The 70,821-nt window shown below is 48.1% G+C and overlaps 2 protein-coding genes across 7 annotated transcripts in view; both read left to right on the top strand.

The window, feature by feature from the left end:
- The first annotated feature begins 30,315 nt into the window (after positions 1-30,315).
- On the top strand, positions 30,316-64,594 carry thrap3a (thyroid hormone receptor associated protein 3a). Of its 6 annotated transcripts, none has more exons than XM_064349900.1 (11): positions 30,316-30,489; positions 44,810-44,973; positions 51,476-52,417; positions 53,590-54,408; positions 55,161-55,333; positions 56,136-56,247; positions 56,708-56,798; positions 58,489-58,670; positions 59,701-59,896; positions 60,505-60,654; positions 61,379-64,594. In XM_064349900.1, the coding sequence occupies exons 2-11, from the start codon at positions 44,846-44,848 to the stop codon at positions 61,604-61,606; spliced, it is 3,021 nt and encodes a 1,006-aa protein (XP_064205970.1). In that variant the 5' UTR covers positions 30,316-30,489; positions 44,810-44,845; the 3' UTR covers positions 61,607-64,594. The 6 variants fall into 6 exon arrangements, with proteins under 6 accessions (XP_064205970.1, XP_064205648.1, XP_064205723.1 ...); XM_064349578.1 differs by having other exon boundaries at positions 30,322-30,489; positions 60,502-60,654; XM_064349653.1 differs by lacking the exon at positions 30,316-30,489 and adding an exon at positions 30,501-30,794 and having other exon boundaries at positions 60,502-60,654.
- A 2,560-nt stretch (positions 64,595-67,154) lies between these two features.
- The window catches only part of sh3d21 (SH3 domain containing 21), a 25,537-nt gene continuing 21,870 nt past the window's right edge, over positions 67,155-70,821 (top strand). Inside the window, exon 1 of the mRNA XM_064348755.1 lies at positions 67,155-67,419. Within this exon, the coding sequence (XP_064204825.1) occupies positions 67,416-67,419 (4 nt within the window). The 5' untranslated portion in view covers positions 67,155-67,415. The remainder of the gene's footprint in view (positions 67,420-70,821) is intronic.

Here is a 70,821-nt window from a genome sequence, read left to right as displayed (position 1 = left end):
TTTATCTTGCATTATTTAACGATGTGCGCCAATTTTCTCTCACTCACTCACACACGGAGAAAGTCAAAGTCACAGAAGCACATTGTTGAAGAAATTTGGAATGGAAATGGAAAATGGGTTAAGAGCTCACGATTCAGGCTAATATTTCTCTGTGATAAAGTTGCGGCCTCTTAGAAACCAGCCGTGTGTATGTCCGCTCTTTCATTTGCTTCACTGTCTGCCGACACCAAGGCTGGGATCGAACTTGATGCGAGAGGCTGGCTCATTACATTTGAAGTGGAAGCACAACTGATATTTCAAAAATACCCCCCCTGTCAATGCGTTCTACAACCTCTCCAGGTCAGCAGGATCAGGTTGTTACCCAACGGGATAAGAAGAGACAGAGTAGAGGCCAGAAACAACACTGACAGAGTTACACCAGCTACAACCAGGCCTTCGACCTGAAAGCAGAGCGCTACGTTCCGCACAAACCATCAAACAGGTAACGCCATCAAGCATGGAGGCGTTGGGAAGCTTGTTGGGCAAAATGGATAGAGCCCCAAATCCAGGAAGATCTTTTGCGGAGAACCTGTTTCATTCTCTGCGAGAGATCTGCGTTTTAGGGCTAAGATTCGTGAGCAAAGAGGACAATGACCCAAAGCACAAAGTCTACGAAGGAATGACTTAAAACAATACCAGGTCAAAACCTAGTATACGGCTGGACCGAACTGGCCGACCAGTGGCGTAACTTCATCACTCAGTCAGTCACTCAGTCACAGACATCCACATTGTGGATGAAGGCTGGTATTCTGGAATGACTCATTCAAAGCCCAGACTTAAATCCCACTTAAAATCCTTGGTATTGTCTGGAATTTGCTGTCCACTGACGCTTCCTGTCTAACTTGGCGGAGTGGGAGCTAATTTTCATGGAGGAACAGGTAAACATTCCAAAATCTGAATGTACAAAGCTCATACAGACGTACCCAAGAGGACTCGCAGGTATAATTGGAGCCACAGGCCCAACTGCAGAAAATATGTTCCCCTTTATGGGGTTGTGGGTGTGAATGCTTTAGTACATGATAAATGTTTTTGGAAAAAAAAAAAATGAAAACACCGTTGCATCATAAATGTGTTGAATTTACTGTACTGAAGGTGAAGAGGGAAAAATATTTTAACGCATTCCAAGTTTTAAGTTTGCAAAAGGGACAAAATGTCGAACAGTTCAGCACTTTCACAAGGCAGCGTACGCTGTAGAGGGGAGGAGACATTCATATGGACTTAACCTCTTAAACATGGGAATCCAAAATGAAAGCATTGTGGCGGTAACGAAACATGCCCCCAACAAAGTCACCCCCCCCCCGACCCCCCACTCAAACGGTGACACCCACCACACCCCCCCCCCCACCCCCCAAATCACCCCCGCCCCCCCACCACATGCCGCACTTTATTAAAAATAAACAGCCCCAGGCCCAGGGAGGCCCTAGGAAATCAAGTCAGGGACTGACCCTCCTCAGCCCTCCGCCTCCCCACCCACTTGGGCCCCCCCCCGCCCCACGCCCCCATTTGTTTAACATTACATGCCCCCCCCCCCCCCAAGAGATGCCAGGGCCCCCCATCCCTTCTTCCTCTTATCCTCTTTCATCCACTGCACCTCTGGAATCCCCTGACATCTCTTTCTGCCTCTCCCTCTCTCTCACTCCCTCTTCCTCTCTGCCTCTTCCCCTCTCTCTTTTTCTCTATCTCTCTTTCTCTCTCTCTCTTCCTGTCCTAGATCATTATCACAGCTGCAGGGCTGAGAAAAACACTGGAGAGACAGAGAAAGAGAGAGAGGGGGGGGAGGGGGCATTAACAGAAGGATGCAGAGGCAGAAATGATAATTCTTGTAACCTCTCCTTTGGCAATGCAAATGCCTGTATTTTCCATGCCAATAAAGCTCATTGGATTTGAATTTGAGAGAGAGAGAGACAGAGAGAAGGTGGGGAGAGAGATAGAGAGAGTGACTGCACAGCTGACACCCCTGCACCCCTCCGAATTCACAGGGTAATCTTAATCACGGGTCTTGTGGCAAGAAAGAGACCTCCGAAATTTCAGATGATAATACTCAGGAGACCCAAGTTTGTCTGAGGCGAAACAGAGAAGAGAAAAAGAAACGTCAGCAGTTTCTAATCATTTTTACAGTTTGTCACGAACAACTAAGGGCATGGGAATGGGACGGTATAAGAGATGGGGTCCTTTCTTGTTTCACTCTTTCTTAATGTTGATCACATCCATATACTGGCACGGCCCCCCGGGGGAGGGGGTGGGGGTGTCCTGGGCTGACCAGTTTGATGGGAGTGAGCCAATCAGTGCAGGAGAGCTTTGGCTGGCCCCCTACGGTCTCTGCCACTGCTGGGACAAACGCACAGATGTGATGTTGGGGGGGAGCAGTGGGTGACAGGGGGGCAGGGGGGGCAGGAGGGGGTGGGACACCAAAATGAAGGGTAGATATGGTGGTGGGGGGGGGGTATGGGGTCTGTTTCACACTATGTTCTCTCTGGGTTCAACATTCTGGTTCCGTTTAAAAAACAAATGGGCCGAAAACGAGGGAGCTAGTGGCTAATTGGCTGCTGGTTGGGAGGCAGCGGCACCGCTTGTGCGTTCCGTGCATGCTGGGAAACGCAGTTCATGTAGAAAGAGGGCCTAACCTCCAGAGGTCTGAAGGCCGTGTCTCATTCGCTCTGGCTGGGATTGAGCAGCTCACAACTGAGATCGAACGTTGACCGGTTTTACGTGCGCACCCCCCCCCCCCACACCCCACCTCCACCCCTCACAGAGAGCTTTATTTACCTTTCTTACGGGACCTTCGTTTAGCCAAGCAGCTTGTAACGGTTCAGGCCATGGCAATCCTCAACGGCTAATCAGAGTTAATTTATTGTTTGTTGTTGCGAAGCCAGGACCAAGGCACAGGCCAACGCAGAGGGGTCATTGCGTCCTTGTTCTTCCTTTACGTGATGCGAGGTGGGGGAGTTGCAGGGGGGTGGGTGGGGTGGGAAGAAGAGCGTCCGGATCCGGAGCTCGGAGCCCGAGAACATGTGTTCTGCATTCGGCGCGGTGGAATATTCCGGAGGGAGGGAGTCGCGGGGCGAGATTAAACCGATGGATCCGGGACAGGGGCCTCGTTCACACGCGGCCAAGAGTCTGGGAATCGAAAAAGGGGCAGTAAAACACCGATCCAGAGAAGTGTTACGCAAATCGGAACAACCGGAGGAGCGCTCTCCAAGAGGCCAGGCACATGTTCCGCTTGTGCAATGCTTTCTCTCTTTCTTTCTCTCCATTTCTATCTATCTATCCATCTGTCTGTATGTCTGTCTATCTATCTATCCATCTGTCTGTATGTCTGTCTATCTATCTATCTATCTGTAATTTCTTATATATATATATATATATATATGTCTGCCTGCCTCTATCTGTATCTCCCTTGTTCCACTTCTCTTTCATCTCGAAAAATTCAGTGTTTCAATAAAGGAACATCAAAAGTCAAAGTCTCTCTCTCTGTCTCCCTCTCCCTCACTCTCTCTCTGTCTCTCTCTCTGTCTCTCTCTCTCTCTCTCTCTCCCTCTCTGTCTCCCTCTCTCTCTCATTCTCTCCGTCTCTCTCTCTCTCTCTCTCTCTCTCTCTGGTCACCTGAAAAAGGAACAATAGAGACGGTGGTGGCATTTCCTCTGCCCGAACCGCATGGAAATCTCCCAAGACCCAAACAGGAAGTGCTCGGAGGAGCGCGCGGATAGGCCGCTCCACGTCGGGTTTCTGGGAGAAACGTCAACACGCCGTTGCCGTTAGCGACTCTCGAGGAGAGGAAGACGAGGAGAAGGAGGAGGAGGAGGAGGAGGAAGCGTGTTGGCAGTTCTGTCTCTGGGCAACATCGCGCCATGTGCAGGCTGCAGATAAAGAACAACGACGGAAGATTCTGGATGGGCGCGCGGGGGGTGGGGGGGGGGGGGGGGTGTGGAATAGGGGGTAGAGGTGAGGTGGGGGTAGAGGGGGGGGGGGCAGAGAACAGAAAGAAAGGGAAAGCCGGCCTCATTCCTGCGTTTCTAGAGTGTCGTCATGGCATCGATTTCAGCGGGGCTATTTTCTGCATGGGGGCTGCGGTGGGGAGGGGGGAGTGGGCAGGGCAAGGGGGGCTGAAGGGGGTCAGGGTCTAAATCTCGCACCCGGCACCGCCAGCTCTGCTTCCCGACGATGGCCTTCACTGGGACCAAAACGTGGACCGGGCCCAAAACACGCAGCGGGACGCCCTGTGGGGAAGTGCGCTGCATTTAAGGCCTGGAAACAGGCAGGGAAATTTCGAGGGGTGGGTGAGGCGGGAGAGGGGGTTGGGGGGGTGGGTGGTTGGGGGGGGGGGGTTGGTGTGGGGGGGTGAGTGGTAACACTGCTCATATTTGGATGCCTCCCAAAAGCTACACGGGGGCTTCTGGATCCCCGCATTCAGAGCAAGGTCTGCTGGGAGATTGAGAACAGAACACTGGCTCCATTGAAACCAGCCAGTTCTCTGGGCACCATTTTCCCCCCTTTTAAAAAAAAAAAAATGGGTATGAAATGAGATCACATATTCTTAAAGAGTCAAGTCGTATTTAAAAAAGAGAGGGAGAGACTGAAAGAGAGAGAGAGGGAGAGAGAGAGTGAAAGAGAGAGGGAGGGAGGGAGAGAGAGAGAGAGGTGAAGAGAGCAGAGATGGGCAGGGGTTTTCAATGTAGAGGTTTGAAGTTACAGGAAGGGGTGGGTCGAAGGCTTGGGGTGGGGGTGTGTGGGGGGGGTGTGGTGTAGGCAGCTGCCATGCAGTGTGGGTTGTTTCTTGCACACATTTGTGTGGGTGTGTGTGAGTGTCGGTGAGGGTGTGGGTCGCTGATCAGTGTTGTGTGTGTGTGTGTGTGGGGTGTGGTGTGAGGTGTGTGTGTGTGTGTGTTGTGCTTGCATGCGTGTGGTGTGCTTGCCGTGTGTGTGTGTGTGCGTGTGCAGTGTTGTTTGTTGTGTTGTGTGTGTGTGTGTGTGTGTGTGTGTGCGCTCCAATGGCAGTATGAATCAAGTCGAGCTCAGGGATTCTGGGCCCTGTCATTCTACACTGAAAGGCAGGAAACGTACACATTTTCGGCTGGAGAGGACAGAACAGAGGGGGGGGGTGGAAGTGGGAGGGGGGGAGTGACCCACTCCTGAGACCCATTCGGGTCCCCCACCCTGCCCCACTTAGCCCTCCCACTTGCCCCAGTCCCAGGGTCCCTTCAGCAGGTGCTGTTACCCAGCCCAAAATACAAGAAGCGCATTCGATAAGGACGGCCAATGAGCAGAGCCGATGCAAGTTGCCAGTGTCACCTCCAACCAATTGGAGGAGTCATCGCATAAACCTGCAACATAACATTCAGTGCCAAACAAGACGTGAGAAGGAGACTGAGGATGCAATGCTTTAGATGATGCTTTAAGTTGCAAAATTATTTGACGATATTGCGGTAAATGTAGCATAAGTAGGGTCATTAAACCCAGAATAGTTCCCTCTCCTTCACTCTACTCATAAACCTCTAATGAGGGTCTAACTTGGGTCTAACTCTGCCGTCCAAGTATTAAGGCTTCCAAGTATTAAGGCTTCCGAGCCGAGAATTTTGATTGCCCCCAAATACCTCTTTGACTACGGCTATAAAGCACCGCAATGATTCTCTTTGAGTCGTAACGATGAAAGACGGGGGGGTATTGGGGGTATTGGGGGGCCTGGGGGGGGGGGGGGGGGCGGGAGACGATATGATAACGTCAAGAACATCCAAACGAGGTGCTGACACCCAATTAAAAAAAAAAAAAAAAAAGAGGTCCGTTCAGGGGGGAAGCAGCGTTTTATGAGATCACATTCTCACGGGCGCAGCAGCCATCTTGGAGAGCAGCTTCGTAGCGGTAGCTTTATTGAATTAGCGACAAAGACCTGCGGGACGTGATCATCTCCATGAGTTCAGCGGAATCGTGGAGGGAGATGCTGGCTTGAATGAGATCCAGATGGCTGTTTCATTCGCTGGCTGGTGAGCTGTAGCCCCGCCCCCTTTCTCTCCGAGTCTGAAGGAACTCTTTGCTCTCAAAAATGAAAACTTAGAGTTCCCCCCCCTTCATTGGCTCTCCTGGGGACGAGGATTTTAACTGAAGGCCCGAATGAAACTGATACTGCCTTCATCTGCAAAGAGCCACTACTTTAACATCACTGTGTTACTGTACACGGCTGGAGGTGTGTGTGTGTGTGTGTGTGTGTGCGTGCGTGCATGCATGTGTGTGTGTGTGCGTGTATGTACGTGTGTGTGCGTGCGATATCGGAACCTCTCGCCACTGCTGACATTCCAGCGTATTGCATCAGTACCTTCGAGTTTGACCACGCCCTGGTGAGTGATGTCACAGTGCCTTGCTGATGATGCACAGGGCCATTGTACCATTGCAAGAACTCCACCAGCTCCCCAGGAGTGTCAGCACGGATGATATAAAAGGGGGGGTCCGGATGTGCATCGATTGAGGAGTACAATACTCGCGGCACGGATGGGACATTCACGAACCCATTTTCTTATTTTCCTTTACCCCTTTGTTTGACTCCTCCAGACGGATCGCACCCTCCAGACGAACGGTGCCCTTGGTGATCGTTTATACCGCCTGTTGCCTAGAACCAGCCCTGCAGTTCAACACCATCGCACTTAAAAATGTTACAGAAATTCATTCTACATCTTGCTCATTAAAAAAATACATAGTTCTCCTTTCTCTCACGGCACAGTCTTTTTTTTATTTTTTACAAAAACATCTGCGCTCAATTTTCTTGTGTAAACCCATCACTTTGCGGCTACTGTTGTTTCTGACCAAATATAGCCCCGATAAACTGTGCAAAACATCGGAATGGGATTCACGGCATTGCTTTTTTGTTCTCTGCTAATCGCACGAAGCTAAATCACATCGGAGTCGGTCCCCGTCGCATGGCGTGGACGTTGTCAGGCATGACTGATGGTTCAGTGTTAAAATTGACTTGCAAGGCGGGCCAAACAAGCCATCCGCTGATAAGTGCAGTGCTGTTTCCGCACCTCTGCTAACTTCTCCTTGTAAGGAGCTGCAAAGAAACGCATTTCATCAGTCACCAGTGCTAATGTCAACACCAGATAACCAGAATCACACGCATCACAAATTTTTGATTTGCATTTTTTATTGTATTGGCTATAAACACCTTCCCTAAAAAAAAAGTCATGTTTCCGGGTGTCTTCATGTGTATCACACCATAATTTTTTTCTTGTAAAACGGCAAAGCATAATGCATTCGTTCTCAAATAAATTGCACGTTTTGAATGACAAGTTATCATATGGAAAGAGCTTAAAATGTCTAAACAATTACGAAGGTCCGGCCATCTATTTCCGCCTTGTAATACAAACCAGAGCTTGAGCCAGATTTCTTCCCAGAATATCGAGGGCAAAAGATAGCGTTTAAACAAACATCGCTGCGTATGTATCGGAGGGCCTCCGCTTTCCCAGATAAGACGTACTGTGAAACGAAACAGCTGCATTTCACGTGCAGGAGACGGGAGCGAAACGGCCGTATTTCACGTGCCGAGAGACGGGAGCGAAACGGCTGCGTTTCACGTGCCGGAGACGGGAGCTTTAATTAGACGCAACTCTGCAGCTGCGTCCAAGAGCTCTTTAAATCACTCTCAAAATGTGATTTAACGAGCGCTAATGTTTAGGAAAGCTGGACTCTGAATAAACACATTTGCGCATCGGAGGAGAGTGATTTAGACTCCTGCGTCGGAAGGCGAGCCAGCTCACTCGCGGATGACGGTTTCCAGAATGTCTTTGGACCATGTGGGAGTCCCGGAGAAAGCAAACAACTCCGTTGACTTGTTACTAATGTCCTCTTGAGTAAAGCTCCGATCGTGTGCTGACAAAGCCCGGCAACACATGAGAATAGCGAGCCGTGCAAGCAAACATGTTTACAGCGTCTTTGGTGGAAGGTGCCGCGTGCGCTCAAAGGTGCGTCTTCGCCAGTCTCGCGGACTGAAAGTTCCCTGGTGTGCATTTCAGCTGAGGGAGATGAGTACGTGTTTTTTTTGTTTGTTTGTTTGTTTTTTTTACTTTTCTGTTTTTCCCTGAGCTTGTAAATGTAATGGAAATAATATTTCTAAAAAAATACTTTGTAAATGACATGGGAACTTTACATTGCATAAAATAATGGCATGTTTTTTTCAGGAAATAGTTGTGCTTGCAGGATGTCCATCAGTGCTGCTTCTGGACGAAATGTGGAACATGGAAACGCTGATGGTACCAGGCCCGACCCACAGGAACCAAACGCCCACAACCGTAAATCCCCAGAACCACTAACCAGTTATACAACACAACACAAAATCAATGGGACGTTCTGTGTGTGTGTGTGTGTGTGTGTGTGCCTGCCAGTGTGTGTAAGATGGCAGGACACAGTGGTGTGTGGAAATCCGAAATACAGGAAACCACTGCACCAAAAGGATAAACAAAATGGATGCAATACTGGGTTTGGCTTAAGCTTGACTTAAGAATGCACATGATCTCCCTCAATCTGACCCAGCATGGTTTTCCTCAGCCTTGACCCAGCATGGTCTCCCTCAGCCTAACCCAGCACAGTCTCCCTCACCCTGACTCTCACACAGGACTGTTTGGTTCCTTTCCCAGGCTTCCTTTTTGGCCATGGATGATTTTGTAAAAAGGAATTTGAATTTAGAAAATTCCTCAAAAACCCAAATTGGGGTTTTGAGGTCTGGCTCCGTCGTCCGACGATGTTGACCGTGGTTTGAGCCAGGAGTAGGGGGGAGGTGGGCGGGTGGGGTGGGGTGGGGGGGGGTTCGGTCACCGCCCAAAAGGAGCATTGTGTGACTCCTATCCTGCGACATTCTGGGGTGTCCAGCGTGTCCCATCGCAAGCACGGGTTTGGGGGGCGGGGGGGGGGGGGGTCTATGAGCTCCTGCCGCCGTCATCATCGCTCTCGTTTTTGCTGCTGGAGTCCCAGAGGGCGCCCCTCTCCAGACTCCCCCCACTGCGGAGCGGGAACCCCAGGGGTGCGGCGTAATGGAAGCCGAAAAAACCGCTGAGATGTTCCTCACTGCGTTCACGGTCCGCTGACTCCACACAGATGCTCCTTCAGAGCGGGGCCGAGGAGGAGGAGGAAGAGGGGGAAGAGAAGGAGGAGGAAAAGGAGGGAGGGCCAGCATCGTAAAAGGCGAGTGGGCCAGGAGCGTGACTCATTCCGCGGCCGGGACCAATCGCTGTCCCGTCCAAAGCAGGACCGCTCTGGTCTCCTCCGAGAGAGAAAAAACAATAAGAGAGAGGAAGCCGCCGCCCTGGTGATTTCAATATCACACAGAAAAAAACAAAAAAAATGAAACGGAAAACAATTCTATATTTAGTTGCTGGAGCTCAGTGCGTCGCTCTCCGAAGGGTTTGTGCCAGTGACGGCTCAAAGCAGCTGCGTGTCCACGTTCCCGCGGAATCTTTTGTTCTTTCTTTAGGTGTTTAATTGTTTGTTTGTATGAACCTCTTTGATCAGGTGTTGTTTTCCTAGCTTTGCCTCCTGCTGAGAGTCCCTTCGGTGCGATCCAGGAGTCCAGCTTCTGAATATTAATGTTTATAATGAGCTGAGAATGAATGCCTCGTTATGATAGTGGGGTTGGTGGTGGTGGTGGTGGTGGTGGCAGTGGGGTGGTGGGTTTTGGGGGGGGGGGGTTCGGGGAGGTATCCAGCGATAACCGCGTAGTTCCACCTCGTTTTTGGAAAGGCGCAGGCTGCTTGTGAAAGATAGGAACGCAGCTGTGCTCAAACCGCGCGGCGCTGGCTTTTGATTCGTCCATCGGGCCTGCGGGCTCGCTGTTGCAACGCCGGCCTTTTTAACGGATGCTTTCATAACGTCTCTCCGGGTTTCAGGATATCGCATGAAAGGCCTTCATTTAGAACAAAGGGTGGGGGGGGGGGGTGGGGGGGGAAGGGGAGGAATTAGCTATTTTTGCTAAACGGAGCCGTGGACTGTGGCCCAGAACAGTAGAAAAGAGGCCAACGGGACACATCTTGGTTGTAAATATTAATTGGATATTGGATGGGAATAAAAGTAATTTGGGGCAGTCAGTTACAAATTGAGGAATGCGTATTGGGGGGATTAACTGAGCACAATTAGCCCCCACCCCTCATCACAAAACACACACACACACACACAACTCCTGTCCATCACAAAGTTACGTTACAGTAAAGTGATTCGAAACCTAATTTACAACAGAGCTAGAATAGTGATAAAGAAAACTTTCCTGCAGCTCTAAAGCCAGTCCAGCTGTCTGTGTGGGAGCACGTCCAGAGGCTGCTCAGCTGTCATCTTGATGTCCTTATCCCCTTCCAAGAGCAAAGTCAATCCATCCTGTCCTGTCTTTCCAAAGCGGAACCTTCCCATAATTCCAATCGCAATCTTCTAATTCGGAATTTCAAGGGTTCACCTCAAACTGAATCCCGACTGCGTCCGTGCCAGTGGTGCTGTAGCGATGAAAAGCCCCTTCTTCAAAATATTTCCTGTTATTTATGCTCATGGCAGGAGTAGCCGGTTGGAACTGAAGTTTCTGACGTGTGCGGAGACACAAACAAATTTTCAAAAGAGGTGCTGGGGAAAAACAATAATTAATCTGTTTAATTAGAATTTTTTTGAATTAAGGCAACAGTCTACTGAATGACTAAGAAATGAGAAGTACAAACTAAAGGAATGTCTAGACGGGCTCTTGGTACAGACATATTGACCCGTACAGCCACACAGACACACCCTTAAAGAACTGTATGTGCTACAGCAGCACTCTATTGTGACCTCCCCCCCCCCCCCGCCCCATCCAAAAACACCTCAGTGCCTGTTCACACCTTCAGAAAGGCTCACATTAGAATAAGGTAAAAATACCTCATACAAACCTGCATGACATATGACTGGACCCAACCCAGTTTCAGGTCTCTGGCTGTTGAATGAGGTGTGTTTGTGTCTTTGTTAGCTTTGGAATGAAAACCTACAGGATGTTAGATCTGCAGGAACAGGGTTGGGCAGCTGTGGAAATGTGGGATGTTGGTGATTTATAAAACCAGACCTCTCCTTCATTTGCGCTCGCTTTAAGTGGCTCTGGATGAGAGCGTCAGCTGAATTCCTAAAGCCGAAAAATGTAAATGTAAACTTTAAAAAAAAAATTTTTTTTTTAAAGTGGGTTCCTGAGGAAGTCCTCGTCTCTGCTCTGGGGCACATGTCCTGGGGGCGGGGTGTGGGGTGGGGGGGGGGTGCGAGGGGTTGCCGCGGTTTCTGAGCGCAGGGCCGTGTTTACGCTGAGATCCAAACGCGGCAGACGCGTCGGGTGTTTACCCCGCGCTCCGTCGTCTCTCCGCACGCGATTTACGGCGCCGCTGCTGCTGCGTATCCAGTTCCCATGCGCTCCTTCGCTGCGGCGAGGATCGGATGTCTCCTCGACACCGACGCCGCGGAACAGCCTCGCGTTCCCCGTCCGATCCGGCGATCGGGCTCCGCGGCGAGCCGTGTCTCCCGACTCCACGCGTGCTTAACGGCCAGACGACGCCTGTTTGCCCGCTGATCGCAGGGGACGGGAGAGGACGCGTTCTAGAACCTGCAGGATAGGCTACCAGCGGAATCCGAGCCCAGACCTTCCCCAGAGGTGGTTAAAGGGGCACTGCTCACAAATCCAATCCAGACTGAGCTTCTCCTGTTCAGACAGACGTCGTCGAATCCAACACGTATCAGATTTGTCAGGAAATTGGAAATATGTTGAGCCTAATTTCCCCTAAGGCTGTCAATGAAGTTATGCTGAATTAAACTGAAATTAACAATGAGTCTAACCTCACCCACAGAGGTAGGGTTTCAGATGCTCTGGTACAGTATCACCACAGACTATGACAGGCCTGCCAGATTCAGCTGCCTCCATCAGTAGCGGTCCAAGCCTATTTGGCACCCTCAGCAAAATTTCAAATGCCACACGTCAGCTACCTCACACAGGCACGCACACACGCACGCACGCACACACGCACGCACGCACGCACACACGCACGCACGCACACACACACAGATATTCACACAGACACACAAATCACGCCACTTCAAAAGCGCAAACACTGCTGCGCAGTCACACAGCTGTAGACTCACAGCTGCGCAGTCACACAGCTGCAGACACACAGCTGCACAGTAACACTGATGCAAACAAACAGCTGCGCAGTCATGCAGCTGCAGACTCACAGCTGCGCAGTCACACTGATGCAGACTCACAGCTGCACAGTCACACAGCTGCAGACTCACAGCTGCACAGTCACACAGCTGCAGAATCACAGCTGCGCAGTCACACAGCTGCAGAATCACAGCTGCACAGTCACACAGCTGCAAAATCACAGCTGCGCAGCTCCACTGGTGCTCCCTGAGTAAGTGGAAGAGGCGGCTGGTTGCACTCATTACAGAGGAAGTGCACCCTCCTGACATCATTTTCTGTCCTTTACCGGACGCTCTTCTCCAGAGCAGCTTACACAGATTACATTCTTTACATGCAATCGCTCATACTGGATATTTTGGGGATAATAAATTTCTTGTGCACGGGTAAAACTGCAGCACCCCAGCAGAGAAGCAAACCCGCAACCTCTAAGTTACAAGCCCGTTTCCCTAAACGCTGTGCCACACTGCTTCCTGAAATGACAGAGGATGTCGCCAAAACGAGAAAAGAAAACATGATTTAAAAAAATTAAACGCAAGAAAGAGTTAACAAAAAAATTAATGAGTTAACGTCAGACGTGCAGGGTGCAGCAGGAGCACCGTTACCCCCACATCCTGACAGGGACAGCGGTGGACCGGGGCTCAAAGTAGGGGTCAAAGAAAGGTCAGCCGGGGGTCAAAGGGTAAGATGAGGGCCAGTGTCTGGGGGGTCATTGTAAGATCAGTCTGGCTGTCCGCTATAAAAACATTCCTACTGCTTGCAGAGGATGTACTCCCCTTCCTATATCTGGATTCCTCCCGAGACTTATTCCCATTGGGGAGTTTTTTTTCTCACCACAGTTTGAGTGTTTTTTCGACCTGAAGGGGAGCTGTTTTTTTTTTTTTTTTACTTCTCTGCTGGATTTTTGGGAGTTCAGGTTCAGTCATTCCTAGTCTTTCCTATTTCCGGTGTCCCTAATGAAATGTTTTTGTGAAAGATTCTCTGGAGAAAACAAAAGTGCTTTGCAAATAAAAAATTTAACTGAAATGAATACTGGATAATAAATAGAATGTGGTTTTGGCAGACCGTAGAAAGAGCTTCATATTTCCTGAGACTGAGGCTAATACTTTAGGTGTAGCAGGCACAGCAGGAACATCACACTACCAGGAAATTCAATAATTATGTTCTGAAAAGATATGCGTGCGACATTTTGTCCTGCTGTCTTCATAAGTGTCAAGGTGTTATGTGCTGGTGGCAGTCTTCCAGTCTTGCTAATGCCACCCGTACACCTTCTTTGCAGAAGAATTTTCTCTCTCTTTCTCTGTTTCTCTTTGTCTCTCCCTCTCACCCCCCCCCCCCCTTCATGTGGAAAGAAGCACAAAACTACAATTTTCTTTTCATTGCAGATTACTGCTCTTTCATAATAAACCATTTATCAATTGTACCGGGCCTGTGCGCAGACCTTGTAATTTTTTCTGAGGAAATATAAGTGACAGATGTTTATGTTCATTTTGATTGACGTTAATTTTAAATTTCTTTTTACAACGCTCTGTACAAGTTTGGTGTGGGGGCGGAAGCCTCTGTAGAAAATACAATGGTTTTTGTGAAGTTCTTCTCTTTTTGGGGGGGGGGGGGCATTCTGGGCATGTCCCAATAGATGTAGAATATTCTGTAATATCGTACACATGTAAAATATGTGTAAAACATCATTATATTTCATAATATAATTATATATTGAAATATCTCATACAAATTTGTATATTTGCTAATGTATTGTGACATTTTGCAGTATATTGATCATATATTTATTTAAATTTATTTTTAATATATTTGTGAAATTTATTCAATGTCCATAAATGTGAGGTCACAGAATCCAGGCTCAGTTTCTCTGCAGGTAAAGATTCGTGAGCCTTTGGCATGACCAAGTTACGGTCCGGGAGGGGGGCTGCAGATCTGGGCCTGTAAATCTTCACAGGAAATACAAATAAAACTGACAAATAAAACAGATTATTTCTGCCATCTGTGCCATGTCAGTGTCTCTCTCTCATGAAAGAAGAGAGGAGGAAGGAGGGAAGATGTTCTGTGAATGTGTTAAGAAGAGAGAGGGAGGGAGAGAGGGAGGGATGGAGGAAGAGAGGGAGGAGAGTGTAGTCTCTGATGTTGAGGCAGCTCAGGGATCAAAATGTCACCATTGGGGAGGATCCTGGAAAAAAAAGCCTCGAGCTCAAACATTTCAAACGCATTTAAAAGGCCTCCTTCAATTGCATTTGAACTTGAAAACTGTTTGTGACCTTACCAGATTCTGACTCCCTGTTCCCCCATCCCCCACCTCCCACCTTCACCCCCCCGAAACTCAGGTGCATTGGCACGAGGGCCTTATTTGGCATTAAGTTCCTGAAAATTCCACCCACCCAAAATTAAAAATTAAAAAAAACGAATACCCCCCAGATGACACTGCCCCGCACAGGGAGGTTTTAAGAGGGTAACCGTAGTAACGGCAGCTGTAGTGGCTTTAATGCTTGGCTCTCGCTCGCCGGGTTTGTGTTACCGTGGTGACGGAACACAAGCCGGAGAGAGGCTGTTAACAAGCAGTAAAGGCTGATTGACAGCGGCCCAGAAGTATCGCGCTACCGACTGGGGACTGGGTCCGAATCACGCCCCGCTCTAATTTTACCCAGGAAACGCAGGTGGGACAGGAGGAGCACGAAGAGGAGAAAATTATACTTTTTTTGGTGGGGGGGGGGAGTGTGGTGAGGGGTTTGCACCTCAGCCCCAAAGATGATGCATTTGCTGCCTTTGGTGGCATTTTATAATTGTTTATAATTGTTTCTTAGAAATAACTATAAAGACTATGAGCTGCTCTTGGGGGGTGGGGAGGGTGGGGGGGAGAGTCAAGGACTAAAGCCTGGGTAGCTGGGTAGGACACCACATAGCAAGGAGGACTCGGCTGTCCCACAATTCAATATGGCTCCCTTAACCTCCGCCCATGATTTACATCTTCTACCACAACCTGTGGCAAGCACCTCCATGAAGGTGTGATGACTTTGCTTACCCCTGTCTTTAGTGGGGGTTTCATTGCCTTGTCAAATGCACCCTCGGTAAGTCACTTTGGCTAAAAGCTGATTGCCTGCATTGGAACTAAGATCTTCTCCTCCTCTTTGACTCCATCGAACACCGCAGGATAGATCCCGGTGTGAAAACCTTTTTGTTTCAGGTGCAAATTTCAGACAAAGTGCGAATCACTGTCTGCAGGACACCAGTGTGTCAGAGATGCTGTGCAAAGCATTATGGGAAGAGGCTTCGGGGCACTTTCACCATGTGCTCCAGCACAGGACATGCCGGAGATGCCCACAAGGGATTATGGGAGCTTTCATCACATGACCGGCCTACACGCTCATCCAATTTCCTGAGGAGGCTGGAGATGGTCGACAGAATGAAAAGTAAGCTCGCTGGCTTTATTCACTACCCCCCCCCGCCCCCCGCCTCCCCCACCCCTGGGTCCCCCCCCCCCCACTCCCCAGATGTACACGGATATGGTTTTCATCGTATCCATTCTGCATGTCCATCGGGGCCCCAGGCCTGTGTGTGTGGCCCTGATGGGTATGCTACGCTACGCTACGCTACGCTACGCTACGTGACTCGCCGTGCAGCGGTGTGATCCCTCTCGCTACCAGACAGGGGTGGCGGCGCTCACCACTGTTCTGTCCGACCTTCTGAAACTCTCGTCCACATGCCCTAAGACTAGGCTAGTTCTATTTACTAGGGTGGCAGTGTAGTATAATGGGTAAGGAACTGTTCTTGTAACCTAAAGGTCACAGGTTCGATTCTCAGGTAGAACACTGCAGTTGTACCCTTGAGCAAAGTACTTACCCTGCTTTGCTTCAGTATATATCCAGCCGTATAAATGGATGCAAATGTAAATGCTATATAAAAGTTGTGTAAGTTGCTCTGGATAAGAGCGTCTGCTAAATGCCTGTAATGATTTTAATATTCACCATGTACTTCTACTGCGTGTTATCAGTTGTCCTCTGTATGCACTTTGGGGTGCAAACTGTTGTATGAAAGCTACTGTTTAAAAGACGTTTATTACGATTTTTACTTTGAGAATATAAATACAATTTGTTTTTAAGAATGTGGGCCTGGATAAGTCTGCAGGCTCCTGCAGAAATATTTGGAGCCACGCCTCGCCCTGTTCTCTCAGTCCAAACACCAGCTGTGTCTCGGGGCTAAAACTATTCTTTGGAGATGCATTTTTCTCAGTGTGTGTGTGTGGGGGGGGGTAGGAGAAAAATGAAACTCTCATGTCTGTGGCTATATCTGCAACGCAATCACATCCACACATCTGTGAGAGAAATCTTCTGTTTACGGCAACCTGCGCGACTAAAATGTCTGAGATGGCGAGTCGTGTTCTCACAGGCCTTTCCTGGACTGAGAGATCGGACTTCGTAGGGTCGCAGGGGGTGGGCGGGGGGGGGGTCGTCGCCCAAACTGTGGTCCCGGACTGCTGAGGAACGTTCCGTGAGACTCGTGCAGAGAAGCAGTTACTCTTTGTCCCTTTCCCCCGAGAGAGAGCGTAATGAAAATAAAGTCAAACTAAACGTGCAGCTACTCTGACTTCTTTTAAAAACTTTAATAACGTTTCTTTTATTCCTGCGTCTGAGCACGCTGTAAGATATCAAACAGGAACAAGGACACTCCCCTATAATATCACAAGGATCACACTGACGCTGAAGGAGTAAGATGCAGCAAAATTTATGTGAAATACAGTCTGAGAGATAAGCTGATCTGCTCCAGAGCGGACCCCCCAAGAAGTGTTTACTAACCTCCTTTCAGTTCCCTAATTGTTTATCTGCTATGCATCCATCCATCCGCCCATCCATCCATCCATCCATCCATCCGTCCGTCCATCCGTATATCCATACTTGATGCGTTTGGAGGGCTATGGTTACCTTTCGTTCTCCTTTTTGCCTCCAGTCGAAATAAATCCTATACCCCACGATAAGGAGACGAACCATTGTAAATCTAGTCATGTACAGTGGAATCTTTAGACCCCCCCCCCACCTCACCGGGCCCCCCCCCCCCCCCCGATGCCCTCACCCGTGGCCCTTCCATGTATAACCTCTCCACTTCTCGTTCTCTGTAGCCGGAGTCACAGGGGTCACATTTTTGCAATTTGCCTTTTTTCGAAAGGTCCCCTCTCCCCTAAGCTCTCCGCTTACCGATTCATCAAAAACCTATTAGTGGAAATCCTACCCAACTCCCCCTCTCCCCCGCACCCAACATCCCCCTTCCTCGCCTCAACCACCCCTCTCCACACAACCATGCCTTGATGTAAATACTGATCTTTAACGGTACCTTCAACTGGCCCTGCTGCAGTGAGTGTCAAGCAGGAGGAGGAAGACAAGGGAGAAGAGAAAGAGGAGGAAGCAGAAGAGGAGGAGGAGAAAGAAGAGAAAGAAGAGGAGGAGGAGAAAGAAGAGGAGGTGTAGGAAACTGGAGGAGGACGAAAACGATGCGGAGGAAGAAGAGGAGGAGGAAGAGAAGGAAAGAGGAGGAGGAGGAGGAGGAAGAAAGAGAAGGAAAAGGGATTGTCTTGTGCGTGTAGAGGATTATACGAGGACGGTCTGTTTAGGTCTTTAGTGTCCTTGCGCAGCTCTCTGGCTAATGCTCAAGACCTGAGAGTTAGGATGGTCGTGGAGGACCGAGAGCGAAGGAGAGGGAGAGAGAAAGGGAGAAGGAGAAGGAGAGAGAAAGAAGGAAGGAGGAGAGAGAAAGAGGGAACCAGCCACTGCTGCTGTGAATTTCCATCGCTCTCTCCACTGTCCAGACTCTCCTCTGTCCCCTGGAAAGTGGACAAGCATAACATATTCCCACCATTCCAAAATGCCACCTCTGACACTCTAAATCTTCTCCCAGTGTTTCTCTTTTTTTATACAGTGATTATTTTAATCAGTGCTGAGGGATGACAAATAAAAATAGGTTTTTGGAACGACAGGCAGTTTAGTTTGGCCTTCTTCTTCATGTTACATACCCGCTGTAAAAATAGTACCTTTCTCACCCATTTTCAAAAAGATATTGCTTTAAGGAGGCCGGCTAGTTCTGGCTTTTTTAAATTGTCACCCTTTTGTTTTTTTTTTTGTTTTTTTTCACCATCTCGTGCAAAATCAGAAATATGTGAATTCTGTCTACGGGGGAAATGAAATAATCGTGAAAAACTGTGTATTTAAAATTCTGCGACATTTGGACCATTTTTCCTCAACTTCAGCATGTGTTTCTAATGCATACGTAGCTCTTTGGAAACCACAAGTGGCTTCCTTATAAGGGTTTCGAGTTTTTCCCCCCCAACTTAATTTTCTTCAGGTAATTCTGCAAATGCAAAAATCCAGCGCTAGTTTTCAACTGTGATTAATCTGGAACAGATTGGTAACCAGCATTTGCGCAAGCTATTTATTCCCCGATGCTTCCAAACTCCAAGACCGTTCCAAAACAGCCTCTGTTTAATTTGTTGAGTCATTTTATGCAAAGGCCAGGATCAAATCAGGCAAGCCACTTTTGCTACTGACGTTGTTCATTTCAACAATCATTCAAAACAGTACATAAACGAGAGAGCCAGGTTCTGCTCGCCATTATAATCCGCTCGTTAAAAAAAAAGAAAGAAGAAAGAAAAAAAAAATTTAGCATTTTTTTATTTTTTTATTTTTATCAGTGGAAGCATTGTGTTGGTCTAAGGGCTAAAGCACCGTATTCACCTGGGTGCAATGTTCTGGGGCGTTTGAAGTGCGGGCGCTTCCTTAACATTTGGCAAACTACTTGTGGGTTTTCTCACTTTCGATCCTGTGAAGCACGCATTGTGTTGGGCCATCTGTATTAGTGTTGACAGCGAGGGTCCGCAGGCCGTCGGAGTCTCTCTCTGAGCGTGCTCCAGGGCAGAGGTTAAAAACCCCGGGGGGGGGGGGAGGAAGGGGGGGGGCGTATTCAAGAATACCAGAACATCACGTCGACATCTTAACCCACAATCGTGGTGGGCTGAGCCCAACACCCGGGTGCAGGTACGGGGCAGTGGGAGGGTGATTGTGTGTGGCCTCAATACTGCGGCCAGCTTGTGTTCTTTAACTTTCTACAATATGTAACCCCCCTCCCCTCCCGCCACCCCACTCACCCACCCACCCCCCCCCCCCCCACCCCCATTCAAGCGAGGCCAGCATTCCCGCCCCCGCTAGCACGCCCATGAAACAGATCCTCGGGAGTTTTGGGAAAACCGTTTAGCAAACTGGTCTGAGTCTGAGCTTCCTGTTCGACAGACAGGAGGCCCTGAACCGCAAACACGACACGAGGTTCTGCCTGTTGAAAAAAAAAATTGGTGCTTAATTGATTCATTAAAACTGTCGATTCCACAGCGCCTCGGTCACTTCTTGGAGCCTGAATTGGTCGCTGCTCTTTAAGAGGAAAGCAGAACCCAGTGGCTGTCCCAGACCGCCAGCGCTAAGAGATCATCAATTGTAAAGAGATAATTAATTGATTGCAAAATGGAGCACGGTCAGTTTATTGTATTTTACTGTACAGTGCAGCGGGCTCTGCTATTGGTGTATAAGGAGTCTGTGATCTATCTCACGTAGGTTTCCGCAGATGTTTCCCCCGCTCCCCTGGGCTTGTAAGACAAGCGAAGCACAAACGCTGTTTGGCAGCCATCTTCCTGAACAGCTTTTCACAGGTGAGGCTCCAGACCTCCAGAGACTGGCACGTCAGCAGAGGAGGAGTATTTATCCTGGCTTCAGACAAAAACCCCGAAATCACAGCAACACTGGGAGCGTAGCTCTGACAGCTGCAATTCCCATCGTCCGTGTTTAAAAAAAAAAAAAAAGTTCAAAAATGGAAACGAAATCAAAGCGCAAAAGATTGTATTACAAAGTTGGGCTGCTGGTGGATGTCATTATTGGATAATGAGGCAGATAAACTGACCTCAATCGGAGGCCAGAATATCATATCTATTCATAAGGCGTTTCAGGAAGCGTGTAAGTTTTGCATTTTAGCTCATAAAATAATAATAATGTGATTACACGGGCAGGGGAAATCTGATTATGGATCAGCGTTCCTGCTCTGGGCATGGGCCCTGGTGCAGTATCAATGTCATCCTGGAGCTCATAATGTTTAAGGTTAGGACTTGGCCCCGTAGGCCCGTAGACATCTGATCCTGGGTCAGCACCGCCTGCCTGAGATGGCGCATGAAAACGGAGTTCTGTTTTGTTTAGGGTTTGAGCCTCTCGATAGCTCGACCCCCCCCCCCCCCCATACCGCTCGTCACCTTGTGGTGTTGATTACGGTAATACCTTTGAAAAGAGTCATTAAAAGCTAAACATTTTTGTTTGCAGTGTACCGTGACTGCTGACACAGGCTGATGCAGTTTGACACAGTCTGATGCCCTGTGGAAACGTGTAGAAGGTGATAATTGGTTTGGAACAGGTGGGTGTAGCCCTTTGCCCCCCCCCCCACCCCTCCCAAAAAAAGGGGCAATTCTTGGGACACAGCTGGGCCTTACCCGTTGGATACAGAGAAGTCCAAATTAACCTGTTTATGTAACGGGACTGCACGCTGTTGAACTCTGTGGGGGACGACTGGTGGTAAGGCTGGTTTGAAAATAAAAGAGTTCAATGAAAATGAAAATGTGGACTGACAAGGACCCAACACCGCTGCCTGTGAACCCACAGCAGTGGGGCACTGCGTGCGGTCTCTCCACAGAAACAGACAACTCTCTCAGGACTGATGCAGGAAGTATGTTTCTGGTTTCAAGTGGTGGGCAATTTACCACAGTCAGTTATGCAAAGCATGCAATTACACGGTCTACATAAATGTGTACCCAAAATGTGATGTCATAATGCACCTTAATGGAACATTCCAGTTCCAATCTTCAGTGTTCAGTGTTAATTGCCCAGGTGTTGGAAGGCAGTAAGAGCAACATAAGTTCTTTGAAGAGTTGCTTTTGTTGGAATGCTTTTTCAAAATTCCAAGTCGGTGTTCCAGAACACCACTGCTTTCAGCTACCACTGGTGATTGTTACATCAGCATTTTAGAATGTTCTGTTAAGAACATTCCAATCACATGTTTGTGGTCTCACACCTTAAAGACTAAGACAAGCATATTAAAACTCCAAAAAACAATAAAATGTAAGAGAGAAATCTAGAACAAAAAAGGGGGAAAAACACACTGTGAACATCTGCTACTGCGCAGCAGGTGCAGAACGAAACAGAGCCCACAGACACTGCTCCATCCAGCGAAACTCGGAAAGCAGAGCAGTCACACACGAAATAAATCAGCGAGAAACATCCCCCCGAAAAAACCCCACCAGCTGAGCAAATACAGAAAATATAGCAACTTCAGACACTCAAAGGGAGGAGGGTGCTTTAATGAACTGCAGAGGAGGAAGACGTTCTCGGGGACATGCTCAGAGTAACAGATGCGCGCAGAGCAGATAGGGTTCTTATTTATAAACCACAACAACGGGACTCAGCGGGGCGTGTGAAGGTCGGGCGGAAGGCAAGCGCAAAAATAAAGATGAAACGTCTGAACTTGTGAGTAATGCAGCGTGTCAGCCTGACTAAGCTTCAGCTGTCAAATGGATGAATGAATGAGTGAATGAATGAATAAATAAATAAGTAATTAAGTAAGTAAATAAATAAATAAATAAAACAGCATAGTATCCCAGGCCACAACAAGATGGTCCCAACTCAATTCCAGAGAAATTGAGATCCAGTTTTCTTTTTTTTTAAGACACACTTTTATTTTTAAACTTTACATTTATTTTACAATGGCATTGATACAATCTTATCCAATCTTACCCAGAGTGCCTTACAGAGATTGCATTATAAACATTCCCCATAATCCATTAACACAGCTGGATACTATTACCGAAGTATTTGAGAGCAAGTGCCTTGCTGAAGGGTATAATGGCAGCAGTTCAACTGAGATGCAAACCTGCAGCCTTTGATTTATAATCTCTGTTCATTAACCACATACCAGCTTCACTTTGTACTTCGCTTCTGCACTGCGTAGCCTAGAGTCTAAAACAATCCGCATTCGCAATTTGTCATTTTCCATAATATATTATAAAGCCTCTGGGAATTTTGTTAATTCCTTTAATTAAATATATAACAAGGATATGTTAGACTGCCCAAAGATGGATCGATGAAGCAGGACAAATGCGTTCAGTGAGCTCTCCGTTCACAGTACAGACGACAAGCTTGAGTCCTGCAGAAATCGGAACCCTTCGTTGTTAAATCCTGCCCAGCGTGTATTTCTTGGTACTCTTAACTGGTCCAGTTGAAAAAAAAAAAAGGTTTATATAAAAAGACTGCGGTTGTAACTGAATCTCGGTGCTTTGTGGCACTGGAACAGGTGCCTTCAACACCCTGGAGCTCGAGTCTTAACGCGAGGCTGAATTTGGGAGCTGACGTGAGATTCAACATGAGATGCCTTCGCTAGGCAAAGGGGCCTGCTGTCTGTCTTCAGCCAGCCAGCACAGTGGGCCCGGGACGGACCGTCAGCACATCCGTTTTGGGATTTCATGCCAACTTCCGCTCGTTTGTTATTGAAGTGGAACAATTATTTATTTGGTCAGACATTTTTTCTTTTTTTTTTGAGCTCCAGTTGCAATCCTGGGAGAACGTTTTGAAACTGCAGTCCAGCGCAGGAATCACAGGTGTGTACAGCTGTTGGGAAAACTGAAATGGAATTATTGATTATTGGTCGAAACAACAACAACAACAAAAAAGACATATAGACACACCAGTCTCTGGGACTGAAGTTGCACCACCCCTTGTAACAGGGGGTTTCGGAAGGTTTACCCCTGACCATGGCCTACACCCCACAGACATGAATTTGCGTACACAGTGGCTTCAGGTCCAAGTGGAACGGCCGTTTCCTGTGTCCAACGAGTTGTGACCTGAGCTGCAGCTTGGAAAGTGGCAATAGTCTGTACACCTGGTTGATTGCATAGACCTCAAGGCTCAGCCATCACTAGTGAGATTTATGGCATTGATATATTTATGTAACAAAAATGCAAGGAACCATGCAGGCTTTTCAATGGCTTAGTCAACAAAAAAATTCGATATTATTAAGCGGTTTTGATTTACGTCTGTCTCGAGCATTCGAATTTTGAAAACTCGGGGACTACGTGATTGGCTGATTAGCCCTGACTGGCTGATGGATTGAAAGGCAGTTTATCCCACTGCTGCCCTAAACTCTGAGAGCGTTAACATGAGGTTGCTGACACCTGACATTTGCCCATGGAAACAACATGCTCAAAAGAAAAGCAGAAGTCGTTAAGCCAAACCTGAGTTATGAGTGAATAAAAAATCAGGAAGTGCTTGTTGTCATAACTACCAATACCAGACCAGGGCCGTAAAAAAATTTTTAAAAACTGACTGGAAATAAAAGATTCCCCGCACGTGCCCGTTTCCTCGCGACCGCGTCTGGGATCGACTGCTGGACTGCAGTAGCAGTTGGCTAGGTTCACAGTGTCAACGACAAGCCTTTCCAAAAGAACGGCGAGTATAAATGCAATTTTACAAGACCTAGTTTTTTGCTCTCGTTTTAAGCACGATATTTTGTTTAATCAACAAGTAGTGAGCTATCATATTTTGAACGTGAGCCCCATAACGAGAGACAGGCTTGGGAAAGAGGAACGGAAAACTTTGAGCCAAAAGCGAGGCAAACGAAGCCAACGCGGTGAAAATTCAGCTCACATTCTGGCTGTTGCGAGCCTTAAATCATTGCCGCAAATATTTTCGCCGTTGATCTAAAAGACATTATTGCTCAAAGATAAATTACTCCGCTGCAGCTAGGCAAACGTAGGCCTACACATACTTAGCTTCCATCCTGGAATTGTGTAAATCGTGGTGACTTTGATTGCGGTAGCCTGCACTTAAGGAGACTGGCCTGTGTCCCGTTTTACAGTTACCCGATATTTTCCAATCATTGCGCGATTGAAATAACGGCTCCCTCCTCCACGGCGCTTAACGTTCTTGGATCTTAGCCAGGCTGACGTTTACTCGTAATAAAAATATTAGACACATTGCGGAGAGAAAAATGAAAGTAAAAACGAAGCCGACAAGAGAAAAATAGCTCTAAGCTTCTGCGGTGGATGACAATTACGCATATCTTATGTGTATTTGAGCCAAAGGGAGTAGCCTACATGCTGAGTTAGGGGGGAGTTGAGCTGAAAGTACTTTGCTGGCCTCAGAAGCTCTTAGGCTACTGAATTCACAGAGCTGTCTTTGCAATCCTAAAAGCGATGGCAGTTGACCAAGTTCACTAAACCTTCTGAGAAACTGTGAATGATACAGCAGCTCAGAAAGACTCTTGTCAGGACGCATCTGTTCCTCCATAATCAGTGTAGAGTTAAAAAAAAAAGGTGAAAAATATTTTGCAGTTAACTTTGGCCAATCCTCGCTATGAATTTAAAAGCTGCAATCGAAACCACATTTTCGCCATCTTTTTCTGAAGCCTGAAGACATAAGTGATTAATTAAGGGACTCGTTAAAGGTTAAATCTTGCGGTATATGTGTTTGTGCGGACGAGACTTTGGGAATGTTAAGGTGAACGGGTGGCAAGGTTCAAGGCGGAGGGTGTCGGGGTTCTGCTCCTGTTGCCAGCGCTGTCAGAGGGAAGCCAGACAGCTCCAGCAGGTGTGCGGCACGGGGGGTGAACGTGTTCTCTTAAAGCGGTGGCGTACACTTGGGGAGCGGTGTCGAGGGGCCCAATCCAAAATAAACTGCCTGATGTACATAACTGGAAAGGTGACTGCGGTGTGTGTGTGTGTGTGTGTGTGCGTGTGTGTGTTTCGGGGTTAATGCAAAGCCAGTGTCTGGTTCACACTATTTAATTGAAGGAATTGATATGGTGAGAAGGGATTAAAAAAATATGGTGGCTCTTCAGCTAAATTGTTTTTCTGACCTTTCTTAAGAAATAAAAGAATAAGGTCAAAGACAATTCAAATTCATATAAACTAATGGATTAAACATGGGATTTATTCTTAAATAATTAAGCAAAATTTGTATTTAAAAAAGCAGGAGAGGTAGCAGCTTGGGCTGTGTAAACACTTGTGAACTGTTCGCAATTTAAGACAAATGTGTTCTTCTCCACAAATGCAGCTTGGTGAGTTCAGAAAAAAAATACCCAAATTATTATTAATGTTTTTGAAATTGTGTTTGTATTGAAAAGAAGCAACTGAGGACAATTGCTGACTGATGACTTGGCTACAGACTGGCAGTCGCAAATCAACTGCCCCATTCTCTGCCAAAGAGGAACGCATGAAGCCAAAAAAAGCTTTAAATGGGTACGGTACTGTGCCTAATTTTTTCCCTGCTTCAAAAAATAAAAAATAAAAAACATCTGGTAATTTTGATTGATTGCAGAATGTATAACACTTAATATAAGATATTAAAACTAAGCTGCATCCCAGTTAACATGTGATAAAGGACGTTCGCCAGCCGCAACCCCCTGCCCCCCACGCATAAACCCCCGGCCCCCAACGCATAAACCATCTGCATCAGAACGCCTCGGTTTGACAAGCACACATTTGTCTTTCCCCTGGATTTCGAATGATGACCAAGCCCTCGCAGTGGCGCCCGAACAAGAGGGGAACTGTCCCGGAAGAGTCCTCTCCCGCCCCTGCGCTATTTTCGGGGCGCGGCCTGAGCGGATTTGACCAGCTGCTGCATTCTGGGCGGGCGTGTCATCGGCATCGAACTAAAGTTTTGGATTCCAGCTCGGGGGGTTTTTGCGCCTCTGGAGCTGGGCTTATCCTTGGAGCTGTGCAGCCCTTCTCTGGGTTCTCCTTGGAGCTGTGCAGCCCTTCTCTGGGTTCTCCTTGGAGCTGTGCAGCCCTTCTCTGGGTTCTCCTTGGAGCTGTGCAGCCCTTCGTGCTTGAATTACAGTATGAAACCAGCGCAGAATAACATGCTACCAACATGAGATCTCAATCTGCGGGGAAGCTCACGCATCAAGGACCGATCTCCCGCTCGCACAGCAAAAAAAAAAAAAAAAAAGCTTATAAAATGTCACGCGTGTCAGCCGAAGTTTCCTCGCTCGGATCCGGCAGCTTTTAACATGAAACGCGGCCACAGATTGTACCAGGGCTGTCGAACACCCTTCAACAAGCTCGATGTTTGTGTTCAGTAAAAGTGTTCCAGTGTTAATTCAAGTCTCGACAGGTAACGTGTTTGAGCCCACATTCCAGAGCGGGACCAAATGTTACGTGCTGAGATTTGAATTGACGCTGTCGAGAGTTGAATTAACGCACTGGACATTTCACTCTGTCGTTATCTGAGGGAGCTTTTTGTCTTTCACATGCTTTCAGAAGGTGTGACGGACAGGCGAGGATTCTGTCTGCTGAACAGCTCGGGAGAGCCTGTCAGGTGTAAATGTTTCCACAGAGTCTGGCAACGGTGCAGCTTCATAGAAATAGATTTTTTACAAATGTTGGAGCGCCTAGCACCTGGGACTGCCAGTGCAAGGAACACACTGTAGAGCCCCCCCCCCCCAGCTGCCTGATACAGCCTAACCTGCGCCTAGCAACCTGGGCTGCCAGGGTGAGGAACATAGTGTAGAGCCCCCCCCCCCCCAAGCTGTGTCATACGGCCTAACCTGCACCGAGCACCCAGGGCTGCCAGTATGAGTAACACACTGTAGAGCCTTCTCCTGAGTGGCATACGGCCTAACCTGGACTTAACCCCCAGGACTGCCAGTATGAGTAACACACTGTAGAGCCTTCTCCTGAGTGTCATACGGCCTAACTTAGGGAAACTGATTACCCAGTGACCTAGGGGTGCATTTCAGGGAGACATCCAGCAGACAACATTATTCTGCCCTGGACTGAACAGGAAAAGGAGTACTCTTAAGATGGATGAGGAGGTGAAAAGAACTGCAGGGAGGAGGAGGGGTTGGGTGTGTGAACTGGCGAAGCTTTTCGGGATTTTTCCAGAAAAGAGGCGTGCTGTGAGAGCAGGGCCCGTTTCATGTGTGATTTGTGGGAGTGCGAAGCAGAACTTTGGGAGGCAGAAGCATTTGTCAGCCGAGGTGACGTGCTCTCGATTGCCCTGACGACGGCTTAATTGATTCAACACTTGATGCTTCAACCACAATTGGAAATTTTTTTTTTTTTTTTTTTTAAGTGATGAGTTCACACTCCTGGTCCCAATTAAATGTGTACTTGTGATTGAGATCGTGGAGCGGCACAGGACGAACGGAACATGGGGTGACTTTGTCACGGCAGCTTTCTTTCGACTGAACTAAGTTGGCGATGAGCATGTGGTGGTGTGCTGTGGTGGTACAGCTCTTCTGGGCCTTTCAAAAGGCAAAACACTCTGACTGCTGACCCAAACGTCTTTGCGCTGCTTATAAGAGACTTTGTTTTGCATCTTATTGCTTTGACGCCATGCTGTAAGTTGTAGCTGCAGTCGAAGCGTTTGATCTTGACTTCAGTTAGACCAAGACGGCTGGTTTTTTACCCCCACAATGTTGTTTGATTTAGGGTTGTTTACTGGGATGCTCCATCAAGTGTACTGCATCTCTGTGAATTTGGCTGCCTCTTCTTTTCACAGAGCACAATATATCTATTGTATAACTTCAGAAGATCATTGAGAAGAACTCCAGGCTAGTGGCTGGGCTATGCAAGGAATTCATGAATAAAGGCCAGACAGCTAACTGCTGTACATGGTCTAATGATGCAAACAATTTGGAAAAATAAAAGAGACCCAAGATTGGGGCAGTATCAAGTGGTATTTTCATGTGTGTTCGGTCGCTAACGTAATGACTGCACTTTTGCGTTCAGTTCTGCGGTCTGAGCTGAAGTTTTCTTACTACAGTTTTTTTTTTTTCCTTCTCTGCAGCGTTTCGTTTGCCAGGTTTTGGAATTTGGAACCAGATGCTTCCATGGAAACGACGCAGACTTCTGTGAAACGAAGGAGGCTGCCCGTTTTAAGGAACGAGCATCACTAAAAGCCACGTTTTCGACGCGCGGTCGGCCCCGTGTCCGTGGGGAACGACCAGGGGCACCTGGACACCTCCGTGCAGAACTGTGCAAATTCTCATGGGCGGAATCTCGTCCCCCCGCCCCCCCCCACCCCCCCACCGGCCTGCCCTCCCTTGGCACCGGCCTTTGTTTAATTTTTTCCAAGAATTCTTTCAATGGAAATAGCTGCAGTTTACTGGCTGACAGGAAAATGTAGCAGGCCCTTTGGAAAGTACCAGGCTTTTAAAAGTGTGGCACGAGCACAATGTCTGGCTTGTGCTGGTACAGTTCAACGTGTTTTGCATTGTACCTTAGCCAGGCTTGAGTTTGGTTGTCCTCAGTCTTATAACAAAATGCATTTTTTTATTTTTCTTTGCATCAGTTGGCTGTACAAGTTTTTTTTTCATGTAACTCCCCCCCCCCCCCTTGTTTATCTTCTCTCGCTGTTTGATCTTCATAGCAAGTTCATAATTAGTGAAAGTTTTCAAGGTTTGCCCTCACCTGTGCTATAAATAAAACTCCAGCATTTAGAAAGCCACAATTTCCGCTTGTTAGCTTTCTGATTCTCAAGATCATTAACCACATTTATCATTGTTTTGATAAGGAACACTTTTTTTACATCCAGATATATCCAGTTCCATGAGGTAAAAAAAAAGTACATGCAGCAATGTAACATTCACAAGTAGATAACATCACTCTTGTTCATCCTCAGGGATTGGATTCTAAGGCATGATTCCCCTGAACACCAGGCAGTACTGGTTGCATGGTAACCCATGTCTTTCCTGTGAATTTCGTGTATGCTTAAATCTGTACACTGTGCAGTCTTTCAGTTCTGAGAGAAAGTATTTCTTTTAAAAATAGCCCCTGAACATTCCTCCCAGTTTACTGTGCATACTGTACTCTTCTGTGCACACTGTGACATGTTCTTTAATCAGGGGGCACCTAGAGCAGTTGTCTTTGGGTCTAGCTGAATGCCTTTCGAAAAATAAGGTATACTGTAGCAGCATCACATAAAAAAAACACAGGATACGCAGGGCTCTGTGCTATCATTTTTTCCAAGGAGCACATGTACTCCTGAATTGAAAAATGCACACTAATGAATCCCAATGAGTAAATGCGCTCCTAAATTATTTCTTCCAGTTAGTTAGCGCACATCCTGGTACAAGTCCACCGGCATTCGAGCAAGCACTGCCGCAAGGTGTGCTGGGTAAAAGGGTGAGTCTGTGGAGGTGGGGTTCGGAGCTGATGATGGTACCGCTGCTGTTGCCACGTCGCTCTAAACGTACATCGGCCAAGGTCATCCCCCCCCCCCCCACCCGTCCCCGTCCCACGATCTATCTGATTCAGTCGAAAAAAGAGACGTGCAAATATTTACCCTGAAAAATGCTACCCGGAAACGGTGTCGCTGTGACCTCAGCTCCTGAATTCACAAGCTTCTCCTCGAGGCTCAGGCCGGTCCGAACCGGTGACCTTGATTAACAAATGAGGCAAGGCTAACCATGTAAAACAAACAGTACAGTGTCCCCAAACTAATGCAATGTTGAGTACAGGAAATAAAAGGAATATATAGAAGTATAGTAGGCAGAAATATATATTTTAGTGACAGTGTCGCAAACATTAACAAATGGAATTAACTTAAGTGGCTGGGGCACCAACCTCATTTGTCCAGCATTGAGTATGACTAATATGGCATGACACTGCCCAGGTTTGGGGGATGCCCTTTGCTAATAAGCTAATGGTGAGTTTACTGCTTCTGATGAATCCCACACAACAGAGTTAGTGCCTTATATTATAAACCAACCATTTCCATTATGAGAAACATGCTGGCTGTAGGTAGTTAAGGTGAGGAAAGCTGAAGTTCTTAAAACTGAAGACCTATCAGAGATGGAACATCTGGAGTCAGTGGACTGATATCTCCACACACCAAATGAAGACAGCTTCATCGCCAAATTTCCCATTTGAATATCTGGAATTTAAGGTAACACATTAAAATGGCGAAAATCCCATATAGTGCATTTGGTTAATAAAAAGAAAGTTTGGGTGCATTTCCAAGAAGCGTGGATTAATGCGGTTTTAATCGCCTTGCTTGGTCCCACTAGTACCTTCGGAGGGACCGGTGGGCGTCCTGTTCCTTTAAGCAGAAGGGGCAGGGACGATGTATCATCCATAACTTGTTTGACAGGGACAGCCAGAAAACCAGGAAGGAAATTTGACCTCCTAGTTGTACTCGAGTGCAGTATTGCCTCTTGTGAAGTGGCGTTAGCCGTCTGCAAGCTAGCCAGCAAGATTCTGGACACGACAGGCAGTAAGTTACCACTGCTTCTGTCTTCATTCCTAGCACGCACAGTGGCCGGCAACGAGTGATGTGACAACAACATAAAGGGCACATAGCATGCATGCTTTCTTAGCATAGCTACATCCATATTGTTGTACGTGTCGCTTAAACGGATGATAGCGCTTGCAGGTTAAAACATAGATGCTGTGAAGAGAGATAGCTCGCTCTGTCTTCGGTAGCAATCTGGCTAGCTTTGCTAGCGGAGCTACCTAGTTACCCAGTGCCAACGACGACATTAAGACTACACTAAGAAGCGCGATTAAACTGAAACGGAGGTAAGCGAGGTTTCATGTTTGCCTGGTTCCATTAACTGGCTAGCTGCTCTGATATCCAAGTTCATTGCTAAAACTGCAATGCTTGTACGTTCGCTTGTAAGTACCCCATCAACAACAGCAGATGTTGTCTTCGAATCCAGCTGCGATTTTGCAGCTTCTTTGCAACTAGCTAACATCGGCTAGCTAGCTAACTAGCTAACGACGTTATCAAGTTTGAGCTAGGCTAAAAACCAATCTAGCTACGCTAACGACCACTGGCGAACGTTACGTAAATATTGCTGGCTAAAGTTGTCCGGATAGCATACAGTATTTACCATGAGTAATGAGTGATTCAGTGGTGAACAGGTTGAATGGAATAACACAAGTTGGTTAGCGATAGAATGTGGTCGAGTCCGAGCATGAAAAACAAGGCCTAAGACTAGAGTCCAAACGTCATCAGGTTGATAGCTAACTTGACCAAGCTTGCGAAAGATCCCGTTATGCATTGTTATGGATTAAGTAGCCGGTTAGCGTGCGTATATTGTGGAAATGTTTGGGTATCTAACGCTAAACTAGCGTGACGATATTGTGTAATCATTGGCGGGATAATTTAAGTTATCTGGGGTTTCCCCACTGGCACCTCGTTTTCAGCATCATTATCTAGTTTTCCAGCCGTCGTGTTATACCATATGTATATATAGCCGGTAAGTGCCTTGGCTTTGGTAGACTATTCATTTAGCTAACTTGCTGGCTACATTGGGTTAGCAATGTTGGGTACACACAGCTAGCCACCATCTATTCAAGAGCATCTTGCAGACGTTACTTGATTTCGAGCTTGGGTAAATTGACTAGTTATCGCAACATGTTCAGATCTCTGTTGGTTGTAAGTTAGCTGCCTATCTTGCTTCTAAAACCGATACCGTGGTGCCCGGTACTACTAACTACTAACTAATTTCGCTAGTCTAACATTAGCTAAACGAAAGTAAAAGTGTGTACTTGCTAATCGTAATGAATTACTAGCATCAATCATGCATTCATCCGTTAATACATTGAATGGATTTGGGTCGTGACAACTGTAACGTTTCCAGCCAATTGTGTATGGGTTCGGCGATAGTTGGGTTGCAGGACGTAAGCCGATCCAACTGCATATTTATGACATTATTCTATTCTATTTTGGCCAGTATGTGAGGGTGCGATTAGGGAGATGAACCTTCGCGTGTCTTCTGTGCGCATGTGATGAATGCTTTATGGGGGGGGGGGGTTGGTGGTAGTGCCCTATACCACTAGCCAAAGTGAAATACCAACGTCAATGTCGCAGGGCTGTGTCTTCTTTACGATGCGCTCATCACGTTGCCAAAATCCAGTTTAATCCCAACAAATCTCAGCTTTAATAGTATTTTTGCGCAGTGGCCCAATTGGGAGCATGACATGTCAGTTTTGTGCTCTTAATTTAGACCGGCAGCTATAGTGCCGTCCCGGCACAGCCAGTGCGTTTCGGGTTCTGTGCGTTTCCGTCCAGCTTGGCACTGAGACGGACGCCCCAATCCAAAACCCGTAAAAAGAGCCATTGAAGATATGTATCAATTTAAAGGTAGTGCGTCTTCTAAGTTATTACTACATTTATTAACCTGCTTTTCAATGTGCCTGTCAACATTTGATATCAAATGCAAACATGCACTTTGCACACCCTGTTCTCTCTGAATTCTTGAATAGAAACGGAAATGCGTTCTGTTTGTTCAAGGGGGGAATCACTCAAATCGGGCGAAACTGCAAAGCTGTTTCTCTGTGGTTTGAATCACTGAATCAAAGATCACACTTGCGCCACATTGTCCTACCCAGGTTTCGCGGTTTCGGGGAGAAAAGGCGGTCTTCTCACGCTTTGCTTCAGCGCCAGCTGGTTTCCAGGCCCCTACCCTGCGCATTTCATTAGCTGCTAGGGAGGTAATTTCGCTCTCGTTAGCCAGAGTCCTGATTTCTTTTTTCAGGACTATTTGTGTTTCTCAGTTTCAGTAGCATTTCTCAGTGCCACTTTTAAGGTGTTTAAAAAAAACAAAAAAACATCGGCAGCCAAATTATTGTTTCTTTCATTCCACAGGTCATCTCTATTTTATGTGTTTTTGCTGTAGCATAGAAGTGTCATTTGGTGTAGATTTAAGCGCAAGCTTCTGCCTCCCTCTAGACTTGCGTTGCTGAGTGAATGGTTTTATTTTAACATTTCTGCGTACGGCGACGGTGGGGTTGTAGGCTGCCTACACACAGGCCTGTGTCACAACAAGGCCTTCACCAGACTGTCCTGTCCAGGGTGACTTCAACAGCCTTTACCAGGGGTGGAAAGTCCAGGGGTCAGAGAGTAAAATTCTTGCCCTGTGTTTCCTCCACAGATTAACTCGGCCAGCTGATTTCACTAATCACTTCTGCCTCCTGTCTGGCGCACTGAAGCATGGTGCTGGTTAGCCAATCCACATGATTGGATCAAAATACCGGGGAGGTCTTTTACTTCCTGTACCTGGATTTTCCACCTCTGCTCTTTACACACAATCCATTTACACCAGTGGTCTCAAACTCGTTGCCATGGAGGGCCGTGTGTGTGCAGGTTTTCATTCCAACCAATTAATGCTGCCTTAATTGAGTCCAATTACTCATTCAGCCATATGCATTTAACTGCATTGAAGCACAGAATATAAGCAAGTTTTCATTTAGACGGTGCGGGTCACCATAGACGTCGGGTCACCATTATGTGCAAACCTGCATCCCTAATTCAGCAAATAATCTAACTAATTATATAATCAAGATCTGAGGCTGGAATAAAAAACCAGCATACACACGGCCCTCCATGGCACTGAGTTTGAGGCCACTGATTTACGCAGTTGGATATTTTCATTAGACATTTTACTGAGCACATTGCTGAAGGGTATACTGACAGCCCCACACTTGGCAATCGTAGTGAGTTTGAAGCCGGTTCCCTTCCTTCCCATCATGCGGCGCTGTCTCTTGGGCTTTGCATACCTGTCGCGATGTTGGCGAATGCAAATCTCGTTAGCATTTGGCGGCTTTACAGGGGAGGCGGCCTTAGAACTGGGCGGGACTGATGACTTCTGGGAAATTGGCAGTGCAAGGCAGGGTGGAGCCGGTCGTTAATACAAAATCGCTTTCGTTATCTTGCTTTCGTGACAGCCCGCTCTTGTAAAAGTTTGACAACACATTGTGCAAGCGCCTTGTTGTCGGTCTAGTGCTGTGCGTTCGTGCATCGTTTTACACTGCCAGCTTTTCCCAAAATGTGCAGTTCATTTGTAGTTCCCGCACTCATGGATTTATGTGCTCTTAATTGAGTTAAACTCTTCAATAAAATTGCTTGGGGGGAAAAATAAAGTTTATTTTGCTGGCGGGGAAGGCCAGTTTCCATCTAGCCTATATAATGTTGAAGATGACCGGTTTCACTCTTGGCTTTTCAGTGCCTGAGGAAATTAACTGGTATTTTAAGTTAAGTTGGGAAAGTGACATTTTGTGGTGTCGTGAAACAGACTCCCGCCGAATGTGTTGTGAATAGAAATACTGCCGGTTAATTTTCCTGTTTGTATTTTAGCCATTTAAACAGTAGCTCTGAGTGACTAGCATAGCTTGCATTCTTTTACCATGCGGCCCATTTACACAGCTGAGCTGTGCTCTGCCGAGGAAGCTCAGGTTAAGTGCCTCGGTCAAGGGTGCGACGGCTGTGCCCCACCTGGGAATTGAACCTGCAACCTGAGCATACCAGGCCACAGCGCGGCAGTCGTCATAAACTCACGCTCATCTGGAAAGGCAGGTTCCGTTAATTGCGTTTACTGACATTTAAGGATAAGCCCAACCGCCGCTCACTTCCCAAATCTAAACCAACAACAAGGCCGATGCGCTCATACAGTTAAGCAGGTATTACAGCACTTCCTCTCCTGAAAGAGGAAGTCAGAGTCTCATTGGAAATTCAGTGTTTTCAACCGAGCTTATCTGAGAGCCATACGTTTAGTCTTTGATTCTCACATGTTTATTTCACATTTGTGCTACTCGCTTTCCTTTCTAATTGTTGCGTTTTGTTGGGCGCACTTTGTGAAAGGAGGCGCCTGCTCTCGGTGCGTCTCTGAGTTTAAGTGAAGGAAAATGCGTCTCTGATTTTAAACAAAGGAAAATGGAGCATTTCTGCCCTTGCGAAGCCTCGGTCGCGTGTTCGCACGCGCTGCCCTCTTCAGCGGCGGGAAGACTAACGGCTGTTCCTGTCCGGACTCGGGGTGCCAGGTGAACTCCGGGTCAGAACCCGGGGGGGGGGGGTGGGGGCTGCGGGGCGACGGGTCACAACTGGTCCCTTCCGTTTTGATTCCACTGCGGCGTAGTGCAGCGGTTAGGGATCTGTGCTCGCCAGCTCTACGTGACACGTGGACGCGATTGGCCGAGGACCGTCGGCCCAAGTCCACCAGTCTCTGCGCTGCCCCGAGTAGGAAAATGTCAGGATCTCTTTGTGAGGTTGGCCTGAGCCCGCGGCCTCTGTCTGCTCTCGCTCCTGCGTGACCGTGGTGCGCTGGAGGTCACGAGCCGCCCAAATTTAAGTCAAAGCCACAATTTGGGTGGATGAGGACATGAGGATCCTCGAGGCCCACAGGCCCTTTAGCCCGTTTGGGCTCGTTTACCTGCAGCCTGGGCGAAGGGTACCCAGCGCCGCGCCAGTCCTGGCCTGGGGCTCCCCGTATCTCTACGTCTGCTGCGTGACCTGCCGTCGTACGTGCTCCTAGTCAGCGCAGCGACCCTGCTCCCAATCATGCGCGATCCGCTCCATCAGCGACTGCTCCAATAGGAGGCTCGCTCCCTTGGCATGCAGGATGACCTGAGTCTATATGGCTTTAACGTTAGCGTGTGCTTGTGCAAGGCCGCGGCACTGATTGTAGGGGTTTTGCGGTGTGCCAACCGTGACCTTGGGAGACACTGAAGTTTATAGTCCCCGAGTTTACTGTACCAGAAAAGGCATAAACAAGTAATTACAGATTTGCATTGCACAATGACTGCCTCTGTTTCGGCTTAAATGGCCGAAAAAAAAGGAAAAGGTGAAATTGCACAGCCCTTAAAAGCATCCTGCCCGTTGTTTTCGGTGCCCTGTATAATCAGGGCGTCTCACGGTCTGCACACAGATCCGATGGGTGTTCGAAAGCCCGTTTGTGACTCCACCGTTAGCATTTTCGCGCGCCGTAGCTTTGAGTCAGCAGCTGAAGGATGCGTGGTGCTGTACGAGAAGTTTAATGCTTCTGTGCCTGAGAGGTTTTTAAGTGTCTCCTTATGTGTGTAATGAGTCACCCTGCAAACAGGCCTCTGTGTTTACAGAGCCTGCACCAGGCCCTGTGAGTTCTGTTAGCCTAAATGACTGTTAAATCCCCTGATCCCCTTTCTTTTTTCACTTTCTATCCGTAGATTTCCTTTTGGGTACCGTTACAGCTACATCAGAGGTTCTGTGCGATCACATCTCATTTTGTTACAGGACAAATTGTTAATATTACGACTTATCTGTTATAAATGGGCCTTACTGTCTTCTTGGTGATACTGCACTTTTGTTTTCCTGAGAGTAACACTGATGTTCTCCATCATTGTTCATCACTCTGGATAAGACTGTCTGCCTGGTGATTGTAATGTAGTGCAAATGAGACTAATCGGTCACTATTTTCTTGCCACTCTACTTCTAATCACTTTACGTGATGTGGTGAAATCAGCTTACTCCTGCAGTGGCCAAAGCTGTAAATGACAAGAGTTGCGATGTCTGCACATGGTTGCATTTTGCGCAGTTATTTAAAAAACTTTTTGTCACGCCGGGGAAAAAAAAGAGTCCGAGCCCATCGTATTGATCGTCAGATTCACAATGGCCTCCATTAAGCCTTTTATGCGATGCTGTGTCCAGCTTGTGCTGACGCTGGTGCTGGCTTTCTCCAGGTTATCGTGTGTGCTTAGCTAACGCTCTCCTTCATCCATCTCGTTCCCGGTTTGTCCGCGGATTGATTTAGACCCTAGTAGCTTGCAGCCGTTAATTTCAGAACGGTCTGCCCACTGCCTGTGGGTCTTTCTCTTGTCGGCGCTGGCTCCTGATTGGTGGAAGGCCCCTTCCTGCAGCAGCAGCTCGTGCACATGTCTGCTGTCTATGGAAGCTTTGCGATGCCTTTTGGAACACTGGGAATGAGAACATTCCTTGCTCATGGCGTTCTCTTGCGGCGGGATTTCCACAAGTGCTTTGTTCTATTATATACATGTGCATATGTATATACGTATATGTATAAATATATACATGTCCGGCTTGCATCCAGACTACTGCCCGCTGCTGTCCTACATTATCCTCGAGCAGCTGTGGCTGATGTTACAGCCTGTTTGAGCATGCTTCACAGATGAGCGGATCTTTATCTGATTCGCATGGGCTGATGGTGGACAAGGATAATTAGATTTAGCCCATCGATAGGGCGTAGGGCATCTGTTCTGAAACCCATATGAAATAACAATAGGGCTCGTTGAGCCTTAACGCGGGTTGTTAATTTTACATAAAGCTGTGGAGGTAGGTCTGCTTCCTGTTTGATATGTAAAACCCAGGATTTAAATGGGTCTGTGTGAAAGCTTCCCCTTTCTCCCACTCTCTTGTTCTTTCTCTCCTGTCAGTTTTTAGCTGGAATGACCGTTAAGTTGGCTCGGCCACAGGTATGTACAAGCACGGAAGCAGTCGCCACCACCCTGAATGTGTTTCCAGATTGTTCTACATTAATCAAGACCATCTTTTAATCACTTTCATTTGGCTGACAGATGCTGAGATTGAGCGGACCATATGTTTGTGCGTCACATAAACAGAGCTGCGCAGGCCCTCGTTTTTTTGAAACGAAAGGGAGGTGACATAGAGGAAGTTCAGACATATTTTATCAATTCCAGCCTGGTCTTTGTTTCAGATGTGGTAAATTTGTTGTTGAAAGACCGGTGGAGCGCTGAACGGTGGCCTCCTGAGTGCTCGCTGCCTGATGGGATCTGTTGAGATAAAAATTAATCGATGTGGTCTAGTGGTGGGCGGAGCCAGCATTCGCTCATCAGTCAGTCTGGAGCAGTGGGCGGAGCTAGCTTCTGCTCATCAGTCAGTCTATGGAGCGGTGGGCGGAGCCAGCTTCTGCTCAGAGATCAGTCTGGAGTGGTGGGCGGAGCCAGCATCCGCTCATCAGTCAGTGTGTGGAGTGGTGGGCGGAGCCTGCTTCCGCTGTGGGCTGGTGTTCTGCTGTAGATTATTCTGCCTGTGCTTCCCAGCAGCCTCCTGCATTTGCTCATCAACTGCCCAAAAAACTGCTGTTGCTAAGAGGGGGAGGGGGTAGATAATCAAATACTTTTTTGTGTTCTCCATTCCTCTCCAGCAACGAACTGGCTGATGTGAGGGTGGATGGAGCTGGTCCGGGGGGGGGGGGTGCTCGGGGGGGTCCTGCTGAGTACTGTCCTCCTGCGGCTTCTAAGCACTGAAGTGAGGTCATTATTCCACAAAGTAAACTCATCTGGTGATTCACCTGTCAATCGGACGCAAATTGCTAGGCGACCAACAACTCCGCCCCCCCTCCCCGGTCATTGGCTGTCCTTGCCTGGCAGAACACACTTGGCTTGACTGAACCCAGCTTAGGTACAACTGGACCTAATTAAGGGCTGGTGCTGAAACGGTAAACAGTCGCTAAGTCTATGGTCTCTTTCTTTCCCCCCTGAAAGTCCGTACCATCGCGGGAAAGCTGGGGCTGGATTGACACGCTTCTTCGTCCTGCCCCCCTCGCCTACCCCCCCAGAAACGAACTTCCTCTACCCTGTTACTTGCTCTCCTCGCTGCCTTCCGCTCTTCCCAGTTTGACCCCGGAGCTGCTGTCAGTCAGAAGGAGCGGTTAGGGTTGGGTTAGTGTTAGGGTTAGGGTTAGGGTTGGGTACGGTGCAGACCGCTCATGCGCTCGTCAGATCGAGCGACAACCTCAAGGACAGCGTGTTAGACCCCGGCCCCCCCCTCTGGCCGCACCCCGGGGGTGGGGGGGGAGGGGGTGGGGGCCAGACGGCCCGTGTTGGACACGGCGACCCGTCATCGCCCCAACCCCCCCCCCGCCCTTCCGTTGTGCGGAAGGCCGCGGTGGCCGTTTGTTCCGAAATAGCGCTCTCTGTCACGGAGCTCATATGAGATTAAAAACCACACAAACACCCCCCCCCACACCCCCCACCCCCCTTACCCCACGGGGACAGAAAGTGATATGCGCGCTTCGTTAATTTATTTATTTTTAAATTCCTGATGAACACCCTGGAGAGTGGGGGGGCAGCTGGTGCCGGATTCTGGAAAGCAGACAGTTGTGTCAGTTTGTGAGGAACGCCAAATGCCAACAGAATTCCTCCTATCTGACAGTGGCAGAGGAGGTGACTGAACGGCATGTGTGTGCGTTTGTGTGTGTGAGTCTGTGTCTGTGGTTTGTGTGTGTGTGTCTGTCTGTGTGTGTGTGTGAGAGTCTGTGTCTGTGTGTGTGTGCGCTTCTCCTCACACCAGTCTCCCTGTGGGTGTATCACATTACGTTCCCATTGTCTCCAGCCAGTTTCTCTCTAAGTGAAATAAACAGGTGACGCTCTGAGCTGCAGCTGCTGGTGTGTGTCTGACAGTGGGGGGGGAGGGGGGGGGGCAGAGTGTGTGTGTGTGTGTGCCTACGTACGTGTGTGTGTTAGAGTGATAGAGTGTGTGTGATTAGTGATAGAGAGCATGTGATTAGTGATATAAAGCGTGTGATTAGTGATAGAGAGTGTGTGTGTGTGCATGTGTGCTTGTGTTTTCATGCATGTGTGCACTTGTGTGTTCGCTCCTATGTGCGTGCACGCGTGTCTGTGTGATCAGTGATAGTGTGTGATTAGTGATAGTGTGTGTGATCAGTGATAGAGAGCATGTGATGTGATTAGTGTGATAGTGATAAGGGTTAGTGATTAAGCATGTGATTAGAAGAGTGTGTGTAGGATTAAGTATATGATAAGTCGTGGATTAGTGATATAAAGTGTGTGATTAGTGATATAAAGCGTGTGATTAGTGATATAAAGCAGGTGATTAGTGATAGAGAGTGTGATTAGTGATATAAAGTGTGTGATTAGTGATAGAGAGTGTGATTAGTGATATAAAGCGTGTGATTAGTGATAGAGAGAGTGCGTGATTATCTCAGATGGTTGCTGAAGGCTTTTTTAGATGCATAAAGCCCGATGATTAGTCCAAGGCCCAAACTTCTCACACCACACAGGCCACAGCTGCCCTTGGTTGTCATTGGCTCCTTGTTCTGTACCAAAATGGATCCTGACTGTGCCCCCCCCCCCTCAATGCTACACCTTCACGTCAGTGTCTTCATGCCTGTCATGTCGGGAACAGATTGGTCGATGTACCACAGCGGGCGGACGGACTTTCGTTTGGACAGTTTCTTTTCTCATTTCACTGAACAGATGTTTTAGAATTTGCAAGTTTCGGCCTAGCTTGGTGTGTCGTCTCAAAATGGTTCCCAGAGGGGCTGGGCCTTTCTGCTGGGAGAGTTCAGCCGCTTGTCCGCTTTAGGAACCCATCGGGTTTCTGCGAAACTTAAGACTCGCTTAAATTTCAAAATATTTTCTTGGTGCCTCCTTGGAGTCAGACTTTATTTTTCCATTGTCGGGACGTCACAGAGGCCACCTTCTAGAATGTGAGCGTTTGGGGAAAAATCCCTCTGCGGACAGCGATATTGCGGTCCTGGAAGCCAAAAACAACTCCCATCCAGTGAAAGAAACACACACACAAAAAAAAACTTAATAAGGAGTGGGATCTGAGCCCAGGGGCCGCTCCAACCAGCAGCCCTAATGCCCCCCAAACTAAATCCCCTTGGATGTGCTCAGAAATGAAATGCTGATTATTTTGAGTCTTTGTGGCATTTGGAGAAAATCTGGCTCATGCCCTCTCCTCAAAGGATGGAGGTATTTTTCATATCTGTGTTTATTCATTCTTTTATTTTTTATTTTTTTTTTACATTTTTTGGGAGAGATGTGGAGCTGTAATTCTTACCTTCAAAGGGCCAAAGTAAACCAAGGTATTTTGTTGAAATTAAAATTTTTGTTTTGGCCTGGTGGGGGATTGGCAAGGAAATGAAATGCATTAAAGCCCCTTTAACAGATAATTTCTTTAACTCTCCAGAACAAGTCCTCCATACCGTTGTTAGTTGATCGTGCAGCTAAACATCGTTAGGGCCTGACTAAAGGCATAATTAAGAGGGTTATTAGTCCAAAATAATGCTTGTTAAAATATTTATGTGCTCTTTATACCTTTCATGGTCCGATGTAGCCAACTTCTACTGCTTACAGGGTGGAGGAAACCTTTATGACCAAATGGCTGAAGGTTGTAGAACGCAGTGTTGCATTTTTAAAAGGATTAGGTGTTTATCTGTGGATTTAATATAGGTTAGATTCGGTCTTTCTAACACTTCACATCATCTCTTTTTTCATGGTCCTGGAAAATGTTGGACTTTCCTGAATCCTGGGTAATGCTCGGGATTTAATGAAAGGTGGAAGTCCCCTCTAACGATGCTGATATAAACCAAATATCCTGGCTCTAAGTTTGTCCTGAAGCTAAAAGCAGCATTTAATCTATGGCATTTACAAACAGACTAAATATGTTTAGACTTTTTACATTTTTTATTTATTTTTTCTTATGGAGCAGTTTTAATGCCCCTTATAAAGTGCACATGCTTACGCTGTAGGCTAATGCATAAAGCGACACACGACTTTCACATTAAGAGCGTTTGCGTCTCTCGGTTAAATCGTGAGACCGTTTGCCTGGGATCAGATTAATATTTGGGAAAACCGAAGGTTTGCCGTCCCGCGCTGAAGAGGGCCCTCTTTGTACCCCGGGCCAGAATTCCGCTGGGACTCGGTCACTGCCGACCCCCGCTCGGCAAATTTAATCTGGCCCGAGTTTTGGCCGTCTCAGCCCTGTTTGCATTAAGCACGTCTCTGGGGCGTGTATCATCTTTCTCTGTTTATTTATCCTGCTTCTTTAAAAAAAACAAAGGACTTGGAGTGGAGTAGAGCTCACCGCCAGCAAGGCTGCTGTGTGCATTTGGGGCGGCAGTGCAGTATAGTGGGTAAGGAAACTGGCCTTGTTGTAACCCAAAGGTCGCAGGTTCGATTCCCGGGTAGGACACTTTCCGTTGTACCCTTGAGCAAGGTACTTAACCTGCATTGCTTCAGTATATATCCAGCTGTATAAATGGATGCTGTATAAATGTTGTGTAAGTCACTCTGCTGTAAGAGCATAATGTAATGCATTTATGACTGACGCCACCGCGGGGCACATTCTTTCACGGCCCCCCCGCCACCCCCCCCCCCATCCCCACTCCTCCCGGTTCTTGTATCTACTTTAACTCTTACGGCTATTTTTACTTTTACTAGGTAGGCCATTCCCTGGGGGCCCAGGCAGGAGAGCAGATGCTGAACCCTGCGCGGCGCAGTTTGAAGCGCAGGCCTGTGGGAGCCGCGGGTGCCGCCACGGGGTCTCGCGTTTCGCGCGCGTTTCAGCCGCGGCTTCTTCCCCGGACGCGTAGCGGCTCGCTCTGTGTGGTGGGCGGGGCTTAAGGCTCTCGCTGACAGCGGCGGTGAGCGATTGGTTGTTTTTTTTTTTTCTTTTTCCAGGCCTTGTGCACTCGTCAGCAGCACGGATACCGCGAGCGATCGCCCCGACTCTACTGTCTGTCCCACCGGCGAGGCCGTGAACCCTGGGCCCAGGGGGACCGTGAGGGGGGGGCGCGGGGGGGTGGGGGGGGGGGGGAGGGGGGTACGCGGGGGCGGCAGTGCTGTGGGGGTACGGGATCAGGACGCGGACGGAGACGGGCGGTATTTCAAAGGCCTAATCGATTCCCCAGGTCCACTCTGCCAGACTGAACTCTCAGATGATCTATCCTGTTAAAATATGGTTTCAAAAAAAATGTGACTTCTGTGTTTTCCTGTCTGTCTTACGTATGTATTATGGTATGTAATACCATATATTGTATATTATACCTTTTTGTATATAATGTTTTGTATAATTTGCACACGTCTGCCGGGTGAAGAGCGACCTACACATCCATTCTGATGGTATTTACTGGTGCATTTTTTCACAGGTGTATTTTCCATTTGGTGAAGAGGGAAGTTCTCTGGGGTATTTCTACCCTTCCTGTTGCAGGGCTCTCCGTCTGAAATATTTGTCTAAAAATGACGGGTGGGGTTTTTTTTTTCCGATAACAAGCTCTTTTTTTAACGGCGTTTCGTCTCGCATTTGTCAAGCGCCTGTCATCTCTTCGGTATTGATTTTTCATCTTCTCCTCCTGACGCGCGGAGATGGAACGTGGGGAGCAGCTGAGGGGAGAGCCGCATTTTCACCTGCGTGGAACGAGTGTAACGTTACGCGCAGAATGCAAGGCTTGCTGGCCTAGCCCTTCCCCCAGATACAGGCCCGCCAGCGACTGTGGGCACCTCTCGGGTAAAGGGGTGTTGGGTTTGCTGGGTATCATACATCCAACAGTGCCCCCACCCCCGCCCCCAGACATTCTTTTAACCTGAAGAAGAATGTTTTTAACCGAGCATTCTCAACGCTGATGTAACAACAACAGAAGCAGCAGCAACAACTGCTGCTGCCGGTGACTGAGAGCAACGGAGTTCTAGAACACTGAACTTAGAGAGTGTTGAAAGAACATTCCAGAAAAAGCCCCTCTTCAAAGGGGGAAGATGGGCCAGTCTGTCAAGGCGGTCGTTATTATAATGGCAGTCGGCCTTTTTAACGTGGCAAGTCTGTTAGGAAGGTCAGACTTTATTACGACAGTCTGCCTATAAAACGGGTGCTATGGGAAAATGCTGGTAGCCTGTGGAGCGTCTTTAAGCATATAAATAATGGATTGTGTATTGTGTATGTAGAAACACCCAGGACTGCTTTTAGGGAGTAGGTGTGAATAGGATTTTTATGGGTGAATTTAGGGGGGGGGGTTATATGATATTCCTGCATGACTTACTGGATTCCATTCTGCTGAGAAGTTTCACTCTGGCCTTAGCATGGCGTTTGTTTTGCTCTTAACAGCCTACATGGTTTCTTTCTGTCTGGTTTTCTACTGGCAGAATTAAACAAAAAAATGAAAAAGAATTATTCACAAATACGAAGGTTGAATTTTATTATCACTAGAGCACTTTTTTTTTTTTTTTTGAAGCTCATCGCTCTTCCTGGATGGATCATCATGCTTTTAAGAGCCAGGAGGCACAAACGTGGTTCAGGCTGTATTCCGATTGGCCCGTTCCAACAGCCGCTTGCCAGAGTTCTGTGGTCTAGCGTAGAAAACATGGCTCTGTGCTGGGTTCAGGCCGCTGCAGCGCGACTCCCCTCCAAACACGTCTCCGCTGAGCAGTTAGCATTTTTGAAGGCTTAGTCTGCAGTGTTTTGTTGCTGTGCCCTCCACACCTCTCGGATGGAACCTAGCAACCTCCGGTATTCCGCCCATTACCACGGCGACCACAGTGAATCAATTTCCTCCGCCTGCCTGAATGATCTGTCTGCAGGTTTGCCTTGTGGCAGCAGGATCAGATGGTCATTTTCCGTTAGATTTGACTTACACCTCGACCGCCACCACATTTTTTTCTTCTCTTTCTATGCGTTCAAATGATTTATGAGGGCGTAACTCTGACATAAAAAAACTGTTTCTTGCGTTTATGAAGTTGCCTGCATTGTGTCCTTTGTCCTTGTCGTCCAGTGGAGTGGCACAATTTAAAGCGCAGTTTTGCATTTCGTCCCTACAGATGGGCGCTGCTGTTGCGTAACGTTCCGAAATGACTGTAAATCCCCCCCGAAAGGTGGCAGTGAGTTCACACAGTGTTCTCACACCCCTTGTGATCTTGCAATGAGTTCACACACTGTGTTTGCAGCGTCCCGTTAATGGGTGTAAACTGTCGCCGAAGAGATCTGTTAGCGGGAGAGTGTTAATGTTAACTGGTCTCCCCGCCCCCCCCCCCCCCTCCCCCCCAAACCTTGTTTTGTCCAGGCTCTAGCCTTAAACTGACGGACGTGGCCTACGGGGATGTCCAAGACAGCGAAGTCCCCCTCGCGTTCACGGTCTGGGACGGGGTCCAGGTCGCGGTCCCGGTCCTTCTCCCGGTCCCGGTCCAGGACCCGCTCGAGGTCCCGGTCCAGAAAACACCGCTACAGGTAACCCCTCCGACACCCTGCTTTCTCCCTCTCTCTCTCCCTCCCTCTCTCTCTCTCTCCTCCCCCTCTTTCCCTCTGTTTTTCTCTTCGTCAGTCTCTCGTGTTTTTAATCAAAGGGAAGCACGGGGTTGCTGAATTGTCTCGTGGGGTTTTTTGGTTTATTTTCGTTGACTCGAACCGTCAGGAGAGTTCGCAGACACCTGGTCCCGGCCTGGGTGATCTGTGCGATTCATCACAGCCTGAGATGTATACAAGCTGTTCGGCTCATGTTGGGGAACCGCTACCTGAACGTCTCTCTGTAAAAAATAAAAATAAAAAACATTAAAATCTCATTAGTTAAAACCATCTCAAATGATGGATTTCGATTTGGTTGAGTAATATAAATTCCTTTAATCGAAATCATATCAAGTTATGGATTTCGGTTACGTTTCAATAATAAAATGTCATAGTTGTAAAAAAAAAAAACTGGCTTCACAGTTTGCTACGAGAAAATATTTTGGGTTGAGATGTTGAAGTTAAAAAACTAGTGAAGACGAAAAATAATTTGGGGCAATGGAGGATAGACACAGGTTGATGAAGTCAGATGTAAATGTAAGTTGAAGCCTTAAATAGGGAAGTAAAGAGTGATTCTGTGCGAGACCGTGACCACGGTTCTCTTGCCCTCGTGCATCCCGTGCTTCCTGTTGATTTACTCCATATGGAGAGGCCTTTGGTCCATAGTTTAAGAAACTGTGAGGAGGAGACTGGTGCAGTCTGTGAACCCATGGGGGTGTGGGGGTAGGCGTTTGGGTGGGTGGGTGGGTGGGTGGGGGGGGCAGACAGGATGCAATGTTGAAGGCGAGTGTCCCTCCCCCAAAACTCACACTGCAGGGTTTCTCACCCCCCCCCCCCCTTATCTTCGCCTTTTGGTCGGAGTGTCAGAGATTCCAGAAAGATGAGGCCTTGGCGGATGAGAACCGAAAGAGAGGGGGGGAGAGATGTTGGGAGGAGCAGAAAGGTCGGGTTTACAGTATTGTAAATCCTGCGAAATGAAGCAGACAGACAGACAGAGAGAGAGAGGGAGGGATGGAGGGAGGGAGGGAGGGAGGGAGAGAACATTCTGTACATTGTCTGCCGAGGAGCGATAGGAGAAGCAATGGGGGGGGGGTTTATGTAGAGCCGAGTCCCAAAAATGAAACCTCTGGGTTTCTGCGGCATGGAGGAATCTAACGAGCAGGGAGGCATCCTGTCTGAGAGACTGAGACTTCAGGAGCGCCAACGTGAGCAAGAGCAGAGACCGGCAGTTCGGCGGGACCTTGGGGGAACTTTTGGTACCTGTTCTGTTGGAGACTTGGAGATTGTGGGATTAAGTGGTGGAGATCCTGAGTGATTAGGATAGCAGAGCAGGCTGTGTTAGGAAGTGGGGGGGTGGGCAAGGGGGGGGGGGGGAGGGGGGGCAGAGGCTCATCCCGGAGAGAAGCACTGGCCTTCGAAGGACGGCAGGCGGAATTCGGAATGGGGAAGGATCGCGGAGGGAGCGCAGCGCTGAGGAACGCCGGGGGGGTGGGAGGGGTTGTGACTGTTAACTTCTCACAGGATTTTGTAGTGAAAGTGGAGGAGAGATACAGGGCGGTAAAACCTGTGGCAGGAGCAAAGGTTTAAAAATGTTTTATTTTTGAACTTCCCAGTAGATACTGTCCGCTGGCTCCACTGTCTCTCTTTTTTTTTTTTCTATCGGGTGTGGAAGTGTGGAATGGCGGTACGGATGGCCACCTTTTTCCCCCTGTGCTTCTGGAGGCTGCAGCTCCAGATTTAACTCCAGCTTCTTTTCCGTTTCGCACTCCCCCCTGTGTGGAAAGCAGTAAACTCCCCATCACGTTCATAACATGGCTGTACCGGCATCATAGAAAATGAAACCAGATATGAGGGTCTCTACCCGAGTCCTGACGAGCCGTTTGATTGGTTGGGCGCACCCTTGCTCCCCCCCCACCAACCCCCCCCCCCCCCCCCCAGTGGGTGTGGCATGAGATGAGTTACACCCGCCCCAACCATAGCATTTCCCTGGAAACCCACTCATTGCTCACTTCACATTAAAGTTAATGCCCTCCATTATTACCTGCCAGCAATTATTTACCTGTGCTATTCACTTTCGCAAAACCGCAGTTCAGACCGCCATTTTTATTGGACTTGTTCTCCCTCTACGACGCCTGTACTTCTAGATGCTCCTGTTCCAGGGGAAAAACTATAAACGGCTTGTGCCGAGTCAGCACACCACTATTTTCGCTTCTTTTCTTTCATCGCATTAAATTTAGTTCCCCCCTCCCCCCCCCCGTCATTTTCGTTTCTTGAGCTGCAGACGTGCACTTAATTTTCATGTTTCCTGAGCCGAAACCTGGCCTTCCTGTCTGGAGTACGAGGAGTTATTCCTGAAATGAAGTAGGCTGCAGGACTCCTGCCCCGACCGTCTAGGGTGTAGGTCTTACTGGAGTTCTGGGAACCATTATTCTCAGGAAATTGATTGTGTATAAGAGAGGGACCGCTTCTGCAGGGACTGTTTTTTTTTTTTTTTGTAGTATGTGATCAGCATCATATTAGCAATAAACCTGACCCCCTTCCATGCTGTTCGCAGTGGGTCACAGGTTGCTTTCCCAAAAATCGGGGGCTCTTGGAAGGACGTACATGTCCATAAATCAGTTTGTTGTCATAGCGTCATTATTCGCTCTTGTTGTGCTCGTCACCCCCTCGTCTCCACAAGGCCTTTGTGATGGATTCAGTCTGTTACAGTTACTACATGTCGCGCTGTGCGATGCAAATCTTTTACCTGCCTGGCGAGATTGTGCGATTTGCATCGGTTCCCTCCTCACGCTGCAGTTGGCTCGCGAGGCTATGATGATGACGTTTCAAGCGTAGGTTCGAAAGAACAACAATCTGCGGCTGTAATGCTGCGGTGGAGTTTTGTCTGGAGAAACAAGGAAAATGAAAAGAAAATGGATGTTGATCCGTCCCTGGCTGGAAAGGAGAGGACGGTATTGGTTGTCACTTTAAACAGAGCTTGAGTTAGTCTTCCCAGTAACTTCTCGATGTTCAGTCATGGTGCTTTAAAGTGCACCTTGGAAACTATGGAACTGGGAAGTTGCATTATTTTTACGACTTTCAAAGCGTTCAGATGAATAAAACTCTGAAAAGGCGATAAAAAATAAAATTCCTGGACCTGTTGCGCTTCACAGTGCTTGTTTTTGCATTTAAATACTGTATCTTTCCAAAACACTTACTGTAAAACGGAATCGTACGAAATTGGCGTCAACGTGAACATTTAACATTAACTGCGACGGTAAAATTGCAGTAGTGTGGCACGAAACGGCGAAAGTCGCACTATCTGTGCGTTGCTTTAGGTCTCCGTTGGCTTTCTTCATTTGGCAGGGAAATCGCGTGCTGTTCTGTGACGTCACTCCCGCTGGCCTAGGCGCGGTTGTGGCCACTGTAATGCTAATCTCGGTTAGTCTGCGTTTGAGATTGCCGAACGTGTTGATGGTAATGAAAAAAAGCAATAAATCAAGTTTTAAAAGGCGTGACCGGTATATTTGCTTGTTGCCGGAGGTGAAATGATTGGTCGTTCATTGGACTTGCCTCAAACCTTTTAAGTGTTACTGTATAGATAGTGTTTATGAATCAATTCTGCTGTTTTTTTTTCTTCTGCTATTTATTTTCACATGGAATTTCTTTCGAAGAGACTTGAACCTATTTTAAGGGTTTAGGAATGTATCTCGCACATACAGTCCGATTGCAGTATGTCATATTTGCATTGCTGTACCATCTAGGTTAAATCTTCAGTGTAGTGAATCATCATTGGAAATAAATCTTCCACGTAGTATGCCTTCGATTAATGTTTTGGAAAGCATCCTTTTTTGGGGGAAAAGACAATTATTAAAAATATTCAAACATAACAATTGGTCCATTTAGGACAGAGTTTTGGGCAGGCCCCTGCCTTGTAATTGGCTGGCAGAGCAACCCCCCGCCCCCCGCCTTGCCTGGGAGGATTACAGTAGAAATGTTTCCCATCTGGCCCACGTGACCGCCCCTTTCCAGCAGCACGCACATAAGAGATACAGAGTCCCTCGCGCCGCCGTGAGTTTGCAATGCCGCTGCCAGTGCTGCTCTCGGTTTGCACTTGATTCCAATGAAAAAACGCACTGGGTGAGTACCGAGGGTCTTTCATACCGTGGGTATTTCAATGGCTTACGTAGGCAATTTTTTGGAGGGACCAAGACTGAAAACGATTTGAAACAAACTTTGGCGTTTTTCCTTATTTTATTTCTGTTCCATGTAGTCTCGCGCGTTGTTATTTTTTGACGTTAGCTTTTTACATGTATGCATTTTCAGTCGCGGCTGTTTTAAGTTGTTAGCTACCTTCTATTGCTTATTACTATAGGTGTGTGTATGCATGCGGTGAAGAAATGTGGGTATTAAGATAATGTTTATTCGTATTGCTCGTTTGTAAATCGCTTACTGTAAGAACATTTGAGATTATGAAGAAATAATCTATTTTTACATTCGGTTTCAGTGGCTGTGTTCTGAATTATGATAATACAGATGTCTCCAATGCTCAGTAAATGACTGCGCACCAGTTGTATGTTACAGATATCTCGTTTTCTATTTGTTTGCTTAATGGCCCGTTCGATGCGTAGCTCGTGTGCTTAAGTCGTTTAATAAAATATTTACCCTTGGCGTGTTAAAGAACCTTGTGTGTTGGCTAATGCTTCGCTTCGCTGGTGTCAGGAAAGCCAGGAGTCTTCTGAGAAGCGCAGACTGTTGATTTTTTCCCCGTGGCAAAGTTAAGCTCGAGCGGCGGTACAGTGCCATCGCGAGGACGCGGCTGGTCTAGCAGCCTCGTGCTGAAGCGGCCATCACCGAACTTAAAATGTCCGTTATACTCCATTATGGGAGCTTTTCATAGGTTTTTTTTCTTTGAATATCATCTTCCGAAAATAGTTTGTCACAGTACATGTAGCAAGGAATACTGGTAGTAAAATAGTTTATTGTGTAAAGCCATACTTATATTATTTATTTATTTATTTTACCACTGGTGGATTTCTTTTCATCTCATTTTCTAAAACTTCTTCTGTGCGCACATCTATTTAAACTATGAGTATTGATGCTAAGAAACGTCATTCCACGTGATATTTACGTGCATGCGTTTCACATATAACAACTATTGTTAATAAATCTCCATTCATTGCAAGCAGAGGCTTTCTTTGGGAGGAGGGAGGGGGTGGGGGTGGAAGTGTGGTGAGCTAAATTTGACTTACAGCTAGCATTTCACTCCTCCTGCCAAATCATGTTTTGAATTCTGACGTTTAGATTTGACTGTTAAAAAGACACGGCTACCATGTATTGGTGTTGGTTTTTGTTGTCATCGTGAAGTTTTTAAATGCGTTTTTTTTTTTTTAAATTTGCGCTGAATAGTTTTGATTCTTTAAACATGTTAGTTTCACGGTGGCATTGACTAGTATTACCGTGACGATAACCTTGTGCTGAAGCATAATTTCAAATGGCAGCTGTGGGAGACTTGTGTGAACGGCGCTAGGCTTAGCACCGGAGCTAAATCGTGATCTGGCTCCAGATCGTGACCGTGACCGTGCCGGTGCGGACTGGGGGTTCCACTGCCCCCCCCGGGTGTCAGAATCTCAGCCAGGGAGGGGGGATGGTTTGAATAAACGGCACTGCCCTCGTGTCTGAAGAGGGACTTGGCTGCAGTCTGCCTTGCTGAAGTGGAAAATCTTGGTTCAGAAAGTAAAAAATCCCGCGCGGTGTTTTGTTCCAGTCACCCGAATTTGCTAATTTGCGCAGGTCTTCGGCCAGGTGGTAGAACTGATTCGTGAAATCATTTGGCTGAGCTTTCATGGGTGGAAGGAAACACATGGCGGGGCTTTTACTTTCTGACCCCGGGAATTCCCACCTCTGTCGGCCTGTGCCAGCCCTGCTTTGCTCTGCTGGTGAGCTGTAGCGTGAGAAGACTCTCCGTGGAGGGAGGGTGCTCTTCTGCGCCCTCCCCGAAATTACAGAGGAGGTGGGCCTACAGATGTGATCAGGCAATCCACTTTTGGAAGGAAATGCAAAATATCGGGTTCACCAATTGGCATTAAATAACAATAAATGGGTAAATAAATACATAAACTAGTCGTACAACTGTGCCCTTGTCCTGGAAAGCCGCTGGTGTGCTGGATTTTGCTTTCACCATAAAATGAGTAAATATTTAGACCTGAAGACTCGGGGTGTTTTGAATTCACTGCACAATAGACTGGTTTAATTTATCAGTTAAGTGCTGAGTGACTGAGAACCAGCAGACCCTGCAGCTCTCCAGGACCAGCGCTGGTCACCTTTGGCATAATGGGATAGACTTCATAAAGAGAGCAAGTCCCTTTTCTACCTGCCCCTCCCACCACTATCTTCTCTTCTTCCTCTCTCCATTCCCTCACCCTCACCTTCTCTCTCTCTCTCTCGTTCTCTGCGTTTCTCTTCCCAGTTCTAGGTCTCGCTCTCGTTCGAGATCCCATTCCCCCGCCCATAACCGGGACCGGAACTACCCGCGGGAGTACCAGAACAACCGCGAGTTCCGGGGCTACCACCGAGGCTTCCGGAGGCCCTACTACTACCGCGGCCGGGGGCGGGGCTACTTCCCGCGGGGCCGCTACCAGCGCGGGGGCGGGGGCGGCGGCTACAACAACAACTACCGCCCCAACAACTGGCAGAATTACCGCCAGCACCCGCAGCAGCAGCAGCCCCCCCCGCACCACCCGCACAGCCCCAGGAGGGGGCGCTCCCGCTCGCGCACGCCCAAGAAGCGCTCGGGCAGCCCCCGCTCGCGCTCCCGATCCCGCGACTCCGACCGCTCTTCCTCGGGCCGCTCCCGCCGCTCGCACCGCTCCTCCTCCTCTTCCTCGCGCTCCTCGTCGCCGCGGCGACGCTCCGGCTCGGGCTCGGCCAAGCGCGGGTCCAAGGGTGCGAAGGACCGGTCGGCGTCTAAGGAGGCCGCGCGGGCCGGGAGCCGGAGCGGCAGCGGGAGCGCGGCCGGGGGCGGGGCCGGGGGCGGGGATGCGGAGCCGGAGGGCGGAGCCGGCGGGCCGGCCGGGGAGGAAGGGGGGAACGCCCCGGAAAGGGCGGCGGGGAACTGGCAGGGCCTGACGGACTACAACACCAGCCCCAAACGGGCCAGCCCGCAGCTGCGCTCGGCCGTCATCGTCGGCCAGGGGCCCGCGGTCACCGGCCAGCCCAGCCCCACCCCCACCCCCAAGAGCTCCAGCTCTTCCAGCAACAGCGCCGCCACCTGGCACGGAGGTGGTACTGCGCCCCCCTCCCAGAGCCCTAAGCAGAAAAGCCCCACGGCCGCCTTCTCCGGCTTCGGGTTCTTTTCTAAAGAGGATCACAGGGCCGGCGACAAGAGCGCCATCTCCGCCGCCTTCAAAAAGTATGTGGCATTTCCTCCTCTCTCTCTCTGTTTAAACTTTCAGTTCTTCCCTCCCTCCCAGCTAGACCAGGTTTGGAATTGGTCTCGCGTTCAGTGTGCGAATCGGCCGTTAGTTGTAACATGACTTCTTCCTGCTTTTCTTTTCCTCTGCGTTATCGCTAGATTTTGTTTACTTAGGCCCATGTTTCATTAAGGCAGTACAATGATAGTCGTCTTATTCAGAGATGTTGCTTTTTTTTTTGGTTTCCGAGTATGTACCCATGCTAATTAAGTTTTTTTTTTCTTTAGTTTTGTTTGTGGTTTTAGCTTTTGCTCATGACCAATTACAATGGTAACTTATCATTAATTAATTATTTTTTGTTTTTGTTTAGATTTTTTTTTAGTCTGTGCTGTGCTTCAAAGCTTGGAGGAAGAATATTGTTTAAAGTGGGGAGTCGTAGCCTTCTGCTTAACTAACCAACCCCAAACGTGCCCGCTATTTGCCACTGTTGGTTAGAGGCACATTGTATGCTTTCTGAAATACTTAGGGGACTGGGTGAAGGTAGGAGTAAGTATATTAATTTCATTTGAATTATAGTCTGTCATGTCCCGTGGCTATATAATTTAACATAATATATAATTGTACACGATGTGATGAACTCTTTTTTTAAACATTTAGAACTCCAGTATATTGTGATGTTCCTCTGTCCCTCAGCTCCCACAGTAACGTCTTAAAGTGGTTTAATCCCCTAGTCACATAGTTGCTTTTGGCAATTTGGTGACGCTCCCTTGGGCCACACAGCAGGTTGAAACTGGATTGTGCTGGTTTGAACAGCAGCCGGGGACGATGGGAGCTGTGTATGTGTGCTCCCTGGCTCCCTGCGGGTGTGGGTGTAAACCTCTGGCGGTCTGTAATCAGGCCCTCGTGCATTGCCGAAAAAAACAATTACCTGCCCCCCCCCCCTCGCTGATTGTCCTTGCCAACTGCTCCTAAAGCTGTTCTACATAAAATTACCCTGCCTCCGCCTCGGTCTGTGATCTGTGAGCTAAGGAGGCCTGTAAGTATTACCCTGTCACAGGCCTTGTAGCAATTAGACACGTCGACGGCGGTGGACGTGAAGGTGGCAGTTAGCGTTGGCCGCAGAGTTTTTTTTTTTTTAAATGGCGCCCGTGTCTCCCTTGTGATTGGCCAGGTTCCTGGAGGAGCACAAGAGTAAGAAGCAGGCGGCGGAGTGGGAGAACGGCCGAGACAAGGAGGCCGGCGACGGGGCCGACGGGGAGCCGGAGAAAGGCCCCGCCTTCGACAGAGGCCCCGCCTACGGCGCCCAAAAGGCCTCCGACAAGGAGAAGTACAAGTACGCCGACGGGTTCGAGGCGGGCCTGTCGTCCGCCAGCGGGGGCGGGGCTGGGGCTGGGGCTGGGGCTGGCGGTAGCTTCATGAAGGGGGCGCCCCCCTTCCTGTGTGGGGAGGAGGAAGAGGAGGAGGAGGAGGCGGCGGCGGCAGTGGAGAAGGTGCCCGCCCGGAGGCCCCAGAAGCCCCGCAAGGACCGGGAGGCGGAGGACGAGCCCAAGGACAAGGTCAAGACCAAGGTCACGCTGTCCACGCGCGAGCTCTTCGAGGAGCGCTTCGGCAAGTGGGACGACCTCGCCTACTTCCCCTCCGGCAAGGAGCGGGCCCGGAAGGACCCGGAAGGCGAGGACGAGGAGCCGGACGAGGCGGACGAGGAGCTGTACCGGAGCAGGAAGCAGGAGCGGGCGGCGGCGGCGGCCCTGGCCAAGAAGGAGGCCCTGTACCGGGGCTTCTCCCCCGATAAGCTCCCCAAAGCCCGCAAAAAGGAGCCGCCGGCGCTCAGCCCCTCCCCCCCGCTCCCGCCCGCCCCCCGCCGGGCCTCCGACGCCCGGGACAGGGACCTGTTCATGGTCCCGCGGGACGCGTCCCCTCTCAGGGCCTCGGGGAAGAGAGGGGCGGAGTTCGGCGTGAGAATGGAGTCTTTCAGAGACGAGCTCGCCAGGTAACCACGCTCAGCCGGAACCCGGCACAGACCCTCCCCGTGCCCCGGGCACGGTGTACCCCAGGGGTACCCGGCTCCTGCCTGTGTGAGCTGTAGTGTGTGCCGCTGCCTTTGGTTGCCATGCAGAATGCAGCCGGTTTAGGCCTTTTCAGCAAGGCGTGTGGATTCTGACCAGCCCATGACTTAAATGAATCTGTGAAGTACGGAAATGATCGAAAAGGCAGAAGATGCTGTGGCCCTCCAGGCCCGGGGTCTTCGCACCCCTGTGCTAAATTTGAAATACCGAGGCCACTTGCTGCCTTAGCACATGAAAGCAGGCCCGAATCGTGATTTTATTTTTATCTGAAAACTCAGTGTTGAAATGTAGAAATACAAACCAAATATCCTTAAAGGTGATATTATAAAATAATTCTCTTTCCGTTTTGGGCTGAGGACCGCCTGGGCCTTCTCCAGACATCCCAGTTTTGGAAGCGGTTACACTTGGCCCTTAATGGGCACTGCCTCTCTTGTAGTAGATTTGTAATGATGGATTCCGTGTCTGTAACCCCAGACCTCAGCTAGGATGGAGAGGTTTATAAATATGCGCACGCTGAGGGAAATGTGACTCGTCCAGTTTCCAGGTAGAGCACCGTATGATTTAATTAATGGCACAACAGCCCTGTCGGCGGGAAGTGGCGTTGACCGTTTCCTCTTTTGTGTTTGCTCTCCCCGATCCTCCCCCTCTCCTCCTGCCCCTCCTGCCCCTCCTCCAGCTCGTCTGGGGTTCTGGCTAGCGAGCGCCGGCTCTCTCGGGACCTGGTGCACCCCTCTAAAAAGGATCCCGAGTTTCGCTCCATCTTCCAGCACATTGAGAACACGCAGCTCTGCAGGAGCCCGTCCGAGCTGTTCGCCCAGCACATCGTCAACATCGTCCACCAGATCAAAGGTACCCTTCCCACAATGCACCACAGCACGCTGCCACTACACCGAGCCGCTGTCATCCCCGACATCCCTGACAATGTGCCCACAATGCACCTTACCACACTGCCCCTTACCCTCATACAACATACATGTAATGTACCCACAATGCACCTTGACACACTGCCCCTTACCCTCATACAACATACATGTAATGTACCCACAATGCACCTTACCACACTGACTTCAAAAAAAGAATCTAAAATGTTTTGATTACTCTTATATACATTGTCTTGATTGGCAGCTGGTCACAGGTCCAGATCTCTGGCAGGATGCCCCTTACGGTTCTCAGTGCCAGAGTGTCGGAGATTATAAACATCTTCTGTTTAACGTCCAGCTTTAAATACGGGTAAAAAAATGAAGGTTCTGCGCTTCCTCTGGCCAGAGCATCGGTCTGGCGAGCTCCACTGAAAGCAGACTGACTTCTGCGTTCCAAATCACCGGGCCGGGCGCTTTTATAGACTTAAACACCGGCTTGCCTTCCAGAACTTTCCAAGCTCTGAAGTGAGTCCCATAACGGCACAATAGAAACAGCGTGTGCTGTGTGTCCGTATCCATGGCGACGGTGCTGGGTGATGGTGGGGGGGGGGGTGTAATGGTAGGAGGGGCTGTGTTTTTTTTTTTGATGGGTTGGGCGTAACGGTGGGAGGGGCAGTGTGTTGTTTTTGCGAGCGGGGCAGCGTAACAGTGTGAGGGGCTCTGATTTTTTTTTGCGGTTGTGTTTCTAACGGTTCCTCCTCCCTCCTCCTCCTCCTCCGTCCCGTGTGCAGCCCAGCACTTCCCGTCCTCAGGGCTGACTCTAAACGAGCGCTTTGCCCTGTACCAAAGACGCGCGGCCGAGAAGGAACAGGCCAAGCCCAGGAAGAGCCCCGAAATACACAGGTAGAGCCGCCTGGGGGGCGTGCCTTTCAAGAACCGCCCTTTCTCTGCCCCCCCCCAATAGACAGCGCTGTTACAGCTTTGGATCTGACAGGAAAAACATATGTCTGCACTCTGTCTTTCTCCCTCTTACTCTCTCATTCTGTCTTTCTCTTTTCTCTCACACTCTGTCTCCCCCTTGCTCTCTTTCTTTCTCTCACACACTTTCTCTCCTTCCCCCTCTCCCTCACTCTCTTTCTCTTTTCTCCCGCACTCTGTCTCTCTCTCCCCTTTGCTCTCTGTCTGTATTTATCTCTCTGTAGTCCTGTATTTATTAATTTATATATTTCCTATTATGTAGTTCCCCCCCCCGGTAAAATGTCAGTTGTCAGACGGTTATCGTGCCTCTTGCTGTGAGCCCCGCGCTCTCACCGTCCGCCCTCTCAACTTTTCTCTTGTGTGCTGTGGCTCTTGTGTGTTGCAGGAGAATCGATGTCTCTCCCAGTGCTTTTAAGAAGCACTCTCACTCTCACCTGTTTGATGACATGAAAGGGCCCGGAGATGGCAGCTACAAGGTGACCGACCATTTTGAAATATGAAGTATTTGGAGAGAGAGAGAGAGAGAGAGAGAAAGAGAGGAATAACAGAAACAAAAAAAAACACAACAAAACGAACAGGAAAAGCAAGCAAAGAGAAAGGAATGACGGCAGTTGGCTTTAGACTGCTTTCTCTCTTAAGCCTCTGCTTTTCTTTCAAAGGAGGTGCAATAAGTCCCAAAGAAACAAACAAACACAAAGCCCAGAACCCAAGCGAATCAGCCTCATTCAGGTTGTTGTGTGTTGCTATAACCCCACGTTTGAGATACGGGTATACTGTGGGCACACGCCCCACCCAAAGGGGCAGTTGGTTCGAAACGTGAGAGAGAGGCAGAGAAGGAGGTGCCCTTTGAACCCGTGTCTGAGCCTCTCAAAGGAATGTCATCGTAAGTATTTTTCTTTAAAAAACCACAAATAAGACCAAAAAAATATGTAAAAAAAAAATGGCTGAACACACAAGTATTTAAGGGGTTGAGACATGATGTAATTTTCTCTCAAAGACCATGGGTTTGTTACGCTGGTCCTGGACGGCCGCAGGGTCTGCTGGTTTGCCTCTCAGCTGTTTATTGATCAGTTAAAGCATCTGATCACTCAGTTGCAGGTGATGTACATCAAATGATGATTTCTTGGAGCAAATGTTTTCATTAGTTTTTTTTGGTGGAGAAACCGGCAGATACTACTGCTCTCCAGCATCAGGATAGCAGACCCATGGTCTGGATCTGTACAGGAATATTTATCTAAGGCCTAGTAGCTGTTTTTTCCTTTCTTTCACCTCCCATCATTCTCATGCTGTTTTTTTTTCTCTGTAAGAAGCGTATTTATTTCTGTGCACCCGAATGTGTAGTTTGGTGAATATTCGATCGGATTCGTTCTCAGTGTCTGTGTAACAGAGCTGAGTTACAGTGAGAATGGTGGGAGGCGTTGCTGGCACACAAAGGAAATTCTGGGATGCGTGAATAATTAGCAGTGACCACTAGAGGGTGTGCAGGAGACGGCTCCACACCTCCCACATTGCCTATACCTTTGGGTCATGGTGCAGCTGGTGGAGAAAAAAAGGCCTGTGGTTGTGAAACAGTAAATATCAGGAAGCAATTTTGGCCAGACTTTGAGTGATGGAAGGGAACACGCAAGGGTACAGCGTGCACTCTAGAGCTGGGAGTGTATTTACACCAGAGCAACAGCACTGACTGCAGACCTGTGTGGTGTGTCTGGAATCTGGACACCCTGACCTCCTCCTCAGTAACACGTGTACTTTTAATAAATTTAAAAATATATATTTAATGTATTTTTTTGATGGTTGTATAATGCGGCGGTAAGCTCACTTAAGCTGCAAAATGGCTGCCCTGTTTTCTGAAGCGCTTTTCCCTGAATTTTATGAGCGTGTTTTCAGTTATCCTGGTCCGGGATCTGTACCTTCTGAGCTGTGTTAAAGCACAAGATCCGGGCCAATTAAAACGCTCCAGCAAACTCACCCAGCATCTCCAGTTGTGTGTCACACTCTAGTTGTCCCACGTGGGTTTTTTCCCCCCTTTCTGTCTTTTTGCAGGAGTGTTGATGATGATGATGATGATGATGTTGTTGTGAGGAGTGTATGCGCACGGGCCCGAACTCAGCGCGGGGCACTAACGCTCCCCCCCCCCTCTGTCCGCCCGGATGTGCTGTTCCACAGGAGGACAGGAAGAGGGCGAAGGGAGACTCAGTGGACCTGCGGCTGGACATTGAGCGTCGTAAAAAATACTCGGGCAAGGAGCCGGACCTCAAACGGGAGCGGTCTCGGGATTCGGCCGACTCCCGCGGCTCCAGCCGGGAGCGGTCCAGCGAGAAGTACTCCAAACACCACAAGAAGTCCAAGTGCGTTCCTCCCGCGCATATTTTACATTTACATTCACATCACCGGCTTTCAGCAGACGCTCCTACCCAGAGCGACTTGCACAGCTTTTCACGTCGCGTCCATTTATACAGCTGGATGTATACTGGAGCAATGCAGGTTGAGTACCGTGCTCAAGGGTACAACAGCAGTGTCCTACCCGGGAATCGAACCTGCGACCTTTATGGTACAAGACCAGTCCAGTTCCTCACCCATTACACTCCACTGCTGCGTATTTTACAAACGAGCTCTGGCCCACGGCTACCCGACAGAGCTGGAGCCTCTGTAGTCCTTCAGGACGGCGCGGGCCCGTGTATATTTCAGAGTGTTGGCGCGCGTCTCCGTGGGAACGCCACTGAAAGCTGCGTGTGTGTACCGTGGGCTTCTCCACGGTGCTGCGCGTCCTGGCGCTCCTCAGGCACCCGCTGATCCAGTCCGGCTGATCGCTTCGCCTTGCGATCGTTGCGCTCAGGAGTAACTGAGAACCCGAGAGCCGTTCCACTTCCTGTTTTAGCTCTGCGTTTCAGTCCTCAACAGCGGACAGGCTCCAAATGTGCACGCACGCACGCACGCACACACACACACACACACACACGCACAAATACATATGCGTAATAATATATGCTTTTGGTGTTGTGTAATTATGTTTATGTTAGTCCCCTTTTAATGACCCAGTTATGAAAATATATACACCGCAGTGTTTGGAGACTGATTTTATTTGAAGCCAATTGGGAAATCTAATTTTTTTCTTCTATAATTGTATTGGAATCATGAGCAGACATAGAGTGATGTAATGGTCTTCCGGTCTTCAGAACATTTAGAGTCAGACCTTAAAACAACTTTGGGGAAAAAAAGGAAAACCAGGACAAACATTTTAGAAATGGACATTGTTCCCTCGATTCTGAGGCAGTCTGCAGGCAGTGCCATTGCGAGATCTGACTGGAAAAGCGTATGTTCTCTCCCTCTCTCCTCCTCCTACTCCTTCCTTCCTCCCTCCCCCCCCCCCCCCTTCAGGAAAAGCAAGAAGAAACGTGAGCGTTCTCGCTCTTCCTCGGCCTCCTCCTCTTCCTCCCCGTCCCACAGGGCGGGGCCCGGGGACTACATCCATGAGGACATGGAGCCCAAAGAGGAAGGGGGCTTCAACAAGGCCCGCCTGGGGCCCAGAGAGTTTGGAGGCCCCATGGAGAGAGGACGTGCCCGTGGCGGCTTTGTAAGTTCCCCGTTTAAAAAGTTCTGCTCCTCGTACCTGGTCCTGTTTGCTAGTGTGATTGACCCTGTTTGCTAGTGTGATTGACCCTGTTTGCTAGTGTGATTGACCCTGTTTGTTGGTGTGATTGACCCTGTTTGCTAGTGTGATTGACCCTGTTTGTTAGTGTGATTGACCCTGTTTGTTAGTGTGATTGACCCTGTTTGCTAGTGATATTTTATGTGTTTTCTGGGCTTCGTAAGTTCACAGTTTAAAGAGTTCTGCTCCTGCTACTTGGCCCTGTGTGTTAATATGATATTTTATGTGTTTTCTTGGCCGTGTCTAAACTCCTGGGTATAAATATTTTCCCCTCCTGGTGGGACCATAAAAACCTGCATTATGACTCATGAATCGGCTGCCTTATAATGCAGATCCTTTTAGCAAAGTTTCCATTCGCTCACTTACGATGTATGAATTCATACAGCCAGACATGTTAACATGAGTACACGGTGTGTGTGTGTGTGTGTGTGTGTGTGTATGGATTTACATCTTTACTGATGTTTATGTATTTGTGAATTAAATGATTTTATTTGCTCCTGCTATAATCCTACCTCTGGCTGCCTTTACAGCAGTTCAGAATAAGAGGCAGGGGGTGGAACAGGGGCAATTACCCTGGAAACAATAGCAACGGAAACCCCCCCAACATTGGGGGCATGCCCATACACCCCAAGAATGAGGACTGGGACCCAGAGTACACCCCCAAAAGTAGGAAGTATTACTTGGTAAGTTGTGGCTTTTTTATTTAAGATTCTTTTTTTATTACTTTTCCTTTTTCAGGGTGGAGTGGAAGAGAGGCGAGGGTCTGACTGCAGTGCGTTTTATTGCTTTTTTTATGTGGTTTATTTTTTTTATTGCTTCTGGCCCTTTTTTGGCCCAGTTTGGAACAGCGGGCCGCGTGCATCGGCGCCGGCGGCAGCGCCCCCTGCGGTCGGCCTGGGGGAGCGCTCGCTCTCTTCCGAAACGCGGGAGGTCGGCCGCCGTCTCTCAGCGCTGTGCAGCGCGCATGTCAGCCTCGCGCGGGCGCCAAATCGGCCCGGGCTGGTCAACTGAGACCCCCCCCCCCACTTTCTCTCAGCGACGATGGTGCAAATTATGCACCCCCCCGTGGAGCTGCCCCCGCCGCTCTGGCCCCCGGCCGGGTGCAGATTTTTAGATCATGCCGTAGGGCTCGTCCCAGCACCAGAGCAGTGTCATAACGCGATAAACTACCCTAAAGCCCTGTGAGCTCGTTTAGGGGGATAAACCACCATAGAGAGGCGTGGCGCCTCTGGACGTAAGCTCCACCGCCATGTCCAGTCTTCAGCATCTGAACGAGCCTGACTAACTGGTCTGAGATTTCCATTTAAAAAAGGCCTGTAGACAACACTGTTGCTTCTTTTTTGATCTGACAGGATCTGCATGACCTCTGACCATCTCTCTCTCTATCTGTGTTGCCCCGTCCTGCAGCATGACGACAGAGAAGGGGAGGGCGACAAGAAGTGGCTGGACAACCGGGGTCGGGGGCGGGGCAACTTCGTGCGAGGGCGGGGTCGGTTCATCTTCCGCAAGGCGGCCCCCACCAGCAACAGCCCCAAGTGGACCCACGACAAGTTCCAGGGCAGCGGGGAGGAGGGCGAGCTGCGCGACGAGGACAGCGAGCAGGACCACAAGGAAGAGGACAAGGCAGAGCAGTGAGCACCCCCACCCCGACTGACAGCGCCCCCTAGCCGCCTGGAGGCCACATCGCAGCACCTACCCTCAACATCTCCACTTCTCGCTTTTTTTTTTATTTTTAATTTTCATTAATTTTTTGTTTTAAAAATTCACCTGTGACCTTAACATGGCCAGACTACTGCACGCGAAACGCCCACACAGTCATGCCAACCGTATACGCCAGCGTGCTTTCAGCTTTATGGAGGATGGGGGAAAATTCGACAAAAATCTGCAAAACATATATCAAAAAATTACCAGTGGAGACAGAAACTGAAACCATTTTTAAAGCTTGTTGGCAATTTTTCGGACTGGTTTGTTTTTTTCTCCTGGATTTTTATTTCTCTCAATGCAAATGGAGCAATTGTAGTTAAACTTTTTATGGAACAGTTGTAGTTTCGGGAGTAATTCCTGTTCAGCGGTGTAACTGTGTACATCCATGTTTTTTTTCTCTTTTTCCTTCTTATTTCTTTCCCCCTACTTGCTGTGGGAGCTCCGTTTGGCAGTCAGTGGCAGCATGGGAAATGTAGTTTGTAGAGATGACTGCGGAGCTGCGCTGTAGTTCTCTTTTCGTAGTGCGATTTTACAGGTTTGAGATGCTGTACAATACCTGTAGATCACACAGCGAGGCCAACTTTCTCTGAGGAGACTCAACTGCAGCAAGGAGTTTCTCCAGGCCCTATTTCTTTATACTTTTTAATTGTTTTGAAGAATGTTTTACTTTAATCTTTGATTAGATGGGGCCTGAGAAGGGATCGGGTGTATTTGTGCCTTAGATGTGTACAGATAAATATATATGAATATTTACACGCATAGATGCCGGCAAGTTTTTATTTTTTTTGTTTTTGATAGTTTCTCATGGTAGGCAAACCACACAATACAGCTTTTTTTGGAGGGCGGGGAGGGTCGTTATTTCAGTATCCTACCCCGACCCTTCTCAAATGACGGGACCAAGCTGCTCTCGAAGCGAAGCTCTCCTCCAACAGACGGACGGACGGACGGACGGACAGACACGGTATCCCGCTCGGGAAGAGAGCAGCACCTGACGAAGTCACCGTGCTCATGGAACTCGAAATCGGAATGCCCGTGAGCACCTGGATTGCACCTGGTTCGAAATGCAACCCCAGCCCTCTCACCCACGCCTCCTCCTTCCTGTTTGGTCGTTGAGGTCGGGTTCCTTCTCTTCATACTGGATTAAAGTAGCTGGCTTCTGCCCTGGGCGTGTCTTCAGTACCAGAGGTTTTTGTGGACACTGTACTAGATTTCTCTTCTGTATTTTTAGTTAAAGCATTGAGGTTGTTGATTTTATTTTTTTTTTAGGATGAAATGTCACAGCATTTATGTTTGTGCCTCAGATTCTTTTTTTTTTTTTCTTTTTTTTGAGAATTCACTCGTATAACTTTCTAAATAGACACAATTACTGAAAAAAAAAACTGCAATGTTTGTAGAAACTAAATTATTGCGGCCTTTGTACGTCTGGAAAATTTAAAATGGTTATGAAATGTATTTCGTTGGTGTACTCTGTCAGTGTTTGAATGCTATAGCTGTATTTCTTTACTTTCTATGAGCGTGGACTTTTTTTCCCTTTTTAATTTACATTTAAATGTTTAAATTAAATACACGGGAACATGGTCTAGTGTAGTGCATTGCGAAGATGGAGACACTGTTTGATGCTAGGCTATGGTAGACCAATGTGTTTCAACAGCGCGATCAAAAGCAAAGCTACGTGTTATTATTATGGTGTACCTTTTTAGTCATCTTAAAATGAGTTTCACTGGATGAGGTCATTTTGGGGAAACTCGTTGGTTATTTACACTGCTCCTCAGCTACTGTGAGTTATTGTATCTCCAGCGCCCCCTGTGGGCAATATAGGTAGCGCTCCATACTTGAGATGTAAAATTATATCAGTGTAAGATTTTTTTTTTCTGTAAATAACATTCAAGGAAATGGGGAAACAGATAATTTGGCCAGAATTAGCTTAAGATGGCCAGTTATGTAAAATAATTTGTTGACGGTAGGCTATAGCTGTTCTGAAGTAACATTAGCTAGAGAACAAGCAATTGCGCTAATCATAAATTAAACCTTTTTGAAAGAAGGCCAATCTAGTGACACTCTTCATGCCATTAGTTCACACTGAATTGAATTCCCACATCACTGTGAATCAGCAGTTTTTAATATTTTCCCCCAAAGGTAAATTGAAGCGAAATCTGTTTATTTAAAAAAAAAAAAAATTTTTTTTTAAAGTAAACCCTAAACAAACTCATGTATTCAACAGAAAACAACTGCATAATTCTCCATATGCATATAAACACACAGTTCATCTAGATGATGACATATTGTGTCCAGCACCACAGCGTTGCATACATTTGAAGGCATCTGTGTAAGTTGATGCTTGATACATTGGCCACTAATGAACTCAAAAGATTATTTTATTTTATTTTTTGCAATAATGCAAAGTGCTCATGTGTTTTGGATATATAGCAGTTTTAATTTAAATGTAAAATCTTGTAGATGTATATCTAGGGGAAAAAAAATAATTGGTGTGACGGATTATCACTGTTAAGTGGCAGGATTTGTTTACGTTATCCTCCTTGGCAGAAGTGTTTGCACCAGAATCATGTTCCCGTGTATCCACAGTGCATTTCTGCAAGGTGCAACCCAGTCTTCCTCCAGCAGTTTTTAAAACTAAAAAAAAAAAATGGCGAGAAATGTCTTTTTTTATAACAGACAGAAATATTAAACTTAATAGGAAGAATGAAGAATATGGTGATAAAAAAAGACAGTTGCACTACGGTCTGTCACGTTCTGGATTGCACTGCACTATACTGTACAGGTTGGACTTTAGTACTGTGATTGATGTTTTTGTTTGACAGGCAGTCATTTTTTAAAAATCGTTTCTGTAGCTGTTTTCTCTTCCCCCCCCCCCCCCCCCCCTTCGATTGTCAATAAAAAAACAAAATCAGCTTCATTTTATACACGCGTGATTCGTTTTTGAGAACAGTGTGGTTTGATTTCTGCGCTACTGAACGTGGTGTCTTATTTCCTCTGAATGAACCTGTCCCATTATTGAGACTGATGATGTAATTATGACTGACGGTGGATGAAATATGAGACTTTTGCTTATGGCTGAACGTGTGAAGTAATCTCTGGAGAAATGACAGGTCATTTTGTGTTTTGGGATATTCGTACTAGCGTCTTTTAAAAAAAAAAAAAAAAAAAAAAATTTTATTTGATACCCAAACCTGTGATCACTTCAGTACGTGTGAATAACTAGGGTCTTCCAGGAAAAACAGGCACATATTTTTCTAGGCAAGATTTCAAAGAGAAGCCCAACAATGCTTGAGTTTTAATAACGAACGCCCTGTCCTGCTATTGGAGGATTTCCTGATGGGGAGAAGGAATCCAGGGGGCGCACCATCACCGATAACTTCCGATACGTCTTAGTTCACAAACAGCTGAAACCACAAGATGATTTTATTATTAAAATTATTTAATAATGAATTATGTAAAATTATATATTATAATAAGGTGTGGAGTTCAGCTGTCACCACCACGCTTCGGGGCGGTGACTGTCTGCGACCTTTGTAATGATGTCATCACTGAAACGAACTGCCTGGTTTCGACAGGCCTCGCCCGCTTAAAGGTTAAAGGTCAAAGGTTCTGCCTCCCTTGTGGCGTTTGAGAAAGGCGTATTTGTCTTGAACCGGTTTTGTGGTTCTCAGAAATTGCAGGAAGGTTGTAAAGTACTTTCTCATTGCACACACACATCTTCCAGATGAAAGATCACAGGTGGACTAGAATGCCGGTTGTACCTGTCCATGTGGAAGATCAAACCGGGGGATGTTTGACTGGACAAACTGTAATGGAACGGTTCATTAGAGGTCATCACGTTGCTGTGTGTATGGGATGACCTGCCGAGTGAATATATGAGTCTGTAACTAGAGGTAAATTTGATGAAATCTCACTGCTGAACTTGCAGTCAGGGCTTCTGCAGCTCCAGTCCAAGGGGTTCTACTAGTGCGTGTCCTGGTTTTCCTGCCAACCGGTTTTTCAGCCTTAATCAAAAAAAAAAAAAATTCTGTGTTTGCACGAAAGTTTGTCCCTCCTGTCACACCAGAGTTGCACCAGGGATACGAGAACATACTGTCTGCAGCTGTAAATTATATATATATATATATATATATATAAATAAAAGTAAATGATTTGGCTAATTGCGCAGAGCCCTTAGGAGCTGCAGTCTGCAGGGACTCCCCCCGAGCGCTCTGGCCTTCGTCGTCGTTGCGCCCCGCTGAGCGTGAGATTTCGTTTGCTCCGACGAGCTCGACCGGTCCCGTCCTAATTACGCAGCGGGCGTATTACTGATCGTTAACGACCGGAGGAGGCGGCGTTTTCGCGAGGCCTTTACGCCCGAGCTCAGCCGCAGTCCTCGGCGGGCGGGCGAGCGAGCGAGCGACGCCCTGAAGAGCTCGTTAAATAACGAGCCGCTTGCTAGCTTGTTTACCCTCTTATTTAGCGATAGCTAGCTTGTTTACCCTCTTATTTAGCGCTTGCTAGCTTGTTTACCCTCTTATTTAGCGCTTGCTAGCTTGTTTACCCTCTTATTTAGCGCTTGCTAGCTTGTTTACACTCTTATTTAGCGCTTGCTAGCTTGTTTACACTCTTATTTAGCGCTTGCTAGCTTGTTTACCCTCTTATTTAGCGCTTGCTAGCTTGTTTACCCTCTTATTTAGCGCTTGCTAGCTTGTTTACCCTCTTATTTAGCGCTTGCTAGCTTGTTTACCCTCTTATTTAGCGCTTGCTAGCTTGTTTACCCTCTTATTTAGCGCTTGCTAGCTTGTTTACACTCTTATTTAGCGCTTGCTAGCTTGTTTACACTCTTATTTAGCGCTTGCTAGCTTGTTTACCCTCTTATTTAGCGCTTGCTAGCTTGTTTACCCTCTTATTTAGCGATAGCTGACCAGGTTTTTATTCAACGAGACGCGCAAGTGTTTTTATGAGCCTCATTATCGGCCCCACAAAGTGCAGTCCGGGATATTCCGCTGCCGCTGTACACAGGTAGCCTGTCAATGCGATCAAGAGCTAAAAAACAAGCCACAACAATTACTGCCCGCGGGGAAACGATAGTCAAACAGTGCTCAACACAAAGTTGTTTTGATTGGTGGGGAAGTGGAACCCCCCCCCCCCCCCCTTTGTTTACGTGTAAAGACATTTCGCCTTTACCTGCCACTGTAGGTTCTAGGAACCGAAAGGAGAAAAAATAAAAATAAAAAAGCCCGTCAGCTGGGCCTGCCCATTCCTTCCCTCTCTCTCTCTCTCTCCCTCCAGTGCAAACCTGTCCCACCTGTTTGTGCCTCTCTCTCTCTTCTCTCTCTCCCCTCCCTCCCTCTCTCTCTCTTCTCTCTCTTTCTTTCTTCCTCTCCCTCCCTCCTCTCCTCTCTCTCTCTCTCTCTCTCTCTCGTCTCTCTCTCTCCCTCTCTCCTCTCTCTCTTCTTCTCTCTCCTCCCCTTCCCTCCTCTCTCTCTCTCTCTCTCTCTCTCTCTGTCTTCTCTCTCTCCCCTCCCTCTCTCTATCTGACGTGTCGAGGCTAGCGTTGGGAGAGTTCCTCCACGTTAATGTTTGATAGGAGGTTGTACTGAGGGCAGAAGGCATCGGTTGCTGTTTCTCTCCTCTGTGTCTCACCTGCGTTCGGTGTGTGATTTTCCCCCCCGTCTCCGTCTCACCTGCGCACGAGGACTGCGTTCCCCGCGTGAAGCCGGGATTTCGAGGAGAACGAGGGAACGCTGTTCCGGAGGCCATGGGTAAGGTCATCGCTCTATCTCGCTCTATCTCTCTCTGTCGCTCCGGGCCCTCTCCTCTCATCTCTGGGCTTATTTTTGGAGGTCTGGCGCCCGTGTTTTCTTTTTTTTTTTTTTTTTTTTTGATTTGGCATGAGGTCGAGCTAAACTTCAAACGCTAGGGCACGGCCTGCTGTCTGTGCCGCCGGTCACCCGATCTCCGGCGTTTACGCTTTACCTTTTGTGACAGCCGTGGAGCTTTTTCTAAATGCCTGTGGGGTTGTATTTGCAGTTGGGAAACAACGTCCTTATCCGCACTCTGGCAGAAGTGCCCAGAAGTGATAACGGTACAGAAAAATCAGACAACTTTTCACATATTTGGCTGTTTGGGCGTTGAGTTATTTAGGGATTTTGTTCTTGTTGTTGAAGCGGTAAGGGTCATTCTATAGCTCACCAAATAAATGGAGACCAGGGTAAACAAACTCAAAGCAGGAGCCTTTTGTTCTCAGGATGTTAATAAGTACTGTGAGAGCTTCAGCAGTGGCAGGTTTCGGCTGTCCATGTGGGGCTATGTGGGCCAGACTGACCCTCGCAGGAAACCTCCATGCTGGTTGGACGGTCACCCTTTTAACCCGATTCTGAGGACCCACCCTTGTCCTCTTACCCCATTACGGGGGGTCCACAGAAGGTCCCACGCGTACAAACGGCCTGGGACAGTGATGTGGAGAGCAGAACCTGGTATCGTAATGGAGTCTGCGCAGCGACGCGTTGCTGAAGGCTATGAGAGAAGGCATTCCAAAGCCGATCTGCAGCGTGGCAGGTTCTATTGTTTACGATCGCTGGCAAGCGGCCGTGTGCGGAGAGCGTGTGCGTTTTGCCACGTGAGGGTGGAGCTGGGGCGGGGGGAGAGGGTGTGTGCGGGGGTGAGCTTGCTGAGTGGTTCATGACAGCAGGAGTGAGCAGCGCTCTGAGGTTTACCTGCTGCCATGGATGTTCATCCCGGGGGGGGAAGGGCGGCGGAGACACGTCCCGGGGGACTAGTCCACCCCCAACTTTTGAAAAACATCAAGTGGTCCTTCCCCCCAATATTATTATCATGTTTTATGTTTTATTAGGTGATACTGTTAGTGCCCACACTACTCCCCCCGCCCCCCCTCACAAAAGTTGAAATGAGATGTACATCCATGGCTCTCTGCCGTTCTTGCAGTGAAGACGGGAGGGAGGGTTTTATAAGGATCAGAGATAATGGCCAGAGCGCAGTATCTCCAGGCTGTAAACAGCAGCTCTGAGGAAAGAGTAAACAGTGACGCCGCTGTGCTGGAGGAGATCCTGTTGCTCGATCCTCGCGCGCGAACAGGAAGCGTGAAAAGCGTCTGAACTCTGGCTGGGGGGGGGGGGTGATGTTTCCGCCCTGTTTCCCTAATTGAGACTCCGCTGAGTCACATGGGGGGGGGGGGGGGTGAACTGGCCTCTGCCTCTCAGCATTATATCAGTCATATAAATGCCCTCTTGACTAGTCTCATATAGTCTTGTGACTTTGAGAGAGACTGATGCCACTCCTTGAGTAAAATTTGTTTTTTTACGACAGCGTATTAAAAGAATGCCCTTACAGAAATTTAAGGAAAATATATATTGCAACATGTCACAATATATAAGCAAATATACAAGCAAGCTATTTCTGTTTCCAAATATTGGAAGCTGGAAATATATTTTTAAAATGCACTGCCGTGAAATATATTCACCATGAAGTTTTCAACCAAAGAAAGTCCGGGCATGTATGTTCAGTATAGTGCAACGCAAGCAGCTGATGAAACAGATTTTGCTTCCTCACCTTGAATTGGCGACTCATAGTCCTGTGGTTTTCTGTCAGCACGCCCTTGGGTCTGGACGTTTGAGATGGCAGGTTTTTAAAAGTGTCACCCCACCCCCCACCCCCCCCAGTGGTTTTGGTGCAGGGGCAACCTCTCGAAGTTCCCCCGCAGACGTGAGGAAGCTCCGTCCGAATCTGCGGAAGGGCTGACATGTGGTCATAATACAGAACCGAAAATGTCCTTGTTTGGCTGAAGTCAGGATTTGGTAGACGTTACCCAACGACCACCCCCCCCTCCGCCCCCCCCCCCCCGGCAATTCATATTTGTCCGCTGTGAGGGACACGGTCTCTGGTATTAATCTCAAGAGCCGTATATTCTACAGCGCTAAAACATGCTCTACAAGGGACGTTTTAATGGAAAAAATTGAATAAATAAGATTTTTTAAAACAGAATATTAATCGCAATATGCACTGTTTATGTCTGTCAATATCCTGCTCAGCCTTTGCTTTGTTTGTAGCAATGCATAAGAAGAGGTTGAGCAGAATACCAAATGCACTCACAAGACCACTGGACACACCAGAGACTCAGGCGAGGGGCAAGGGGGGGGGGGTAACTCAGCGTCCCCTCCCACCCCCCCCCCCCCCAAAGAAAAGCACGCAGAAAGGGATTACAGGAAAACTGGAAAAGTAATCAGTAAAACAACAAAAGTTTGTTCTAAGGTTTCCTCCTGTATGCCATGCGGAGTGGTTTTCCATGCCGCTGTCTGATTTGTGAAGGGGGGGGGGGGGGGGGTTTAAGCTGGGGCAGATTGTGATGCGTATCGTGATGAATTATTTTCTAAATTTTGATTTGATTCGATGATCAACAAGCGCAAAAATGCAGCCCCGTTAAAAAGCACAAATAATATTTAATTGAATTGTATATCGAAAACTATTTGTTCGATCCCATTTGTTATTGAAAGCATTACATTCTCAGTCTCACTTTTTTATGTTGGAGGTTTCCGTATGTATTGTTTCCAGGTAAGTTGTGTGTTAAGCAGCTTAACTGGTTGTGTCCATAAATGAATTGGCACCAGATTCTTGCTGCCGAAAATCCTTCTGAGTGGATTCTTGCCGGTGGCTGTCGGTCATTGGAATGTTCCCGTTTTACCTGCGTTCATATTTGCTCAGGAACTGTGGTCATTACGTCCTACGCCCTCAGGATGTTTTGCTGATGTCAGTTCCCCATGTTTGCACAAAGTTGGGCCTTTAAATACTCCTTTGCCTCTACATGGAACAGTCTACAGCAGTGGTGTCAAACTCGTTGCCATGGAGGGCCGTGTGTATGCAGGTTTTCATTCCAACCAATTAATGCTGCCTTAATTGAGTCCAATTACTCATTCAGCCATATGCGTTTAACTGCATTGAAGCACAGAATATAAGAGAATTTTTATTTAGACAATGCGGGTCACCATAGACGTCGGGTCACCATTGTGCACAAACCTGCATCCCTAATTCAGCAAATAATTTAACTAATTATATAATCAAGATCTGAGGCTGGAAGGAAAACCTGCATACACACGGCCCTCCATGGCAACGAGTTTGACACCACTGCTCTACAGAGTGACTTTAACGCA

Source organism: Anguilla rostrata, chromosome 1 (genome assembly GCF_018555375.3).
Source record: "Anguilla rostrata isolate EN2019 chromosome 1, ASM1855537v3, whole genome shotgun sequence".
NCBI classification, from domain to species: Eukaryota; Metazoa; Chordata; class Actinopteri; order Anguilliformes; family Anguillidae; genus Anguilla; species Anguilla rostrata.
The sequence above is the reverse complement of the archived record's forward strand: the minus strand, read 5'-3'. Positions and strand labels throughout refer to the sequence as shown.

Excerpts from the sequence above, each read along its gene's own strand:
- thrap3a (XM_064349578.1), top strand. The coding sequence starts at position 44,846 with ATGTCCAAGACAGCGAAGTCCCCCTCGCGTTCACGGTCTGGGACGGGG. Across the intron at positions 55,334-56,135 it reads CATCGTCCACCAGATCAAAG|CCCAGCACTTCCCGTCCTCA; the intron begins GTACCCTTCCCA and ends TCCCGTGTGCAG. Across the intron at positions 58,671-59,700 it reads AAACACCACAAGAAGTCCAA|GAAAAGCAAGAAGAAACGTG; the intron begins GTGCGTTCCTCC and ends CCCCCCCTTCAG.